This window comes from Elephas maximus, chromosome 7 (assembly GCF_024166365.1).
Source record: "Elephas maximus indicus isolate mEleMax1 chromosome 7, mEleMax1 primary haplotype, whole genome shotgun sequence".
In the NCBI taxonomy this organism is placed as follows: Eukaryota; Metazoa; Chordata; class Mammalia; order Proboscidea; family Elephantidae; genus Elephas; species Elephas maximus.
In genome coordinates, this window is record NC_064825.1 from 57,338,799 (window position 1) to 57,410,887 (window position 72,089).

The 72,089-nt window shown below is 38.3% G+C and overlaps 5 protein-coding genes and 3 pseudogenes across 5 annotated transcripts; 4 read left to right on the plus strand and 4 right to left on the minus strand.

Moving 5' to 3' along the window:
- Positions 1–2,021: 2,021 nt before the first annotated feature.
- Positions 2,022–2,960, minus strand: LOC126079213 (olfactory receptor 51B2-like). Its single transcript, XM_049890144.1, has one exon. The coding sequence runs from the start codon at positions 2,958–2,960 to the stop codon at positions 2,022–2,024; it is 939 nt and encodes a 312-aa protein (XP_049746101.1).
- A 10,410-nt stretch (positions 2,961–13,370) lies between these two features.
- Positions 13,371–14,209, minus strand: LOC126080007 (olfactory receptor 51B5-like; annotated as a pseudogene).
- A 2,840-nt stretch (positions 14,210–17,049) lies between these two features.
- On the minus strand, positions 17,050–17,985 carry LOC126080008 (olfactory receptor 51B5-like). Its single transcript, XM_049891337.1, has one exon. It carries the CDS (start codon positions 17,983–17,985, stop codon positions 17,050–17,052), a length of 936 nt encoding a protein of 311 aa, XP_049747294.1.
- Positions 17,986–35,622: 17,637 nt separating this feature from the next.
- LOC126079212 (olfactory receptor 51B6-like) lies at positions 35,623–36,561 on the plus strand. Its single transcript, XM_049890142.1, is given in 1 exon segment — positions 35,623–36,561. A coding segment is annotated over 1 exon segment (939 nt).
- A 4,819-nt stretch (positions 36,562–41,380) lies between these two features.
- LOC126080009 (olfactory receptor 51B6-like) lies at positions 41,381–42,309 on the plus strand (annotated as a pseudogene).
- A 4,851-nt stretch (positions 42,310–47,160) lies between these two features.
- LOC126079188 (olfactory receptor 51M1-like) lies at positions 47,161–48,153 on the plus strand. Its single transcript, XM_049890117.1, has one exon. The coding sequence runs from the start codon at positions 47,161–47,163 to the stop codon at positions 48,151–48,153; it is 993 nt and encodes a 330-aa protein (XP_049746074.1).
- A 12,490-nt stretch (positions 48,154–60,643) lies between these two features.
- Positions 60,644–61,597, plus strand: LOC126079198 (olfactory receptor 51L1-like). Its single transcript, XM_049890125.1, has one exon. It carries the CDS (start codon positions 60,644–60,646, stop codon positions 61,595–61,597), a length of 954 nt encoding a protein of 317 aa, XP_049746082.1.
- Positions 61,598–66,862: 5,265 nt separating this feature from the next.
- Positions 66,863–67,787, minus strand: LOC126079227 (olfactory receptor 51B4-like; annotated as a pseudogene).
- Positions 67,788–72,089: the final 4,302 nt, after the last annotated feature.

Sequence of the window (72,089 nt, forward strand, 5' to 3'; positions counted from 1 at the left end):
GACCTATGTACACCAGATGAGACACTACCTGGTCTGTGCCATCTTAATGATCATTATACTTGACCCCATTATTGCAGCCACTGTGTCAATCCACCTCCTTGAGGGTCTTCCTCTTTTTTGCTGACCCCCAACTTTACCAAGCATGACATCCTTCTGAAGGGACCGATCCCTTCTGATAACACGTCCAAAGAACATGAAAAAAAAGTCTCACTATCCTAGCTTCTCAGGAATGTTCTGGCTGTACTTCTTCCAAGACAGATTCGTATAGGATATGTATAAATAAATTAAGCAAGAAAATATATAAATACACTTGCAACTGGGAGGGGGGTCTTTATCATATGGCCCAGAATCCTAATGTTGTTGTTAGATACCACTGAGCTGGTTCCGACTAAAAGTGACCCTATATACAACAGAATGAAACACTACCCAGTCATGCACCATCCTCACAATAGTTGTTATGCTTGAGTCCATCGTTGCAGCCACCATGTCAATCCATCTCTTTGAGGGACTTCCTCTTTTTCACTGATCTTCTGCTTTATCAAGGATGATGTCCTTCTCCAGAGACTGATCTCTCCCGATAACATGTCCAAAGTATGTGAGACATAGTCTCACCATCTCTGCTTCTGAGAAGCATTCTGGTTGTACTTCTTCCAACACAGATTTGTTCGTTCTTTTGGCAGTCCATGGTATATTCAATATTCTTCCCCAAAATCACAATTCAAGGGCTTCGATTCTTCTTCAGTCTTCCTTATTCATTGTTCAGTTTTTGCATGCATATGAGGTAATTGAAAACACCTTGGTTTGGGTCATGCACACCTTAGTCCTCAAAGTGACATCTTTGCCTTTGAATACTTTAATGAGGTTTTTTTTTGCAGCGGATATGCCCTATGTAATGCATCTTTCAAGTTCTTGACTGTTGCTTCCAAGTGTGTTGATTGTTGATCCAAAGAGACTGAAATCTTTGACAACTTCAATCTTTTCTCCATTTATCATGATTTTTTTTTATTGGTTCAGTTGTGAAGATTTTTGTTTTCATTGTTGAGGTGTAATCTATACTGAAGGCTGTGGTCTTTGATATTTATCAGTAAGTGCTTCAAGTCCTCTTCACTTTCAGCAAGCAAGGATGTGTCACCTGCATAACACAGGTTGTTAAAGAGTCTTCCTTCATATAGTCCAGCTTCTCTGATTATTTGCTTAGCATACACATTGAATAAGTATAGTGAAAGGGTACAATCCTCCCACACATCTTTCTGTCTTTAAACTATGCAGTATCCCCTTATTCTTTTCAAATGACTGCTTCTTAATCTATGTACAGGTTCCTCATGAGGAAAATGAAGTGTTCTGGGATCCCCACTCTTTGCAATATTATCCACAATTTTTTTATGATCCACACAGTTGAATGCCTTTGCATAGTCAATAATGACATTTTTTTTACTGACTATTGAGAATCCCGGTAGGTAAATATAAGTGAAGGTATTTATATATAAATTTAAAATTCTGTGTATAGAAAGACAAATTTTTTTAAAATCTTTGAAATTATTCATAATATAAGTGACACATAAGTGTTCATATTTAATGAGCTCCTACAAATTAATTAGAAAATATGAACACTATTATAGAAAAATGAACAATAAATGTAAAAAAATAAGTTCAAAGTAATACATTCAAATGGCTACAAGAAATTGAATTTTTTTTGTATTTTTTAACAGTACAAATATACAAAAAACAAAATATCAGACTACTTTTTATCTTTCAGACATATTGGCAATGTTTCTGCCCTCTAACATTTGGAGAGCAAAACACAGAATGAAGGGAATTAAATCAACCCATAAACTGAACTAACGGTAAATCTGTGAATTCAAGGATACTCTTCTAAAAGCTTTATAAATGGCATTGTCTCATTTAGAGATGTGGAAGCTGCCACAGCAGGGGTTTTGAGACACAGTGAAATTTTTTGGCCCTTTATTCAGAGAAATCTCATATACCCACCATCTTTCATGGACAAGTATCCACATTGAAGTTTAATTTCCAAACCAGTGTTTAAACAAAAGATGTAGAATGCCGTATTGAATTTGCTTTGTCTTGATGCTATAGATGAGAGGATTCATTAAGGGAGGGAAGAGAAAGTAAACATAGCTCATAATAATGTGGACCACCTGTGGCACATTCTTCCCAAACCGGTGAATAAATGACAGACCAATCACAGTAACATAGAAGATGAGAACACAAACAATGTGGGAGATACAGGTATTTAAGGCCTTGGCTCTCTCTTCACCTGAGGCAATGCCCATGACAGTCTTAAGAATTAGGATATAAGAAAAGAGAATTATAAGAGAGTCTAGGAAGATTGTTAAAGAGACCAGAATCACGGGGTAGAGTCTATTGAAGGTTATATCAGCACAAGCCAGTTTCATGATTTCTTGGTGAAGACAGAAAGCATGGGAGAGAATATAAGAGTGGCAATATGGAAATGAAAAAAGACGTATGATTACAGGCATAGTGGATATAAAGCCCCTCATAAATACCCCCACCACTAATTTTACCAGGCGAATATTGGTGAGAATGGAAGTGTATCTCAAGGGATTGCGGATGGCAATAAAACGGTCATAGGCCATGGCAAGCAGGATACCTGATTCTACAATGGAAAGGGAGTGAATAAAGTAGGCCTGCAGAAAGCAGGCCCCCTGATTGATCTCTCTGTGATTCAACCATAAAAAGCCGATGACAGTAGGCATTGTGGTCAGTGTCACCATAAGGTCTGTGCCTGCCAACATGGCCAGGAAATAGTACATGGGCTCATGGAGTCTGTGGTTATCCTTAATGAGGTAAAGGAGGGTGCCATTGCCAAGAAGCACAGAGAAGTAGACTGCAAAGAAGGGGATGGAGATCCAGTGATGAGCTGCCTCCAGGCCTGGGAAGCCAGTCAGCAAAAAGGGGGCAGCACTAATATTGGGCCACATAGTGGGCCAAAAGGTGGAGAATAGCTTTCTGGAAACCATGAACCCAGGAGCCCAGTTTTTTCAGCGCAAAGATATCATGGCTGCCTCAATCATGTTCTTCATATCTGGAGATAATTCATATGATAAGTGTGATTCTGCAACTATTCACCTGCAGAAAAAGAGTAGAGATTTGTAGGCTGTGTTAGAGATTAGAAATAGCAGGTTGTTTCTTTTGGTTTCTTTTTCTTAATTAGAGGAAAATATTAGGTTAGTAGCAAAATATTCTCAAATTAAAAAAAAAAAGTTTTAATTAGCTTTGCTTAAAATATCAGGCCTCACTATTGTGTATATGCTAAAAAAATTTCTGTAGAACAGTGATAACAGCAACAAAGATAAATAAATGAATTTTAAGACTTCTTCAGCTGCTTACTTGTGATCGTTGACTTTTTTTTGACACATTTAATTTTCACTCTATATTTCTTTGTTCCTTTTTGAAATTGAATGTCAGCATCTTATGTATGTTAACAAATATCATCATCACTTCCAATTGTTCTTCCCCTTGAACTCTTACCACTTTTCTAGAACCGCTACCAGAAGTGTGGTTCACAAACCAGCAATGTCTATTAAGCAAGTGAATTTGTTAGACATGCAGCCTCAGGCCCCACCTCAGACCTACTTAATCAAAATTTTCATTTTAACATAACCCCCAGGTGATTATGTGCACAGTAATGTTTGAGAAAGTGTTCTATGCATTTCATATCCATTCCATATTTGAAGCTAGTTATGTTTTGATTTCTGCACTTGGTTGATTTCTCCCTTCTTCCAAATTTACTCATGTTGTTGTTAGGCACTATCGAATCAGTCCTGACTCAAAACAACCCTATGTACAGGACAACGAAACACTGCCCAGTCCTGGGCCACCCTCATAGTTGTTGTTATACTTGAGCCCATTTTTGCAGCCACTGGGTCAGCCCCTCTCATTGAAGGTCTTCCTCTTTTTCCTTGACCCTCTACTTTCCAAGCATGGTGTCCTTCTCCAGGAACTAATCCCCTCCTGATAACATGTCCAAAGTATGTGAGATGTGGTCTCGCCATCCCTGCTTCTAAGGAGCATTCTGGCTATGCTTCTTTCAAGACATATTTGTTCATTCTTTAGGCAGTCCATGGTATATTCAATATTCTTCACCAACACCATAACTCAAAGGCATTAATTTTTCTTCTGTCTTTCTTACTCATTGTCCAACTTTAGCATGCATGTGAGGCGATTGAAAATACCATGGTTTGGGTCAGGTGCACCTTAGTCCTCAAAGTGACATCTTTGCTTTTTAACACTTGAATCTATTGAATTTTATTTAGTCAATTTTATTTATTTATTTTTAATCATTGAATTTTATATATTTATTTATTCCTCCTTCACCATCTGCTGATTCTCTTTCTGTATCTTGTTCCTTCCAAAATAATTTGGCATAATTAAATGCTCAGGCTCTTCCTCTATGTCTCCACTAATCTCTCTCTCTTTAAACACTTAACTCCTGATGAGTTATTACAGATACATGAATGGTCACATTCCAATGTCCCCACAGCCTAAAAATGTCAGTTCTCTCCACTATTTTCATTTCCTTGGCTGCCCCAACTCAAAATAAAAAAAAAACCTATTACCTACTGTTGCAGTCATATTTCACTAAATTCAGAAACATTAAGGTAAGCATTCTGAACATTGCAATGCTTTCATTCTACCTAAGATGGCCGTAGGTCTCAATGAGAATAAATCACATGTAATCTAGCTTTTGTGTGAGGAAATACTTTGAGATACATATATATGAGACTGGTGTTCATTGAGATAAAAATCACCAATCCTGCGAGTCCCCTGAAAAGATTTAAATTACGATTATTTCCCGAGTGTTGTTCTACTTCCAAAAACTCATTTAGGCTCAAAAACATGAGAAAGAAAGCTACAAGAGGAAGAGAAAGACAGTTCAGAGAGGTAGAAAATTAGTGGTATGTATCCTGAGGGTTACTAGGAGTTGGAATCCACTCAAAGACAACTAACAACAATGACATCCTGAGGGTAAAACTAGCAGAAAGATATAAGGTCCTAAATTCATTTAAGAAAATAATTCCTAAACAATTAACTAGATTTACAGACTAAACAGACTTTGTAAAACACAGAAACTTTTATCAGCTACTCTCTAAAATTAATTCGATCTTCTCAGAAATAGGTAATACAACTTCAAGACAAAACGGGTGTGTGCATTCAGTATTTTCATTAACAGAAGGAATTTTAGAAACAGGAAGGCTACATTCCCTTATGCAGAAAAATAGTAAGAGGATGTTACAGAAGCTCTAAAAATGTGAAAAGCTGGCCATGTCCTTTACCCTTTCATAATAAAGGAAAAGCACAAGGAGAAACTTGTCCAGGACTAAGAGAGGACTCCGATATTTATCCAGAGTAGGTGTGTGGACTTCTAGAAGCACAGGATAGAGGTACCAGCTGTTTTCCTCAGGGCTAGGATTACAGTGCATACACCCTTACCTAGCCTACATTACATAGTAAAAATTCCATAAAAAGAGCATGATTATATATGGCTTTATTCACAACTATTAATAAAATTACTTCAGAAATACAAGAACTAGCTTGTCTATACGGGTATAGGAAAGGTGTGGCTCCGAAATTGATAGTAGCTTCCAATTTAGAACATGTACCTTCTTTAGTGACTTCCTCAAGGCCTGGCTTATCAATATGAGAGGGTGCCTTATACATGAGACACCTATAAAACCACCATTCCTCAATATCATTTGGGACTAGTGGAAATATTCACAGTTATCCATATATATATATATATCTCCAAGAATCCCAGGTTAGGAATGCAAATGAAACACAGTACCTTGAATACATCTATTGAAAAGAAGGAGAGTCTCGACTCTAGATTTTGTCAGCCTTAGCTGAGATATGTCACTGCAGGCTACTACAAAATTGTTCTACCTTCTTTCCTTGTCTGGATCAGAAATGAGAAGGGAGAGGTACCATTCCATATTTCTGCTCCTGCACTCACCCAAACCAAAGTCTTGTTGCTGGAATGAGGAACTGTTCTTGTCTCATTTGAGCGCTCAAGTTCAAATGCTTCCTTCTGAAAGCCTGTTCAAGAGGACCCACTAGAGAGCTTAGGATGTTGTAATCAACTTCCAGAGTTTACAACTTTTTAGCCACTCAAGGACTCCTTGAGCTCCACTCCCTCTCTCCTCTCTCAGAGCAGAGCTGGCAACTCAACCACTGTCCTCAGTCTTTTTCAGGTATTTCCCCAGGAATGGGACAAGAAAAGTGGAAACAAATATCACTTGATATGGAATGCAAAGACTTGGTTATGTGACCACCAGAATTCTTGGATCAAGGATTAGAAAATATGTCAATGTATTTTCTATTGTCTGCCTCAAAGGCTAATGGTATACCAGCTGCTTTCATGGGTCTTAAGTACCTTGTTTTTTTCTAGAGCTTATGGATTCCAACTGCATATTTGTCTGTCCTGTTTCTATGAGTAAATCAGTTGTGATCCAGAGGAACTTTAAACGGTCTGTTAACAATCATGTGAATGAAACCATTCCATTTCTTGTCTTAAAATCACTCTGTTTATGTTCAAATCATTACCCATTATATTCCGTATTTAGGGTGAGTGAGGTGGGTCTTTTTATTCACAGAACGTAAAGCTCTAGTAGGGATCAGAAAGGAAATGTTTACTATAAATTTCCACAGCACTGTCATCACTACATGAATGGTAGCCTGCTAAGGAGAGCACATAGAAGATATCTCTGAGATCAGGGAAACTTTCAGAGGAAGTGACATTTAAGAGCAGAATTGACCAATGAAAAGAGCAAGGTGGTTGTAGGTGGGGTTAGTAGTAGTTCCACACAGAGGGAAAACTTGAACAGGGGTATGAGAAAAGACGGTGAATTCAAACATTGAATAAATATTTTTATCATAGCTACAACAACAAAACATGAGGAAAATTTTGACACAAAATGAATGTGTGGTAGCAGGTTCTAATTATGTAATGCCTTACAAATCATGGAAGGAATTTTGCCGTTATTCTGAGAACAATGAGTGTGAAGTAATGGGCATCATGATTAGAAAATCATCGTTAAAAGTTTGTTGTTGTTAGGTGCCATGAACTGGGTTCTGACCCATAGCCGTCCTGTGTACAAGGGTAAGTACAAAAGTATCACCACAAAATCACAGAAACTTTTATTAATCAAAAATATCAAAATGTGAAGCTATTGTTTCTCAACAAATCCTCCATCTAGGTCTATACAGTAAGGCATTGTTTCCATCTCTCTAACCCTTCCCAGAAGAATTACATGCTCTTTGATTTACATCATGTCAAAATGGCAGTTTTGGCATCCTTGAGGGACACAAATAGCATTCCTTTTAAATGTTTGAGTTCAGGGAACAAAAAGAAGTCTAAGGGGCAAGGTCAGGGCTGTAGGGTGGGTACGGTAACGTTTCTGAATGATATTCTCATAGGACAGCCCTTGCTACCCTCAAAGCATAAACAGGTGCACTGTCATGGTGGAAAAAAAAAAAATTCTTCAGCACAACTCTTTTGGCTTTTTCTCACCAATGCAGTTTTCCATTTTCTTAAATTTCGTCATAATAATATCCCGTGGTCGTTTAGTGTCCTTCAAGAAAACTTATCAAAATTACGCTTTAGAAATATCAAAATCTTCTGAGCAGTCTTCCCTCTCTTAGCTCATCTTTGAGGTCTTTCTGACCTTCCTGAAAATACCTGATCCATCTGAAAACTATTGTTTTATGTGAAGCAGCATTCTCATAAGCTTGTTCCAAAGCTTCAATGATTTGGAAAGATGTTCACTTGAGTTTTGTTAAAAATTTGATATTAGCTCAGACCTCAAAATCATTTTTTTTCAGTGGCACAAAAAGTATCTTTTTTTTTCTTTCTTTTTTTGGAAGGCACCCTAAGAGACTAAGACAAGTGTATTCCTGAAAGAACTTGTCTGCAGCCATAAAATGATCACAGAGACATGTTTAAACATATTTTGTTTGGAATAAGCCTGTGTATGTATGAACTAGGACCCTAGTAGCAATACTTTTTGACTTAGCCTCTACCAACAGAAAGAAACACTGCCAGGTCCTGTGCCATCCTCACAATCATTGCTATGTTTTAGCTGTTGTGTCAGTCCATCTCTTTGAGGGCCTTAAATGTTTACTATGGCTAACATATCAGGAAACAAGAAAGAGTGAGTGAGAAGAGTAATAAGAGGCAATGGCAGTAATCCAAGTGAGAAATAGTGTTGGTGTAGATGTGGCTAGCTGTTGTCAGCAATGTTGAATGGAAATGGATGGGGAAAAAAAGATTCTATGATTTACAAAAAAGAAAACTTAGTGATTGACTGAACATGGTAGATTAATGAGCCAGAAAAATGAAAGATGACATCAGCATTTCTGATTTTAGCTGAGTGGGCAGAGTTTTATTAACACGGAATATGGCAAGAAAGTGGCTTTATTCTTGAGTCAAAAGGTGATTGTTGATTGACTTTACACTAAGCATTGTTTTGCATGCTTATTTTGGATTTATGTGCTGAAATTGGATAAGCTTATAGATATGCTGAATTTGGATAAGAGAAAGGAAAATCAATCAAGTTTCGGACATTCTATCTGTAAACGCCCATGTAGAGACATCTCCTAACAGTTATATACATGAACCTTGAGTTTAGAGAACAAGTATGAGCAGAAGAAATTTAAGAATGATCAACAATTAGCTTAGATTCAATAAGACTGGATTAGATTAGAAAATGTATTGCAAATTATAAGAACTAGTTGCTAAGATCATGGGTCCTGGAGCCAGACTGCCTGAGTGAATCCCAGCCCTGCTTCTTACAGATTTTGCGTCTTTACACACTTAGCACTTTAGCTTCCTCATCTGTAAACTGGGGATAATGAGTTCTTGAGACGATCGTCATGAAAATTAAATACTTCTAAGAACTATAAAACCTGTTGCCTTCGAGTTAATTCTGACCCATTGTCACCCTTTAGGACAGATTAGAACTGTCCCACAGGGTTTGCAAGGAACAGCTGGTGGATTCGAACTGCCAACGTTTTGGTTACCATCCAAGCTCCTAACCACTGGGCAACCAGGGCAACAGGTAAAAATTATAGTTGTTAATTTCTGTAACTGTTAAGCACAAGGGTGCAAGGTCTAGGAAATATTAAGAGCCCAATAAAATATACTTTGTTTTGTTTTCTATTTTTTTCTTTTCCTCAGAGGATATAGAAGCTTGAAATGTCTAGAATGGATTGAAAACAGGCAAAGTGTTATAAGATATTGAGATGAGATTCTCTAAGAACTAAACAATACAATCCAGCTAAGATCTGAAGATATGAGAGGAGCGAATCAGAAATATAAGGGTCAGTAGATTTTATTGGGAGCAATTGAGGGAGATAATTGGAAGGAATATAACCTTTGAAGGAATATTTTCAAAGATTATATAAAAAATTTCATAGTATTAGTCTTATTTTTTGTATATTTAATCAAATGAAAAATTCATAATATATTTGATTATTTCCCATTTGCTGAATACCTCCTAAATATTTAAGTGCTGAAATTTCAAGATATTCAGGTGTCTGTCTTCGTCAATGATAATGATGTTAATATAATAAGAATAACATAAAAGTGTTCACAACTGTAGAACACATTTATAAATATCAAATTACCTTGTCTACCTTTAGCAAAGGAGCCCTGGAGGTACTGTGGGTAAGTGCTCTGCTGCTAACTGAAAGATTGGCAGTTGGAGCCTACTAACCACTCCAAAGAAGAAAGATGTGGCAATCTGCTTCCGTAAAGATTGTGCGTATTTGTTCTTGTTAGGTGCTGTCCAGTCAGTTCCAACTCCTAGCAACCCTATGTACAACAGAATGAAACACAGCCCAGTCCTACACCATCCTCACAATTGTTATTATGCTTGAGTCCACTGTTGCACCCATTGTGTCAAGCAACAATTTGAGAGTCTTCCTCTTTTTTACTGATCCTCTACTGTACCAAGCATGATGTCTTTCTCTAAGGATTGGTCCTTCCTGGTTAACATGTCCAAAGTATGTGAGACAAAGAATTGGCCATCCTCGCTTCTGATGAACATTCTTGCTGTACTTCTTCCAAGACAGATTTTTTCATTCTTCTTGCAGTTCATGGTGTATTCAATATTCTTTGTCCACATTGTAATTCAAATGCATCCATTCTTCTTCAGTCTTCCTTATTCACTGCCCAGTTTTCACATGCATATAAGGGGATTAAAAACACCTTGGCTTGGGTCAGGTGCACCTTAGCCCTTAAAGTGACATCTTTGTTTATTAAGAGTTTAAAGAGGTCTTTTGCAGCAGATTTGCTCAATGCTATACATTACTTGATTTCTTATTGTTGCTTCCTTGGGTGTTGATTGTGGATCCAAGTAAAACAAAATCCTTGACAACTTCAATCTTTTCTCCATTTACCATGATGTTGCAGTTGTTAGGACTTTTTTTTTTTTTTTAATTTTTATTGTGCTTCAAGTGAAAGTTTACAAATCAAGTCAGTCTTTCACACAAAAACTTATATACACCTTGCTACTTGTTGTTAGGATTTTTGTTTTCTTTATGTTGGTTAGAGCCTTGTAAACAATATGGGGCAGTTCTACTCTGTGTTATAGGGTTGCTATAAGTCAGAATCAACTCGACAGTAATGGGTTTACTTTATGGCAATATATACTCTTTCAAACCTTCACAAGAAAAACTCTTACAAGGTGCATTTGGTTACTTTTAATTGAGGGATGAGATTACTGAGGCTCAGTGATTGATTTGTTCAAGGTCACAAAAATTATAAATGAATGAAACAGGAGCAGAACTTCTTTTTTCTTCAAAGTTACGATCTTTTCACCATACTGTGCCTTTTTTTTTTTTTTTTTACAAGTTTTATGTATTCCCTGAAGAAAATTAAGGAGTAAAATTACTGTATCCAAATACATGAAAATTATTATAGCTTTCAGTTTTAACTTTTTAAAATGTAGTAGAAGTCTTTTTTGTGTCATTGCGTTTATGTTACCTAGGAAGGCCAATGAATTAAATGAAAGGGTCTTCAACAAGGGGATTGACACAGGGGCCACAACAATGGGCTCAAGCATGACAACAATTGTGAAGGTAGCACAGGACCAGGCAGTGTTTCCTTCTGTTGTACATGGGATTGCTATGAGTTGCAGCCAACTAGACAACACCTAACAATAACAACAAGAAGGTCAGGGTAAAAGTTGTCATTTTTGTTGTTAGTTGCCATGGAGTCAGCTTTGACTCATGGTGATCTTACGTTGAACAGTATAAAACATTGTCCAGTCCTGTGCCATCTTCATGATCATTGGTATGTTCAAGTCTTTGTTGTGGCTGTTGTATCAATCCATCTCATGAAGGGTTTCCCTCCTTTTCACTGATCTTCTACTTTACCAAACATGATTTCCTTTTCTGACAATTGTAAAGTAGAGGGTCAGTGAAAAGGAGGGAAACCTTCATGAGATGGATTGATACTACAGCCACAAAAAAGAAACAATTATGTTAAACTTACTTATTTCATTTTCTTTTCTGATTGTTTTTAATATGCTTTTTTTATTATCTTGCTTTTAGTTTCTTGTTACATAAAAAAACAAATCCATTGCCACTGAGTCGATTCTGACTCATAGCGACCCAACAGGACCTAGTGGAACTGTCCCCATAGGGTTTTCAAAGCTGTAATCTTTAAGGATACAGACTGCCTCATCTTTCTTCTGAGGAGCAGCTGGTGGATTCAAACCACCCACCTTGTGGTTAGCAGCCAAGCACTTACCATTTGCACCACCAGGGCTTCTTTCTGTCACATAATCTGTGCTTTATTTCTAAGTGAGTGGATTATACATGTTGGTTGTTTTGCTCATCTTCTTCTTAAAAAAAAGGGGGGGACCTAATTAAATTAAATTCTGCGTAATTTAATAATGAGAGCAAACAACAATGGAAGATTTAAATCAGCGGTTTTCAACTTTTTTTTTTTTTAATAACCATTTTCAAAATGGAGGGGTAAATTTCCTTGAATAATAATCTACTAGTTGTAGAAAACCATTCTAGGAATCCTGATAACACATAGGGAGCATGCAACTCCTCCTCAAAAATAAATAAATAAAAGTCCTGAGCTAATTGTTGATTGAAGACACCGATATTTTATTTGCCAGTATACTTTCCATAATTTTGCTTTAAGTGCATCCTTATCCCTAACCTTGCTTACTTCCTGATGAACTAATACATCATAGTTTATCTTCCAGTGTTGCTGATGTACAGATTCTGATCATGTCGACCCCTGCAACAAATAAAATGCATGGGATGCCACACCTGAAATTTTCTTAAATATCTTATTTCTTTCAAGATATTACAATCACAGTATTTCCTGAAGACAGTTTATCCCACTACCCTCAATCCAGACTAAGTCCAAAATGTTTCCTCTGCCTATGTATCATGAGAATCCCTTGGTGACTAGTAACTCTTTTTCATTAAGCATGTGTAGAGGCTATGAGGAAAACCTGGTGGTGTAGTGGTTAAGTGCTACGACTGCTAACCAAAGGGTCGGCAGTTCAAATCTGCCAGGTGCTCCTTGGAAACTTTATGGGGCAGTTCTACTCTGTCCTATAGGGTCGCTATGAGTCAGAATCGACTTGACGGCACTGGGTTTGGTTTGGGTTTTTTCAGAGGTTATGAATTGAAGAACACAGAACACAAACGTGTATAAGAAATGTACCTTTATTTTATTATAAATGACTTGGAGCCCTCATCCCTGAGATGGCAGACACAAATCTCATCAACTCAAAGTCTTCTAACAATTTGTGATGATCTAGCTACATTGGCCTTTGCTGGAATGTTAGTTCTTATTTAGTCTTCGCTTTGGAAGCAAGGACTTTCCTGGTCTAAATATCTCATTCTCATCTACTTCTGATCCACCCTAGTGTCATGCAGTACCATTGGGATTATCTAAGACTCTTCATCACTTTTGAGACACTTTCAGTCACAAAGAAAATTATGGAACTGGTTTCCTCACAGTGCTGGGAAATTCCATCAAACTCTCTCATCCTCTTCTGTTTCTATTGACTCTACAACCATTTCAAATATTGTTATCCTCAGATAGCCATAGAGACAAATGACCCTTTCAGAGTAGAAAATGATAGAATAAAGCACGTAATCTACCAGACACAAAGCAACAGAAGTAATAAACTCTTGGGGTAGAGAGTGGGGATAATCTGAGAATCAGAGCAAGGGCTCTGTGTCTCTTAAATTACATGAATGTTATTCCTTGCCATTCTAAATAGCATTGGCCTTGAATATTTCATTCTCCTAAGAAACATATTCCATAATGCAGAAATTCCCAAAGTCATCACTCTAGCTCAAATTCTATGAAGAGAGAGGAAATGGTTGATACCATTTTGGATCTGCTTGGTCTTAATACTATAAATTATTGGATTCATAAACGGGAGGAAAAGGACGTAGACATAGCTCATGATAATATAAACTGTATGTGACACGTATTTCCCAAATCAATGTATGAGAGTCAGCTCAGTCACAGTGACATAGAAAACCAACACAGCTAATATGGGAGACACAGGTATTCAGGGCCTTAGCCTGCTCCTTATCTGAGGTAATTCTTAGGACAGTTTTAAAGATTAGGATGTAAGAGATAAGGATAAACACGGAGTCCAAGAAGTCAGTTAATATTAGGACTACAGAATAGAGTCTATCAAAGGTGATGCCAACACAGGCGAGTTTGATTACATCCTGGTGCAGGTAGAAGGCATGGGAAAGTATATGAGATCTGCAGAGTGGAATCCAGGGAGGGCACAATGAGTATAAATTCCTTCCTCAGAACCACCAAGCCTATTTTTACCACCTTAACATTAGTGAGAACGAAAGTGTATCTCAGGGAATTGTGGACAGCAATAAAATCATCACAGGCCATGATGAGCAAGACACTGGACTTAACAACAACAAAAAAAAGTGAGTGGATAAAGTAGGTCTACAAGAAACAAGCCCCATGGCTGATTTCTCTGTCATCCAGTCATGGGCACATGAAGAATGTGGTCTTCTCTGATAAGGTAGAGAATGGTACTATTGCTGAGAAGTATGGAGACATAGATGACAAAGAAGGGGATGGAAATTTGAGGATGGAAAATTTCCAACCTGGGAAGCCAGTCAGTAGAAAAGGGGTAGAGCTGATGTTTGAACACATGGTAGATCCCTGAGAAGAAAAAAAGAAAGCTGTCTCTAAATATTGTATAGTTTCACTTGTATGAAATACTTAGAATAGGCAAATGTGTAGAAATCAAAAGTCAATAGTAGTTACTGGGAGCAGAAGGGAAGGGGGAAATGTTGTTTGGGTAGCAGGGAGTATCAGTTTATGGTGATGGAAGATTTGACAGTGGATATTGGTAATTGTTGCACAAAATGATTGAAGTAATTGGTATCACTGAATTATACACAGGAAAATGATGAATTGGCACATTTTGTATTATCTATATTTTTACAATAAAAAATCAATTGAAAAAAGCTGCCTCTATTCTAGCATTATCTAGTAGAAATAAAATTTAAGCTGCGTAAGTAATTTTAAAATTTCTAGTACCACGTTAAAGAGAATAAACAGGAACAAGGTAAAATTAATTTAATAATATATTTTATTTAGTCACTATATCCAAAATTTTATCAATATAAAATTTTTGATGAGATATTTTACATTCTATTTTTTATTAACTCTTCAAAATCTGGTTATAGTTTACAGTTATAGCACATCTCAACTCCAACTAACAGAGACCATAATAATGGACGGCACAGATCTAGACAATGAAAATTATTTTTGCCACACAATTAAAAAAAAAAAAGGAAATCACAGAGATTCTATATAGAATTGTACCCAGCTTATATCCCCCTTTACAGATAAATTTCTTATTCCACTACTATAATTCTACTATTTTCTAGCTCCCCATTTTCTTGGTTAGAATCCTCTGCTAAAGCTTCTCCAAAAGTCTGACTGAATCCCACATAAAACTCATTACACTTTGTTCATGTACTACTTTGGTCATGATTTCTGTCATATTTTCTCCAGCATTGGCTCTCTAATGTTTGTTTTTCTCCCCTTTCTACTGGGAACATATTCTATAGTGAAGGAAAGGAGTCAGTACTTTCATTTTGGATAGATCATTCATAACATTCATTCACTCAATCAACAAATGGTATTGATCACCTACTTAAAAGAAAAACTAGGTTGAGGATTAAGGATACAGACCTCATAATCACATGAAAAACAAAAAGAAGCTTCCCTTGTGTTATATCATTTCTACTTGAACCAAAGTTCACATTGTAACATTTTGCATGGGTAAATGAATTACCAATTCTAGTTTCTCAAGAAGCCCCTAAGTGGTGCTAGAACTCTTTTTTTTTTTTTTTCCCCTCTCTGCTGTGAACAGATGAGTTGATTCTGATCTTGCTGAACTGTTCTATTACTAAGCTTTAAGAAGTTTACAGTCTTGTGCTGCAAATAAGCATGTGAATTTTTCTCCAGAGAATAGAAGACAGAACTCTTGTAGTGGCTTGGTTCAGTTGTTAAAGTCTATCTAAGAAAAATCATATTTGCCTTTTTCTATGTGAACTGACATTTCTTCCTTAATAAAACCTCATGGCTTTGTGCTAAATGCAGTGAATGTTCTAGTAAACAGCATCCTTGAGCTCTTACGGTTAACAGATTAATGGAATAGGTGTATATTAAACATTTGATTGTCTTAATGGCCTTATATGAAAAATAAAAGTGACAATAACTATAGAATGCCTACATATCACAGTAAATGCAAAATAAATATTTTTGTTGATCTTGTTAGGTGCCATCAAGTCAGTTCCAACTCACGGAGACCCTATGCACAACAATACGAAATGTTTCCCTGTCCTGCACCATCCTCACAATCATTGCTATTTGAGCACATTGTTGCAGCCACTGTGTCAATCCATCTCTCCTAGAGGGTCTTCTTCTTTTTCTCTGACCTTCCACTTTACCAAGCATGATGTCCTTCTCCAGGGACTGGTGCCTTCTGATAGCATGTTCAAAGTATGTGAGTCACACTCTCGCCATCCTTTCTTCTCAGGAGGATTCTGGCTGTACTTTTTCCAAGAAAGATTTGTTCATTCTTCTGGCCAAAAACCAGACCCAAACCAGTCATCATCAAGTCAATTCTGACTCATAGAGACCTTATAGGACACAGAAGAACTGCCCCAAGGAACAGCTGGTGGATTTGACCTGCTGACCATTTAGTTAGCAGCCATAGTTCATAATCACTGTGCCACCAAAACCCCGATTCTCCTGGCAGTCCATGGTCTATTCAATATTCTTTGCCAACACCATAATTCAAAGATGTCAATCCTTCTTCCGTCTTCTTTACCCAATGCCCAGCTTTCCCATGCATACAAGACAACTGAAAACACCTTGGTTTGAGTCAAGTGTACCTTAGTCTCCAAGGTGACATCTTTGCTTTTTAACACTTTAAAAGTCTCTTGCAGCAGATTCGCCCAATGCAATATGCCATTTAATTTCTTGACTGTTGCTTCCATGGGTGTTGATTGTGGACCCAAATAGAAAGGAATCTTTGACGTCAATCTTTTCTCCATTTATGACGATGTTGCTTATTGGTCCAGTTGTGAGGACTTTTGTTTTCTTTATGTTGAGCAGTAATCCATACTGATGACTCTGTTCCTAGAACCCACCTTTTTAGCCTTGAAGACATGTGTTAAGCTACATTATGGAAATAACTATAGATACTTAAGATATTTTTATCACACTGAGTAGTGGGTAGAGAAAGATATTCAGTAAATAAGAATACAAAAATTTACACAAACTAGGTAAAAAATCTGGACATAAAGGAATACCTTAGGGCAATTTGTAGCTTTCCCACAACAGCTATTTTACGAAAGCTGCTAAGCATAGATATGAGACTCCTTTGCTCCTTTAACAAAAATCAGAGCTTTCATAGAATGGGAGAGCTCTGATTTTTGGCAAAGGAGCCTGTGAGAGACCAGAATGACCAGAAATCAAGCTCCAACTCTATGGGTAGTAAAAAAGCGGAAAATGCCACGCTGTATCTGCTTGGTCTTAACACTGTAGATTATAGGGTTCATTAATGGAGGGAAGAGAAAATACACATAGCTCATAATGAGATGGACAACATGTGGAACTGACTTCCCAAACCGATGAATCAGAGACAATCCAATCACTGTGACATAGAAAACCAGGACACAGCAGATATGAGAGACACCGGTATTAAGGGCCTTGGATCTCTCTTTGGAGGCAATGCTCAGGACACTCTTGAGTATCAACACATAGGAGATGAGGATAGTCAGAGAATCCAGCATAAATATGAGGACCACGAGTACTACTGGATACAGACGATTGAAGGTAATGTCTGCACAGGCCAGTTTGATGATATCCTGGTGAAGGCAGAATGCATGGGAAAGGATGTGGGAGTGGCAATAGGGGAAAAAATAGAGGGGCATGATAGGGGGAATGACAGATACAAATCCCCTTATCAGAACTCTCAGGCAAATCTTCACCACTCTAGTATTGGTGAGGATGGAGGTATATCTAAGGGGATTGCGGATGGCAACAAAACGGTCATAGGCCATGGCAAGCAGAACACCGGACTCTACAAAGGAAAGTGAGTGTATAAAGTAGGCTTGGGAAAAGCAGGCTCCATTTCCTATCTCCCTGTGATCCAACCAGAGGACTCCCAGCACCGTGGGCATCGTGGTCAAGGTCAGCCCTAAGTCTGTGGCTGCCAGCATGGCCAGGAAGTAGTACATGGGCTCATGAAGATTGTGATCTTCCTTGATGAGAAGGAGGAGGGTACCATTGCCAAAAAAGACAGAGATGTAGACAAAAAATAAGGGTGTGGAAATCCAGTGGTGAGATGTCTCCAAGCCTGGAAAACTGGTTAGCAGGAAGGAATCGGAGCTGCTGTTAGGCCACATGCTGGGCTTACCCCGAAGTAAAGGTGTTTCTCTCTCATTTATGACCACAGAAATGCAGCTCTGCTTTCAAGGTATCACTCCAGTTATGTCGTTTCAGAATTCTTTCTTAAAGGTAATAATTACATCCATATAAACCATTGTGTCTCAAATATAGTCTTAGGACAACTTGTATGTTTTGTGTTCTTAAATCCACATTCTCAAGCCCAGCTCCTCTTAAACAAATCCTTGGTGCTTCTGAGCTTCTGCATTTTAACAAGCTCTTACACTGCTACTTAGAAACCATTTCCTTCTTTTTTTTATGCAGACTACATGAAAGAATTCACACTCTGTAAGAGATTGTAAGGAACCCAACCTTAATCTTAGTCCAGTCTACTACTCATAGCTATAATTTCCTTCACAGTAGTGATTTCTATCCCATATTGTCCTGCATATGGACTATTTCCCTGAATCCTCAACCAAGTTCCATGAGTCTAATGGAGAAAATATGACAAAAGCAACTGTGTCACTGCCACTTTTGCTGAGGAGCAAACAGACATGCCAAACCAAAAACCAAACCCATTGCCATCAAGTCCATTCAGACTCATAGCGACCCTATGGGACAGGGTAGAACCGCCCCACAGGGCTTCCAAGAAGTGCTTGGTGGATTCAGACTGCCTCCCTTTTGGTTAGTAGCTGAGCTCTTAACTACTGTGCCACCAGGGTTTCCAAACAGACACGAGGAAGAGACAATTTACCTCCCCATTCTAGGTATCGTTGTTGTTGTTAGGTGACTTCGAGTTTGTTCTGAGTCATAGCAACCTTATTGGACACAGTAGAACTGCCCCATAGGGTTTCCAAGGAGCAGCTGGTGGATTTGAACTTCTGACATTTTGGTTAGCAGCCAAACACTTAACCACTATGCTACCAGGGTTCCATTCTATGTATTAGTGATTGGGGAAAAAAATGTTTACATCAAGTATTTATTAGCTGCTTCTTGAACACTGCAGAGTTACTACCTGTGATAACAGCCCAGAGTAATTGTAAATTAGGTAATTTTAGATCCTGGTGCTGGAATAAATGCTTAGGCCAGCTAAGAATATGGCTAATAATAGTGCTTAGCCTTCACACAGAAAATTTTGTGTTCTTGATTTTCCATTTAGCTTCTTTCTCTTTCCCCATTCTCTTTCTGTAGACCTACTGAAATAACTCCCCAGAGTCTGATCTTCTCTCTCTCTCTTCACGTTCACCCTTTGTATTTAAACAACCATCTTCCCTGGTCTCCTTTCACCTACCCCAAGTCATAGTCTTCTCTCCAATACTCAGTAAAAGCTCTATTGCTGCCTAAACAGAGAGTTGTCTGTAGAAGAGAGAAGATGTGTCCTTTAAGCAGATGTTGGACTTAGTAGTTTTAACATCTCTTCTGCCACCAGACTACAGGATCTTTATGTGTAGAAACAATACCTTATTTGTTTTTATCAAACCTAACAAAGTAACTAACATGTGGTATGCATTCATCTGTTAGTTCACCCAATATTTATTAAGCACCCACGTGTGTTAGTCATAGCACTTTAAGTACTGCAATTAGTTTCCAAGACAAAGTCTCCAATCTTTAAAAAAAACAAAAAACTACAAATTAAGTTAGAAAATAAATATGACAGTTTTAGATAAATTGAATGCAATTTTAAATAGAATAGTATAATAATAATTCATTGAGATGGATTGAATATACTTTAATATAGTACTTTGGGTGGTCTGGGACCTCACCTCTGAGGAGATGGTGTTTGAGCTGCGACCTGACTATCAAGGAGGAGCTGACCATGTGAAGATCTAGAGGAAAAACTGTTTCATTCAGAAGTGAAAACCAGTATGGCTGCGGCATAACGAGCAAACAGGAGAGGGACAATAAGTAATGTCAAAAACCTAGGAAGTGGTCAGGTTTCATAAGGTTTTATAGGTCACAAGAAGAATTTTTGTTTTTATTTAAAATGTCATAAGAAGACATTGAAGAGTTTTAAAAATCAATGTAGAGGAGGGAGTGGTGATATAGACTGATTTCAAAATTATTTATTTGGAATGCTATGTGAAGGATGGGTTATACTGAAGCAAGAGAAAAGAAAGCCATGGAAATAACCCAGGTAAGAAGTGATGATGACATTGCTTAGGAGAGAAGCAGTGGGAATGAAGGAAAGTTAACAGACAATGATACATTTTTGAGATAGTACCAAGAAGAGTTCCTAGTGAATTGGAAATGAAAGGGAGGGGAAATAATTTGAGGTTAATCACAGATTTTGACTTGAGCAAATGGAAGGATTGCTAAATCATTTACCCAGATGGAGAAGTCTGAGGATGTGGAAATCCAGTCATGAGTAAACATGGCTGCATTGGAACAAATGCATGTCCTGGTTATTTCCTGTACTGTACGAAAACAGTTTCTTCAAGCTTTTTTAAAATCAAATTTAAAAGATTTTTGCATCCAAATGTTTCCCTTTTAAGTTATTTTCCAGTGTAAGCCACAGCCCTCAATATGCCCCCCCAAAGAACTGTCTTCCTACTTTATACCTGTACAGGTGAGATCTAACTGCAATGAATCTCAGCCGTGAAGAATTGTCAGACAACTGGACATAAGGAGATGCTTCAACTCTCTTACCTTTATCCTAAGGGATGGAAAATTAACAGAATCATTTCCAAGTCTCCATACTCTTTCCCCATGACTCGACTGCAGAGGGTTTTTATACTCTTTCCCCAGGAGTGAGATACATAAAAATGTAGCGTCTACTGAAAATATAATGAGCAGCGTTTATTCCTTACTCACTGGGTACAAAGATAGTGAAAAATAGATCTTCCTTTTTTTTCTGTGCTCTAAATACAACTTCATTCCTCTGTCCTCACTTTTATTTCTCTAGCCCTTCAACAGTTACATTTTTTTTAAACCAATCTTTTGTCATATTCAATATTGCAAAGAATTCCTTCTTGTACTTGTAAAGGAGTATGTAGCACAAGTAATGAAGATGTACAGAAAAGATGCTACCCAAAGTGAAAGGGATTAGTTCTATTTTGCCATAACTTTCAACTCAAAGTTTTTCTTTCTCTATTATCAGGAAAGTCACGTATATCTACCCTGTTCTGAAGCTTTATCAGAGAGCTATAAAATCACCATACTTCACACTATGAGAAATGCACATGTCCTCAGCTAGAAGCTGCTCTTGGTTTCTAAGAAGGATTGTGAGGGAAGAGACAAAAGCTGAGCAAAGAGCATAGAGAGAAAAAGAGATTACAAAGGCTGAGGATTGTATCAAGAGGAAGAACCCATTGCTAGACTATAGAAAGTCAAGGAATCTTCTCCTATTTACATCAATAACCCTTCTCTGCCACATTTAAAAGTCTGGTAGAACAAGAGATGCCTCTGTGTTTATTCCCTAGGTTCCCTTTCTCAGTAGACAGTTCACAAAGGAGCTTCCTAATACTTTCTTTCTGCATCTTTTGGGTGTTTCCCTATGCTTACCTGTACCATAGCTTAGTTGTTGGGTTGAGAACTAGAGCACTTAGGTCCTGCCTGAAGATTCAGATCAGATGGCTCCTTCTCAAAGTTAGGTAAGATACCCAGTCAGTGAGTTTATTAGTGCAAAAAACACCTCCCCAGAGTTCTCTCTTTTTCAGCCAATTGGGATCTTGATAAATATTTTATCTCTCCTAATCTCTCCCATGAAGGAGTTGAGACACTACATTATCTCCCTAGGGTTTTAAAGCATCTTCTCCAAATAAGGTATGGGGTTACTAGAGCCTCAGGTGGCAGGTTTGTGCATGGAGAATCAGAGAGCTAGTTCTTATGGCCCCAGCAGACCCTGTTATTACTTGTGGGAAGTCATTTATTCTCCACATCTACCTCAAAGGCCAAACATTTCCCAGTTGTTTTCAGCAGAAACGTATGGATCTTCTTGGTATAAGTCTTTTGAATTCTAATTATATTTTCTGCCTGGTTTATCTAAGAGCCAGCTTAAGAGTGGAAAATTTGAGTCAATTTGAGTCAAAAGACAGGCAGTCTTCCTTAGGACACACAGATATCCACAATCTGCAATCTGTACTTACTATTTTTGCTTATTGAATTCATCTTGCTTGTATTATTCTTGTTTCCCAGTATGCAGAGAACATAGTTATTAGACAGGGCTTCAGCCAAGCATACTCCCTAGCTTTAGATCTAGGGATATAATATCTGTTTTTCCCTGCAATCCAGACGGGATCCATGCTGCTGGTTACAGCTTTTATGGAAAATAAGCATATATAACAAGAACAAATTTCCCACCCTTGAAGAAATGCTTCAGTTGTTACCACACTTTGTTATGATTAAGGTAATGTTTAGTGTCAATCAGAGACCTATACAATTCCTGCTGAAATCATTAACTGGTTCCTTGCAAAGTAAATTAGACAGGTTACTTAACCTCTTTAATATTAAAGATGCAATTAGATGTAACTTAATTAAGCATGTATAAAATCTGATGCTGAAGATTACAAAACGCAATGAAATATATCAAAGTAGACCTAAATAAATGGAGAGACATACTATGATCATGGACTGAAAAACTCAACATAGTAAAGATGCCAATTTTCCCCAAATTGATCTATAGGTTTAATGCAAGCCCTATCAAGGTCTCAGTAAAGGTTTTTTTTTTTTTTAAAGACATAAACAAGCTTATTCTAATAATTAGGTGGGAAGACAACAACCTAGAAAACCTAAAATAATTTTGAAAAAGTATAAAGTGGGAAGGATCATTCTACTTGATTTTAAGGCTTACTATCCTGGTGGTATAGAGGTTAAGAGCCACGTCTGCTAACCAAAAGGTTGACAGTTCGAATCCACCTGGCACTCTTGGGAAACTCTATGGGGCAGCTCTACTCTGTTCTATAGGGTCACTATGAGGGGGAATCGACTCGAGGGCAACGGGTTTGTTTTTTTTTTTTTTGGTTTTTATATAACTGTGGTAATTAAAGCTGTGTGGTATCGGTGAACAGATAGATCAATGAAACAGAATAGAGAATGCTGAAATAGACTCACACAAATATGCCCAACTTATTTTTGGCAAAGATGCAAAAGTAATTCAATGAAGGAAGGATAGGTCTTTCAAAAAATAGTGGTGAAATAACTGACCGTTTGTTGTGGGGAGATCTCAGCTGAAACATCCTAGTTATACAATGACTCAAAATAAATATTGATCACAAACTTAAATTTAAAACATAAAAATCTAAAACATTCAGAAAATAAATAAAGTAAAATCGTTGATGCCTAAGCCTAAGTGAAGAGCTCTGAGACTTGACACGAAAAGACCTTATTATGTCAATGAAAAGAAAAGTTACAGACTGGGAGAAAATGTTTGTGAATTACTTATTGTTTTAGGCTTGCTTCTCTAGAGAAGCAAAATCAGTAAAGTGTATAAGTATATATCCCAGACCCATAATATATATATATATATATATATATATACACAGAGAGAGAGAGAGAGATTTGTATTAAGGAAACAGTTCATGCTATTGTAGAGGCTGGAACATCCCAAGTCCATGGATCAGGATAGAGGCTTCTCCTGAGTCACTTAGCCGCAGGGACTGAGGAACCCCAGACGGGCAGGTCAGAGAGCAGGACTTGTGCTTACAGGCTGTGAAAATCAATGAATCCCAAGATCGACAGGTAAGCTACCAGCTCAAGTCCCAGAAACGGGAGGTCAGATGAACAGGAGGCAGATGCAGGATCCAGAGAGGGCAAAGCCAGAATGTCCACTTGTATTAGGACACAGTCTACAGGCCCAAGGAACCCAAGGAAACTCCTTTTCAACTGATTGGCTACTCACAACAGATCCCATCATGGGGGTGATCACATATAAACACTGAGAACCAGCTAATTTGATACACAATCTTAACCATCACACTTACCCATCACAAGACAAGTATCTAAAATATTTAAATAACTCTAAAGCACAGCATTAAAAAATTTCAATTAGAAAATGAGCAAAATATGTAAAAAGACATTTCATTTAAGAGAATACAGAAATGCCAAATAAGCACATGAGAAGATGTCAACATCATTAATCATTAGGTAAATGCAAATTAAAAACACAAATTAGGTATCACTACACATCTTTCAGGATCCCTGAGTGGTGCAACCAGTTAATATACTTGGCTGCTAACAAAAAGGTTGGAGGTTCGAGTCCACCCACAGGCACCTCAGAAGAAAGGCCTGGAGGTCTATTTTGTAAAACTCAGCCGTTGTTAAACCTCATGGATCACAAGTCTACACTGGCACATACGGGGTTGCCTTGAGTCTGAATTGATTTGACAGCAACTGGTTACACACCTATCAGTATGGCTAAAATAAAAACAAATAAAGAAAAAACAGTGAAAGCATCAAAATTTGGGCTGAGAATCTGGGTCATGCATACAATGCTCACGGGAATGGAAAGTGGAAAATAGGTGACAGTTTCTTATAATATTAGACATAACGCTTACCATATGACCCAGCAATAGTGATGTTGGGCATTTACTATAGAGAAATAAAAAACTTACATTTATATAAAAATCTACACATGAATTTTCATAATAGCTTTTTTATAATAGCTAAAAACTGAAAACAACCCAAGTGTCCTTAAATAGGTGAATGGTTAAACAAGCCACATAGTACAGTTATGTCACGGACTACTACACAATAACCGAAGGGACAAACACATGATATAAACAACAATTGGATAGGTCTCCATAGAATTATGCTGAATGACAAAAAGCCAATGATTCCATTTGTATAACTTTCTTGAAATAACAGAATTATAGATATGGAGAACTAATTAGTAGTTGCTAGGGATTATGAATAGGGAAGGAGGAAAGGAAGAAGATAGGATATGGCTGGCTAGAAAGGCATAGAATGAGGGGGTCTTGGAGACATAGATCTACAGTTCTATAACTTGATTCTGGTGGGTCTTATATTAATTCACACATATGAAAAAATTGCATAGAAATAAACACACACACAAATGAGTGCATTACATGTAACACTGGTGAAATCTAAATCTCTTTCCATTACACTGATATGAATTTGCAGACTTTTATATTGTACTATGTTGTTGTTGTTGGGTGACACAAGTCAATTCCAACTCATAGCTACCACATGGAACAGAGTAGAACTGCCTTATAGGGTTTTCTTGGCTGTAATCTATGGGAGCAGAACTCCATGTTTTTATCCCAAGGAACCTTGGTGGGTTCAAACTGGCAACATTGCATTAGCAGCCAAGCACTTAAATGTTGCACCACATATAGTTATGAAAACGTTACTACTGTAGAAAACTGGGTGAAGGTTGCATAGAACCTCGCAAGAGTCGTACGTTGCTTAATATCCATGATACATTCTGTGAAATAAGATGTTAAGTGATTCAGACATTGTGCAAACACCATATTATATACAGGCAATCCCTGAGTTATGAAAGTCTGACTTGTGTACAATCTGTAGTTATAAACCAGCACCCCCAAAGCCTACTATATTAAAAATTTGAGGGACATACAATGGTTCAAAATAACAAGCTGGTGCTACTTTGTGATGTGCATTAAAATATTATTATTATTACTATATTATTATGTTAAAGATGTTTTAGTGTATCTGGAAATGTTTCTTTAATGTTTTTTTATGCATACAAAGATACACTATATGCTATATACTAAGAAAAATATTTGAGCAGCATTAGATATGGACCATACTTAACTGTTCCAACTTAAGTACAAATTCTACTTAAAGACAGACTTAGGAACAGAACTTGTTCATACCAGGCTGTCAGTGTATCCTCATGGGACCATGAATGTATATCTGGTTGGATGTTGCCTGAACAAACAATATGTGGCCCATCAACTTATGAATCTATACTTATTTCAAAGTAAAAAATTAAGAAAAAATACCCTCAGAAAAATATTTAAAAAAATATATATTTTTTTTGCTTCTGTTTTTATAAAAAACACAAATAAACATATAAGCAAGCAAAGCTACTTTCCTATGAAACTTAAGGAATCAGGTATGTTGTTAGGAGCTGGTGAGACACTAGGCATATTGCTTTTATATCTGTATAATGTGTTCCAATTGTCTCTTGGTCTGTGAGCCACAGTAACAGTAATTAGATCAGGGGATACGAACCTGAAGGTCTTGAAAAATGGCCTCCAAATATGGGCTATCAACAAAGGGACTGTTGTAGGTATGGAAATGTGCAGGCTGGATTCCCCTTCAAGGAAAGACTTGCTCCCAGCTCTGAAAGTGTAGTCAACTGAATCGTCCATCTCTCAGTTAATTCAGGGTTTTCCTCAGCTGCAGAGAGCTACTGTGTCCCAGGTCATGACCTTCCTGATGCAGGCCACATTTGGTGACTAAACAAGAGGAATTTTAAAGCCCCACATTTCAGCCCAACAAGCAGTAATACTGACAGGTAATGCTTGCTCCAGCGCTTCCCGCTAGGTTGACCGAAGCCTTGCCAGTTGTGCCTCAGTTTGATTTCATCCTCTGCCCAATTCTACTTCCTCCTTCTTTCTTTCAAAGGCTTTGATCTCTAGCTCTGTCTCAGTGTCTGTTTCTAGAGAGCCCAACCTCTTTCAAGAACATGGTCAGAAATCAGATGGCTTGGCCATCTGTGAAAATATTAACTTCATTGCGTTACAAGAACATGAACTTTCTGGATAGGGAGCTACTACAGGTGATAAAATATGATACCCCACAGTTGATACTCTAATTATTTCTGCTGTGAAGATAATATTGTGATGATGTAAGAGGGTGCATCCAACCATGGTTATAATCTTCAGGGTCACCCTGGAGTCAGAGAAGAATGTAAGCTGATCAAAGTCACAGAATTAATCTGGACACAAAATGATTCTTGATTTCTAACTCACGTCATGGATAAAATTCAATTTGTAGGAGCTTTTAAACCTAATGTGAGATGTAAAATGGAGAAATTATAAGAAAACAGGAGAATTTATATTCATTGATTTTGGGCAGTCAGAGATTGCTTAACTACTACAGTACAAAATTCAAGCTGGTTTCAGAAGAGGACATGGAACCAGAGATATCATTGCTGATGTCAGATGTCTCCTGGCTGAAAGTAGAGAACACCAGAAAGATGTTTACCTATGTTTTAATAATTATGCAAAGGCATTTGACTGTGTAGATCATAACAAACTATGGATAGCACACAGAAGAATGGGAATTCCAGCATAATTGTGCTCAAGAGGAACCTGTACCTAGATCAAGAATGAAAACAGCAGTCAAGAAATCAAAAGACACATTGCATTGGGCAAATCTGCTGCAAAAGATCTCTTTAAAACTGTTCAAAAACAAAGATGTCACCTTGAAGACTAAGGTGCACCTGACCCAAGCCATAGTGTTTTCAGTCGCCTCACATGCATGTGAAAGCTGGATAATGAATTAGGAAGACCAAAGAGGAATTGATACCTTTGAATTATAGTGATGGTGAAGAATATTGAATATACCATGGACCGCCAAAAGAATGAACAATTTTGTCTTTGAAGAAGTACAACCAGAATGCTCCTTAGAAGCAAGGATGGCGAGACTATGGCTCACATACTTTGGATATGTTATCAGAAGGAATCAGTCCTTGGAAAAGGACATCATGCTTGGTAAAGTAGAGGGTCAGCAAAGAAGAGGAAGACCCTCAACAAGGTGGAATGACACAGTGGTTGCACCAATGGGCTCAAGCATAACAGTGATTGTGAGGATGTTGCAGGACTGGACAGAGTTTTGTTCTGTTGTACATAGGGTTGCTATGAGTTGGAACTGACTCAACTGCACATAACAACAATACTACAAGCAACATAAATAAATCTGCATTCAAGCTAATAACTTTTGTTGTGAAAATATATCACTAAGACAATAAAAAGAATCTATAAAGTAGAAGAGATATTACTATGTATATATCTAGCAAAAAATTAATGTTAATAATTTATAAATAATGCATGAAAATCAATAAGAAAGACAGCTTTTTTTTTAATGAGCAGATGACTGGAATAGTCAGTTCACGAAAGAAGCAAGTGACCAATAAATATATGAAAATGGGCATATTATTTGTCATCATAGAAATTCAAATTACAGTGAGATAACACTATACACTCACAGGATTGGATTTTAAAAAAACCTGAAAATACTAAATGTTGTTATGGAAGTGAACAAACTGAGTCTCTCTTGAACTGCTAGCGGAGTATAAAATGGTATAATTACTTCAGAAACTGTTGGACAATATCTACTATAGATGAACATATGTTTGCCCAGGAATTATATTCCTAGGATTGGGCTCAACAGAATTCATACCTAGATGCATAAAAATAAACAAATGTGTACCAGGATGATCACTGTGCCACTGTTTGTAATACCTCCAAAATATTAACGTTCACTGTTAAGAAAAGTAAATAAGGTGTGTATTCATACAACGGGATACTGAATAGGAATTAAAACAAGTGGTTACCAAATGTAAAACTGTCTGAGTTATTTAGTGCTGGTATAACAGAAATACCACAAGTGGAGAGTTTTAACAAAGAGAAATTTATTTCTTCACAGTAAAGTAGGCTAAAGTCCAAATTCAGGGCATCAGCTACAGGGAAAGGCTTTCTCTGTCTGTTGGCCTTCTCGTCAATCTTCTCCAGGTAATTACACTATGATTTCTGTCCTCCATACCTCACCCAAGTTGATTAAAAATGTCCCCATTCTTTCCCTGTCTTCTCATATTGAGGAGGGGATGGAGGATGTAGAGAGGACTAAGGTGAAAGCATGGACTAGAAAGGGAGTGTTAGCCTTGTAATCATCAGATGGTCCAAAGACTTTCTAGAGAAAGTCACTATCTGACAATGAGATAGACAGGCAAGTCAAAATTAAGCTAAGATAGAACCTGGGCTGTGCATAACCCTAGATCAGGGCCAGTGATTTACATAGCTGTGTATCTGCAGAGGGAAGGAGCCCTGGTGGCACAGTGGTTAAGTACTCAGCTGCTAACCAAAAGGTTGGTGGTTTGAACCCACCATGGAAGAAAGATGTGGCAGATTGCTTCTGTAAAGATTACAGCCTTGGAAACCCTATGGGGCAGTTCTTTACTGTGGGGTCATGCTATGAGTCAGAATCTACTTGACAACAATGTTTTGTTTGTTTGTTTTGTTTTGGGGTATCAGTTACTGATCAGATACATTGCCCCAAAGAATCCTCATCAATGCACAACGCAGCAGGTGTTTGTCTCCCGTTTCCAGTTATGAAAAGTATAACTCATAAAATGTAAATACATTTCCAAACAGTAGCTAGCATGTAAAAATAGCTAGTATATAACTTGAAATACATTTATTTATCCTATAAAATACTCTGTATTGAGCCTGAATATGTTAAATACTGGTAAATGATGCTGCAACATTTTCTAGGAAATTTATAGTGGTGGATAATACATGACCGAGGTAGCTTGTTTCCTTAGTGTATAACTCTGATTGTTGGATAAATGTCTTTCTCATGTTCTGCTAAAAATTTACCTCCTTGTAACTTGCCATAGTAGATATTAGATATTAGTTCATTTACCCAGAGACACTCTGAAATGTGGAGTATTATTCTTCCTTGAAACACTGCTTTAAAAAAAAAACTTATCTACCCACCTCATTTTTTCTTTCCTTCTTTCTTTTTTTTTTTTTTAGTTAGTCTCAGTTCTTTAAGTCCTTCTCATTTTTATCTTTGGCTACAAGGACTTTGTCATTCACACTCTGTTTCCCTCTCTCCATTTCTCCTGTGTTTAGAGGTTCCTCTCTCTATTCAAATTTAACAATAGGCGAAAGAATGCATTTCTGCTGTTCAAAGACAGATTTAGCTGAAAACATCTAACCAGGATGAATACTACTTTCTTTAAAATGTCTTTGTTGCATTAATCTGCTCCCTCATGGCAACGTTAAGAGGAAGTGACTTGGAAGATGAAATTTCTGGTGCTCTTTCCCCTGCAAAGTTACTTCCTCTTAATTAACTTGACTGCCATAGGCAATGCGAGCTGATCATCCTTTCTAGGATACCAGAAGCTTCTGATAAATGTGCCGCATTTTCTTATACATCATTTCAACATACAGAATTTATCTCTTTGCATGTCTTTCTCCTAACCAGGTGATACATCTCTCGAAATTAGAAATTATATTTTATTTACCTCATTTTTTCAGTGTCTATTATAGGACCTAGTACAGAGTAAGTACTTAATGAATTTTGATGAACATTAAATATTAAATAGTCCTTCAGATATTTATTAGATATCTGTTATAATGCACTTATCATGGAGATACAGAGAAGCATATAGAGAATACATTCCTACAAATTCTAAGTAATTGATATGCCTAGGCACACAGAAACACTCATGAACATACAGACATACTTCTGCACACACATGTTATTCATAAACTTCCTTCCCTTTTCTAACAGAAAGGGAGTCAACTACCCCAATACATCTATTGAGTTTGATGCTGTGAGTTACCCCTCCTCTCCCCCGCCAAGTCTTCAGCAGATATTCAGGGTCCCACTTACAGTGTAGGATGAACCAAAAGTTCTGTCTCAGCTTTGGTCTGACCAGCACTGAAGAAAATGCTCCTGTAACTTGTACCAGATACTTTGTTTCTATAGATAAATCTGTTTAAACTTAGCATTGTGTTGTTTGGGAGAAATTACTTAACCTATTTAAGTAACCTACCTAGTCTTCAGTCTCCTAACCTGTATATTATGAATTATAACGAGAATGGACTAGAAGCATTCCTGTGATTATCAATTAGAAACAAAGTGTGACGTTCTCTAGGCACTGGTTAGCAATAGTAAATGATGAACATAAAATTGATCATGCTCTATTTTATTACACCCTGAACTCATATGAGGACCAGGGTTCTACAACATCTAATCCTTTCAAACCACCTTAGAGAAATTCCTCTGTTTTCTACTTGCTGGAGTTATGGTGTTGAATTTTAATCTTAAATGTTGTGACTCTGTTTATCCTTATCACAATTTGTTTTGCTAGTTTTGTTCCCTGGTCTCCATCTGTCAATAATACTTTTGTATCCAGCTGTTCTACAGCGATAACATTTGATAATGATGCCAAGAGGCTTTGGTGGGCTATCAGAGAAGTCAGGACTAGTGAATGCACCAAGGGGAATCAGTATGAAGCCAGAGACAGGGAGTGGTTGAGAAAGGTGTCTCAAGAGGGAACATTCACAAGATGAACACGAATAAAGGAGGAGAATCACAAATGTAAAATAGAGAAGCCAAGGCACAAGTGGTTTCTATCAGGTGTATAAGGAAGAGACCTAGAAAGATAGGAGGACATGGCATTGCACATTTTGTGCTTGGGACAGTACTGGCTGAGGGAACTGTCCAGAGGGTAGCCCTGGGAAAAAAGGATGGTCAAATTGGAACACTGCAGACATGATTCCTGCTTTCAGGTCAGAACTGACTCAAGACATTCTATACAGGAGAGTTGGAGGATTGGCAAACAGTTTAGTAGGGGGTTAGGTTGGAGGGTTAAAAGACTTGTCTGGAGGCTGGGTTTGTTTGAAAGGGTACTGTTTTTAAATAAATTACACAGCAAATGTCCTTAGATATAACTGGATCAGTGGGTGGATCTTCATTTATTAAATGAAAAGGTTTTCAAAGCATAAAATATATGATAAAAGGAGTACATATGTATGAGTTTTATTTACATTTAAGATCTATAGATGTACATTTATTTCATAAAATCAGTAATTTCCAATGATCAATATGAATAAGTAATAACATGTCCATTATTTTGTTCATTAATTTTTGGCAATTGACACAGGTTTAATAACATGTAAAATCATCTTATGGCATCATTTGCCACTACATGAGTAAATTCATCTTGGTTATATCACTTCTTCATATTTATATTTAAATACCTCTCTTTCTTTTACCAAATGCATGAGCTGTGTAACTAATTTTATTTTCAGCATATCACCTGAAATTTGCACCACACACTTATTTTATGTATGAGTGAATATATGTATTATTTACTTATTTGTTGTACTTCATCTTCCTGTAGCTATTAAGGGTATAACACTGAAACACCGTTCTAACAACTTCTTAGAAAATAAGGCAATACATTGTGCTTTCCATATTTCCAGCAACATGTTACTTGCCTTAAAGTTTTTATCACTACCATTTTTTCGTTTTCTACACTCTTTCTCAGTTCCATGTAGTGCCAAGAGGGATGAAAGTTCCCCTATGTCTAGTTTATGTCCTGGGACAACATGTGTTTCAGACCAAATGATAAGGTAGCTAGAAGCCTGTGTCTGTAAATGAAATACACTTGATACGCCTACTTATAAAAAATAAATAAATGGTACAAATCAGACAATCACATTGACAGTGAATGAACTCACAGGTCCAACTTCCCAAGAACTTTCACCAACCAGTTGCGTGATGACTGAGTCCTGCAGGAGTGGGGCAGTTCTACTCTGTCCAGTAAGGTTACTGTGAGTCGGATTCAATTTGAAGGCAACGGATTTGGTTTGGTTGGTATCTCCAGCACCTGGAAAGTGCACAACATGTGATTCAAGGGCATTCAATAACCCCTGAATTAAAAACAGAATAATTTTTCATTCTACAGGCAGTCATAGGGTTACAAATGAGATTCTTTCCTAATTATATCTTTAAGTCTTTAAATTGAATTTGTAGATTAAGTTGGAACAGGTGCATATTGTTCTTATTTAGCCTTAGGTTTGTGCAAGAAGAAGCCCTGGTTGGACAGTGGTAAGAGTTCAGGCTGCTAACCAAAAGGCTGGCAGTTCGAATCTACTAGCTGTTCCTTGGAAATCCTATTGGAAAGTTCTACTCTGTCCTATATGTCACTATGGGTCAGAACCAACTCCACAGCAATGGGTTTGGTTTGATTTTTTTTTCTTGTGCAAGAAAAGGCTGGAAACCTTTTCAATGATTTAAAATCTGCATGTACAGCAAGTGAAGATGATTGTGAAGAAGAATTTGTTGTGAGAAGGGGTTGGTTCAATTGTTTCAAAGTGGGAACTAATTTACATAACAGGAAAGTAACGTACACGTTGTCCATAAGTAAGTTGGGCATTTATAACCTGGGGACTGCCTTTATATCTCTCTTAAGCACTTTTGGGGTCTTTCTAGATGCTGGAGATGCACAGCTATTTAAAGTTAATCAATTACTGTGAAAGATGCATGGAACAATTCAGTTGTTTTGATGATTTGAGAATCTGCTCAGAGAGGCTGGGATGTAAAATGGTCAGAAACTCAATTTGTAAGTATAGGCCAATCGATTAGTCAAAATGTGCTAGGCATTTTGTGTCAAAAATTAAGTATTGAGAATAGATGCATGAAAAGTTATGTTTGTTGTTGTTAAGTGCCGTTGAGTAAGTTCTGACTCTTAGCAACTCTATGTACAACAGAATGAAACACTGCTCGGTCCTGAGCCATTCTCACAATCATTGCTGTGTTTGAGCCCATTGTTGCAGCCACTGTGTCAATTCTTCTCATTGAGGGTCTTCCTCTTTTTGCTGACACTCTACTTTACTAAGCTTGAAGTCCTTCTCCAGGGATTCATCCCTCCTGATAAACATGGCCAAATTATGTGAGACGTAATCTTGTCATCCTTGCTTCTAGGAGCATTCTGGTTGTATTTCTTCCAAGACAGATCTGTTAGTTCTTTTGGCAGACCATGGTGTATTTCATATTCTTTGCCAACACCACAATTCAAACATATCAATGGTTCTTCAGTCTTCCTTATTCATTGTCCAGCTTTCACATGCATATGAGGTGATTGAAAACACCATGGCTTGGGTCAGGTTCACTTTAGTCTTCTAGGTGACATCTTTGCTTTACATCACTTTAAAGAGGTCTTTTGAAGCTTATCTGCCCAATGCAATGCGTCTTTTGATTTCTTGACTGCTGCTTCCATGGCTGTTGATTGTGGATCCAAGTAAAATAAAACCCTTGACAAACTCAAACTTTTCTCTATCATGATGTTGCTTATTGGTCCAGTTGTGAGGATTTTCACTTTCTTTATATATTTTTTTTTTTATGTTGGAGTGTAATCCATACTGAAGGCTGTGGTCTTTGAGCTTCATCAGTAAGTGAGAAAAGATATATAGAACGCTATGTAGGTAGACTAAATAGTCGAGCTGATTAGAGGTTTGAACTATCCAGAAAAAAAGGGGAGAGTGAGGAACAAAAGGTTAGAGAAGATAAAAAAAAAAAAAAACAAGTGGATGAAGGAGTGAGTGTCTGAGACAGAGGAGGAAGTATCAGGAAAAGAAGAAGAGAATCCAAGAGAAGGTGAGGGAATATGTGAAATGTAAAGGTCTGAATGATCTCTCTATGTCTGCATGGACTCCTGAGTTTATGTGGCAGAATTTGAGACTTTGGAAATTCGCTTCTCTTTAATGAAAGCCAAAGTCCATCCTAAGATGGTGTCCCTGGTAGTGGATGCACGGCTACAGGGCATGGGACAACAATCTTAGATTTTTAACCACCTCCCCCCCCCCAGAATTCATAAATAATCTCACATACCACAGACAGCTCTGAGTAAACCTAGTATGCTCAGTTTTTCAGTGAAAACAGAAAAAAGAGGCAGCAAACCCATCTCTGCTTCTCAACACTACAAAAGTCAACCGTATCTTAAGTCTTCCTAGTCCACAGTAGATAAAAAGGACTCTGCCATTTGTTTAATGCATCACTTCAGACATGTAACTAGTTTCCATCTTCATATCTTCAAATAGGTAATACGCCAAAAGTCATTTGTCTGGTTCTGCCAACAAACAACACTCTCAAATACTTATTATACAATCCTTTTATATAGCATATTTTATTATCTATATTATGTGATGTTAGAAAATTCTTTGAAGCATTGCACACCAGTAACTGGAGTATCAGTATATTAGGTGACATGAATTTAGAGCTTTATTTATTTTGGAGAATTACTTAGGTAACTCTTATGTCATTTTTATAAATCTGTTGCCATCGAGTCGATTCTGACTCATATCGTACTAGCCAAAATCTCTACAGCCTCCTCAGTTAAATTTCCCCTTTAGCCATATTACATATCAATCATTTCCTCAAGTGAATGAAATCTATTTTATTTGGCTTTACTTACATATTTACTTTTTCTTAGGACATTCATGTCTGCTCTTCTAACACTGCTTAGAACCAATTTTCTTTCTCTTGACCTTCTAAGTCTCACATATTCTGGGAAAACTCAATACCACCAGTCAAGATAAAAAGTGCCATAAAAAAAAATTCTGTAGATTCCAGTGTAATTGTAGCAAAAGTCAAATATAGTGATTTCTTCTTTTACTTTTCCTTTCTATCTGGGTTATAAGATCTACAAGGATGTCAATCAGGTCTATTCTGCATACACCGACTGCTGTATTCCCAACATATTGCCCAATAGCTTTACGTATAGTCAACTGTGAATAATAGTTGCTCATGCAGTACATTTTTCCATCCCTAGGACTGTCCAAGGAATAATTGAATTATCATCCTTCTGTCACTGGAAGTTGGGACAGATGGACACCTTATGAACAGGTAGCACACTCAAGAAGGACTTCTAAAGAACTAGAGGATTCTATTGCTTTACCTGGAGTTAATAATTCCCTGTTTATAAGGCCCACATGTGGCTCAACGCTACTGCTTTCCCCTTTCTTCTGACTGGCTTCCCAGGCATGGAGAAGGCACATCATTGGATTTCCATCCCATTGTTGGTAGTCTACATCTTCATACTTCTTGGCAATGGTACACTTCTCTTTCTTATCAGGGATAACCATAACCTTCAGGAGCCTATGTACTATTTCTTAGCTATGCTGGCAGCTACAGACATTGGGGTGACTCTGAACACCATGCCCACAGTGCTGGGTGTCCTATGGTTAAATCACAGAGAGATTGGCCGTGGTGCCTGCTTCACTCAGGCCTACTTTATCCACACTCTTTCTATTGTGGAGTCAGGTGTATTGCTTGCCATGGCCTATGACCGTTTCACTGCCATCCACAGCCCCTTGTGATACACCTCTATCCTTACCAACAAACAGGTAATGAAGATTGGGTTGGGAGTATTGACAAGGGCTGGTCTGTCAATTATGCCAATAATTATTAGACTGCACTGGTTTCCCTATTGTGGATCCCGTGTACTCTCCCATGCTTTCTGTTTGCACCAAGATATTATCAAGCTAGTCTGTGCTGACATCACCTTCAATCGTCTATACCCAGTTGTGGTTGTGTTTGCAGTGGTCTTGTTGGACTTTCTCATCATCATTTCCTCCTACATTTTGATTCTCAAGACTGTCATGGGCATTACTTCTGCAGAAGAGAGGGCCAAGGCCCTCAACACTTGTGTCTCCCACATCTGTTGCATCCTGGTCTTCTATGTCACTGTAGTTGGTCTGACCTTTATTCATAGATTTGGAAAGCATGCTCCTCATGTTGTCCACATCACAATGAGCTACATATACTTCCTTTTCCCACCCTTTATGAACCCTGTTATCTATAGCATTAAAACTAAGCAGATTCAGAGTGGTATACTTCGTTTATTAGCTCCATCTCTTTCTAGAACATGATTTCAAAACACTAATCTCTGAGGAATAATTCAGGGAACATGAACAGGCTGACAGCTTTGTTGGTGGGAGCAACTAGGAAAAGGCATTCCAATGAAAACCAACCATGCTGCCATTTAGAACATCATTTTGCCCTGCCTATTTGTTGCTAGGGGTTTGGTTTTTTTGGTTTGTTTATTTGTTGCTGAGTCACCTATAACATTATACATATATAACTATATATATGTAAATGTGTGTACACATATTTATATACATAGTGTATATGTATAAAACATTAAGCACATATCTCAACTGCCTGACATTTATTTTTTTCTCTGGATAATTCACCTCATCTGGTGAACCTATCACACCCTCTGGTCTATAACATGGGTCAACAGAATTTGACTCAAGACCTATTGTTTTTTTCATATTGTCTGCATGTACAGGCTCTGATATATCTAGCAGTAGGATGCTCCTGAACTTAGGCATGGATCCAGCTTCCTCACTTATATGGAGCTAGTTGCTGTTTTAAAAAATTCAATCAGTGAAGTAATAGTGTTTACACTGTCCTCAATTCAAGATGGTAACTCTGGAAAAATATATGTTCAAGAAGTTGAAATTTTTGATGCACATGAATCAACTAATAATAATAATGGAGAGACAGTTCCTGATCCAGATCACCATTGTCTTGGTGAGTTATTCCCAGATACAGTTGAACAGAAATAAGTATTTCTGTAAATACAGTAAAGAGGTATTTGAAGCTCAGTTTGGAAGTGTGTCATAGATAAGTCTAGGTGACTATTACTGATATGTGTAAAATTCCAGTGTTGAGAAAAACATGGCCATATGTGTAGAGAGAGGATGGAGCCAATGCTCATGACTGTAAGAGGTAATGATCTTTTCTGTCTCCATGTATCTATCAAGGTTTGGTCACAGCCTAGGCATGGAGGGTGCTATGGTCAGCTGAAGACCTGGTGTCCGTGACTCAAATGAAAATTTTCAGTCGAATAAAGAAATATATTCCTATGAGCTGAAGAGGATGCCTGAAATGCTGAAACCACAAAAGAGGTCACCCAATATAACTCACTGCTGTTAATATAAATGGCTCCTGTCCCCTGGACTCTATCAGACTGACAATCAAAGTGGTCTCTGACAATAGCATATATTCCCAGTCACAGAAAGGGGGAATTTTGGACATCTTCTGGAATTTAGAGAAACTGGAGAAAGAGACTGAAAAATGAAATCAGAGCACTTTCCATGCTAGTAAATGATCTGTGTCTGATCACCCCAAGGGACTCTTTTCTGTCCCCCCCCACCAACTTTTTTGTGTCTATCAGTAATTGTTTCTCTCCTTTTCTAGCTTCTAGCATGTCTGATCCACGAGGATGAGAATCATATGTCTTAATTGCTACTGGATTACAAAGTTGATCCTTACTAAAATAAAATTGTTCATCAAAATGAATGAGATTTAAATTGACGGTGTGTCTCTGTGTGTCTTTTTGTTCTTCTGTTTATGTCTCTGAATATGCATATCTCCTGAGAGTCTCTCATTGTGCATTGTAATGCCTTCTAAGATTTGGACATCTAAGTTGTCCTGTCATCTAATATCGTCAGAAAATAAAAGCTCACTATTCTTGAAGACAGAGCCTACTTCTCCCTTGTGTTTTTTGAGAATGACTTCAGGGGGATCTAAGCCACATCAAAGGAATTCTTTCTTGATTTTCCCTTTAGGCCCAGTGATATTGGTCCCTGAAGTAACAGACTAATAAGAAAGGAATTAGGATAATAGTGTACAATGCCTACAAATGTGTACATTTGAATAATATGCCCCAAAGTGTTTCCTTTCTCTTCCTGCCCTGCCTTATCTTACAGAGATGGGATGGACAGATCAGAGAAAGATCTCCAGAGAGGAAAAAAAAGTTTCTTTTTCACTGAGTTGAATCTTACGAAACAACAGAGCTCTAAGACCATGATGGCCCCAGCGGAGCATCTCAACAATAGGGACCATGTGGGATAGGTTGGGAGAAATTTTCCTAATAGATGCAGTGTAATGCCCTGGTCTCTGCCCCAGGTCTATATATGCATCATTGTAGGAACGAAGTCCTGGAAGTTCTCCCAAAAAGTTGGAACAAAAAGGCCACCTTCTAACACTCCACTCTAATCTATTTTCTTCCCTATCTTGATGCTATGTTTAAAATTAATCACCTTTCTGGAGTAGTTCATGACTATGGAATGGATTTTCTGTTTCTTTTGTTGTTTTATTCAGCTGTTTGAATCTACTTCCACTCTGTCCTCATATGTTCCACCAGGCATTTATTCCTCAGAAGCCTAAGTCAGATTGAAAAGGGAGACTCTGTAATGACCAGGGATATATACTAACAGAAAGAAAAATTGCCAGATAGACTGGGCTCAGATAAATGTAGAAGCAAACTTTGAGGAATTTGACATTAGAAACTACGTTAAAGTTGTTGCATATTTCCAGAAGCGACCCCAGTATACGCAGGTAATAAGTGTAAATACTGCTAAACTGAAGGCAGGGGAGAACTTTGTTCATCTCTCCATATTGAGGTCTAGGTCCTCTATATTTTGAGGGTTTTAAACCCTGGTGATCAGATATTGAGGGATGGTGGATGTGGTGTTGGGGCAGGGTGTGTAGGGGAAGATGGTCACCATTTTCACCAACAAGGAATGATACCCAAGTGAAAATACTGCTGGATGCTTTGGGCAGAAGGCAATTCAGAGTCAATATTCACCAGTAAAAGAGTCAGAAATTTTGGGCAACTCTTGGCCTGTTGATCAGTTCATGGCTTTGGAAAAGTGCAATTATTATATACTGGGTCCTATAATGAGAACGTGGTGATTAAATGCTGTCTACTGGATATCATGTATCAGGGTAGATAGCATTGTTAGTTATAAATCACTTGGTCAGGAGAACAGAAGATAAGAATAAAGAGTAGAGGCAGGCAGGGGTTGGGGAATGAAGGTTGAAAACGATGAGGGAAAGGATCAACCCAAAGAAAGGAAAATATTGTAAAGTTGTTTGTTAAGTAAGTATCTAGGCGATGTCTCCCATGAGAAGATGCTTAAGAGATGAAGGAGACCAAAAGTATCTTCTTGAAACTTCCAAGTTTTGGGAACAAAATGGTTATTTGGGGGAGTCGTTTTTTTTATCACTATAAGATTTCAAAGGATCCTCAAAGATGGATGTCTATGAGTTAGTGGTTATGATTTTCAAGGTCATGAGGCAACAGTCTTAGAATTATGGGTCTTCCTTCCAAGTTACACCATTGAGTACATGGCTGTAATCACCAATTAATTGTTTCTCCAACAATCCCCCTTCACACACACACGCACACCCATCATCATCATCATCATCACCTAGCTCCACAAAGTATGCCCATTACTTTGACTGAACAAGCACATATAAACAGTGTGATTGTAAACAGAGAAAGAAGATATAAGGCTGGTTTTTCTCACAGATTCTATGAGAAGACCATAATTTCTGGAATCTCCTGTGTCTAACTAATGTGGTGGAGGAAAAGAATGAATTTTCTTGAGTTTTGATTTTGTGAGACTCTTTTAGAAATAGGAAAAATAGGAATTTTATGGGCAATATATTTAAAAAATAATGATCATACGAATATGCACAAACCAGTGTTGTGTGATAGGAAGTAATTATGATTCCTAGCTTTGCTGTCCTTTTCTGGCCCCACAATCTGCCCCAGCATGGCAGAGCCAATCGTACTGACTGGAGTTGTGCAAATATATAACCCAAACCTAACTCTGCCAAAGCAAAGTGTTTTTATATCTTATTTCTCCTTTTCTGAACCGTACCAAGGCAGAGTTTGCCCCATTCCCACTCCCTTAAAAGTTTCCTATTGGTCGGATCCATACTTACCAAAGTGTTGCTCTCTTTTCATTTCTCCCTGTCCCACCCGGGCACTAGTCACCTTTCACCAGATTCTAGCTGCTCATTTCGGACACTGGCATCCCCAGTCTCCTTAAAACCTGTTATCTTTAACCTCTTCTCCAAGCGTCTTGAACAAATTGGAATGATTCAATGCATGTGAGTGTGAGTGACCCTGATATACCCATGCCAAACAGAGTAAAACAACAAATAAGAACCTCACTTACAAAGCCCACCCTCAAATATTAAATTTAGTTCTCACAGGACAAGGTGACTTTATCTTGTCTTATTTACTTTCAGAATAGTATTGTTGGCTGAGAAAGTTTAACTGACTTGCTCAAGATTATATGGTTAGAAATTGGAGGAGCTGAAACTTTAACTAAAGAATTGTCTAAAAGTGAAAGACTAGAAGTATTGGGGGCTTTATATATACATATATGTTATCAGTTCATACCAGAATATTTTTGTCAAAGACTGTGATAATACACAGGTGCCTCTTGACATTTCTCTATATTCTATCCCCTCCCAATACTGATAAAAATATTTCCAAAACATAATTGTTTATGTGTTTTTTTTACCCCTACCCATCATAGTTCATGTTAGCCCTTTTGCATAATTATTGAAACCAATAAACCCTCTGTATCCTAACAAAAATAGACTCTATTTTTCACACTTACTACTGTATGCTCATTTCTAGAATATGGCATGACATGTACATTAGATGTTTCATTTTTTAATTCCTGTTTATAATATTTCTTTTTCTGCTCTAGTGTTCTCCTAAAAAACAACTATTTATTATTTTCTTTAGTATCACTGAAACTCAAAGAACATTCACACTAAATAAAGAACTAAAGGCCACTAAAGGGAAATTTATGAAGACCTGCAGACGTATAATTAGAATTTCTTTAAGAGAAACCTTAACCTTTTGCAATAGTCATGGAACACAACATCAATGACACAGATTTTCTGCTGACTGGCTTCCTGGGCCTGGAAAAGGCACATCACTGGATCTCTATCCCATTATCAATAGTCTACATCTCCATACTTCTTGGCAACAGCTTCCTAATATTTGTCATCAAGGATGACCATAACCTATCAAGAGCCCATGTACTATTTCTTAGCCATGCTGGCAACCTTAGACTTTGGGATGACCCTGATTATAATGCCTATAGTGCCGTACACGGTGTGAATGAATCACAGGAAAATTAACAACCATGCCTGCTTTCTCTAAGCCTCCACAGTCTCTCTATCACAGAGTTTGGAGTCTTACTTGCCATGATCTATGATTGGTTCATTACTATCCAAAAACCTCCAAAATAGATGTCCATTCTCACCAACACCCAAGTAATAAAGACTGGGATTGGATTTTTTATAAGGGGTTTTATTCTCACCTTGCCTCTAATACTGCCTGTTGATCTTCCTGTTTCAGATCCCATGTCCTTTCTCATGCATTCTGCCTCCACCAGGATATTATCAAATTGACCTGTGCTGACTTCACCTTCAATGATTTCTATAATTGTGGGTGTGGTTGTGGTTGCAATGGTCCTGTTTGGCTTTCTCAACATCTTTTTCTCCTACATTTTGATTCTCAGGACTGTCCTGGGCATTGCTTTTAGAGAAGAGAGCACCAAGGCCCTCAGCACTTTTGTCTCCCACATCTGCTGCATCCTCATCTTTGTCACTGTGGATGGTATGACATTTATTTATAGATTTAAAATGAATGTTCCCCATCTAGTACATATCACAATGAGCTACATATACTTCCTTTCTCACTCTTCATGAACCTCATAAACTACAGTATCAAAACCAAGCAGATTCATAGTAGTATGCTACAATTTTTATCTCTGGCCCAATCAAGTACCTGACTTTTACTGTCTTCTATCTAAAAAGGATATAATGATAAATGTAATGATAGCTTCACTGGAGTAAGTTTTTAAGAAACTCATTAAGTTAAACGAATCAAATCTCAGAAAAAATTGCCTTTCATGAACAACTATTTCTTCCACAGCTCTCTTTTTTTATGACGATGGAATATCATAAGACACATAAAATACTAAGGACAGTGTAAGGCTCTTAGCGTGGATTCAATTGATATTTCCTTTGCACTCAAATTCTCTCATTCCACTAATAACTTAACCTGTTGCTGTCGAGTTGATTCCAACTCATAGAGACCCTATAAGTCAGGGTACAATTGCCCCATAGGGTTTCCAGTGAGTGGCTAGTAGATTCAAACTGCTGACCCTTTGGTTGGCATTTGTAGCTCTTAACCACCCCTTTGTTCCCGGGCAAATATTTTGAGTATAATAAAGTCAACCTCACAGGATACCTTTTTCAACTTTACTAGGTTTTCATTTGTGAATTTCTCTCTTAATGTGGTTATATGAAAAGTTGGTTTTAGTGAATGGTTTTCAAACATTGTGGCCTCTGTGTTTTTCTAAGAGGCTACTGGATAACCAAGAAAGAGAGGAAGAAGAGATTTAAAAAAGTATGGAACAAAAGACGACAAAGATGTTGCTCAAACTAGTGCTGCTTCTTCCCATCCTTGCCACAGCAAAGGCTCAGTGTTGGGTAAATAAAAGAATCTTGATAAAACCAAGTGTGTCTGTAGTAGTCTTGTGATAATTTTGAATTCAAGTGATGGTCTATTTTGACTGTTCAAAAACTTTTGTATCTGGTGAGGAGTTCTGTGACATTTAGCCCATGGGGCCAGGTATTTTGCTTAAAATAAAATATTTAAAAATCAAAATTTCATGGAAGTACATAGTGAACTTGAAGAGATGGTGGTCATTCAGCCACAGACTCAGTGTCTTGAGAGTAGAGTTATTAAAATGCCATAAGTTCTTGCCAGATCTAGAAACCAGGGGATCGGAGCATACTGTGATGCCAAAGACAAAATAACATTAGGCTGGTTTCAGTCTTGCAGCATGTTCTCAGATATGGGAGAAGGGATAAAACCAACTATGTGGTAGGAAATACTATGAAGAGGTTCACTTGGATAGATACTTAAGGACAGTCCAATCTATTTTAATCCACCAGTCATTCACTAATCTCCCCTTTATGCACAAGAGTGGATATAGTAGCACTACATGGAATGTCTTTCCATAAAGCATTTTCATACAAAAAGCATGAACGAGATATACATATCATCTGGTTGCCCTGACAAGACCCTGGGTGTGACACTGTCTACCTGCATCTCACCATTCCAGGTGTGTTGAGGACACAGAGCAACTTAACACTGCAATAAAACAACCTGACTGAATACATTCAAATTATGTAGTAACTTTTTCTATCTCTTGAAAGAACCTTTTGAGGACAGAGGTTAAGATCCAGGCATCGCCTCCACTTCAACCCATACTCTCTAGAACATCATAGACGCTCACTATATGCTTACTTGATAGTAGGGTGGAGTATCTGCCCCTGACTATTCTTAGAAGACCTGTGCCTATCTCTCTGGAATTCTGAGGAGTCTAATTGTGACCAGAGAGAAATGAATGTGAGATATAAAGGGGAGTGTCCGCTTTGTCACCAGTTCTGGGCACAATACAAGTTGAAGCACTGCTAGGGGCTAGTCAGAGGGTAACACAGAACCAATCAATCACCCTGTAGAACAGCCAGGCCATTAGCAGACTTTTGGGTCAGCTGATGATGCAAGAGTTCCTCCGAGGCATGCATTGCCTGTCCATCTTTATGCTAAGGATTAGGTGACTCAGAGATGAGCCCAAAAGGGCAAGATTAAAAATGGTGTGTAAAGAGTATGGAGTTAGCCCTAAGTGACAAGTTAAGGGGCAGGGAAATGTTGGCAGAAGGAGAAGAGACAAAGGAGAGAAGGTGAGAGAGAGAGAAGTGAGGATTAGAAAAAGAACTCCAGGGAAGTTATATCTGTGGGTACCCAGTCCTGTAGAGACAATTCTGATTCATAGTGAGTAGGATGTTAAAGAACGGAGGAAGATGAGTGTGTTCCCCTGAGACATAAGAACTTGTGGGATAGAATTTGAAATTCAGGAAAATAGTTCCTCACCAGTGACTGGCTCCCACTCACCCCAAGCAGGAGCCCAGTGCATGCAGGGTGGTGAGTGTTATCTGGTCATGAGGACGACAGGCCCAGACTTTTAGTCACTCCCAGGGCTTGGCACATTATCTCTTGGGCACATGCCTTCTGGTCTCCAACCATTCCCCTCCCAAGCTTTCCGCACAACGACACCTTCCTACACTGAATGGGCTAGGAGAAAGGCCTCTTCACTGGGGACAGAAGCCAGTCTCTCAGTCTCAGCGTGGCTTAGAAGGAAGAGAAATTCTGACACATACACATATGCCACCTTGCAAAGTCACTTAATCATAGCTTGCAAGATAGTCTACTGTAAGAGCTCCCATTGGATTCTCACAACTACCCTGTGATGAGGCACTGCAGGGCACAGAAGATGGGAACAGAGACCTTGGATTCCTGCCTCCAAGCCCCCTGTGCTGTCAACAGGTTCTTTCTTTGCATCTTCCTCTGGGGTGGCCTCCACTGAGTCAATTATTACTCTGTAAACATCTCCTGCCATCTTGTGGCCTGTGCAGCATCTACATCCTGCTCCTGGAAAAAGACATAAAGAAAATAGCAAAGTGAATTAAAAAGTAATGATGACAGCAGTGATTATTAATGCAGTTTTTTATTATTTCTATCACTGACAGTCTCGGCCTTTTAGTGTGAGTCTTAAAGTTCAGAATTTGGATTTTGAATGCTGTGAAACATTAAATACATGAAGAAGGCATCCTTTACGTTGACTGACCAAGATTGGAACTGCTACAGTAAAGTGAGACAAATTTTACACGTATTCCAAACCAAACCCTTTGCTGTAGGGTCAATTCTAACTCACAGCAACCCTATAGGATAGGGTAGATCTACCCCATAGGGTGTCCAAGGCTGTAATATTTACGGAAGCAGACTGTCACATCTTTTTCTTGTGAGTTCGAACCACCAACCTTTTGGTCGGCAGCTGAGCACTTTAACCCTTGTGCCACCAGGGATCTCAAGAGTAATCTAAAGTAATTGGATGGTCAGACCAAAGTCAGTTACAGAGAAAATTAAATTCATATCTCAAAAGGGGCACATTTTTTTGAGATGCCATTATGCTATATTGTTCATTGGGATTTAGTGACAGAAAGCATCAATTCTGCTTCTATCATTTATTTCATAATCATTTAATAAAAAGTCCCTGTATGCTAATAATTAATAGGTACCAAGAATCATTTAATAAGATGTCTCTAAATGCTAGTAATCAATACATACTGAGGATACATTGGTGCATACGTCCCCTGCCTCTATGAAGCTTGCATTTTAACAGGGGAGGCAGATAATTAAAATATATATTTGGGTGATATATATACATGTGCGCACACACACAGCAGTAAAAAATTACAACTTTATATAGCTGCCATGCAAGAAACAAACAGGTTAGTGCAATAGAGAAGACTTACATATGCTGTCATTACAAGGACCCTGAGTGACACAAGCAGCTTGTGATTGGTTGCTAACCTAAAGCCCAGCAGCTCAAACCCACCCAATGGCTCTGTGGAAGAAAGGCCTAGTGAACCGCCTTTACAGCCAAAAAACTCCGTGGAGCAGTTCTGCTCTGTAACACACGAGGTCACCATGAGTCAGAACTGACTCAAGGGCAATGAGTTTAATCATAAAAATATTTTATTACAGTGGTTAGCGTATCCTAAGGAGTTGTTGCTAATTGTCGTCAAGTCAATTCTGACTCATGGAAACCCCCAGTGTGCAGAGCAGAACTGCTCCATAGGGTTTTCGAGGCTGTGACTTAGGATGCAGATCACCAGGCCTGTCTTCTGGACACCTCAGGGTGGGTTGGTAGTTAATAGTTTTTGGTTAGTAGCTGAGCACTTAACCGTTGGTGCCACTCAGGGACTCTTCTAAGGAGAAGGGCTCAATAAATGTTCTTAAAGTAACACATTTAAAGCAAGCACATGATTTATTTTTTTCAACGTTAATTGGTTTAGCTTTGACTGAGGAACTAATGGATAAAATTTCCCTTTGCCTAACAAGCACACAGTTTTATTTAGATTGCACAAAAAACCTTTTTATTTGAGTGGATCAGGAACTAGTTGTTGGCCAGATAAGTGACTAATTAATTAAATCAAAAAATCATACATATATATATACATATATATATCAGGATTTTTCCTTTTAAATGCTAACATTTAACAAAACAATGTGATTTCAATTTCTTCCCAGGAAGTATATGACAAGCTAAATTTTTGGCATGCGTCTGAAGTAACTATGAAACTTCTAGGTGCAGGTGCTCAGCATGCTGTTAGATATATGAGCCTTGGGATCAGAAGAGAAGAAAAGGGAAGTGCTGGAGTTATACATTTGATATTTATCAACCTATGGATGGTAAATAAAGTCATGGGAATGGGTGACATTGCCTCAGGAGAGATAATAGGGCATGACCGGAAAATAGCCAAGAATGGAAACAACTATATTTAAGGGATGAGCAAAGAAGAGAATCCAGCAAAGGAGACTGAGAAGAAATAGAAATAGAGAGGATAGAAATTTTCAATGTTATGTCGGTGGCAGGATTGCTAACAGTGGAGCACTTGATATTAAAGATAACGATGACTTGATGTTGTTTATGATGCTGTGAACATTAGTGAAATTGAAGAATAAACATCCAGAAATATTCATTTATTTTCAGCTCAGTCCCAGCAAAATGTCAGACCAATATCCTTTCAGTTCTCAGTTCACGTTCCAGACCAACGTCACTTGGTTCAGCCCCATGTTCTATCTCACTGGCTTTCCTGGATTGGAAGTCATGGAACACTGGATTTTCATTCCATTTGTTTTTATGTACCTGGTGGCCATCTCAGGCAATTGTTTCATCCTGATAATCATTAAGACCAACCCTCATCTACACACACCCATGTACTATTTGCTGTCATTGCTGGCCCTCTCTGACCTGGGACTGTCAGTGTCCACCTTCCCCACAACTATGGGGATCTTTTGGTTCAACTACCATGGGATCTACTTTGAAGCTTGTCAAATCCAGATGTTCTGTATCCACTCTTTTTCCTTTCCGGAATCTTCAGTGCTCCTCATTATGTCCTTTGACCACTTTGTGGCCATCTGCCGCACCCTAAGATACTCAGTCATGATCACTGACCAGCGAGTGGTCAGAGTAGGTCTGGTCATCGTCCTCCAGGGCCCCCTGGCCCATGTCCCCCTTTTCCTCCTCTTGAAGACTTTTCCTTACTGTGGTCCTCAAGTCCTCTCCCACTCATATTGCCTTCACCAGGAAGTAATACATCTGACCTGCACAGACACTACCTTTAACAACCTATATGGACTGACAGTGGTGGTGTTCACTGTAATGCTGGACCTGATGCTCACTGTGCTGTCTTATGGGCTCATCCTGAAAACAGTGGCAGGACTGGCCTCCCAAGAGGAGCGGCTTCGAGCTTTCCAAACATGTACCTCACACCTCTGTGCTGTGCTGGTATTCTTTGTGCCCATGGGGGGGCTGTCCCTGGTGCACCACTTTGGAAAGCATGCTCCATTTGCTGTCCACCTCCTCATGGCCAATGTCTACCTCTTTGTGCCTCCCATGCTTAACCCAATCATATACAGTATCAAGACCAAAGAGATCTGCTGTGCCATAATCGAGTACCTAGACCTTAGAAAGGACAATGCTGAGTTCTGGGGCTAAAAATTCTGCTACCTGCCCAGAAGATTGCTAAAACCCAATCAGTCCAAGGTTTTACAGCATTGAGTGCCTATTATAATGCCCTGTGCTATCCCAAGATTTTTTTTTCCACTGTCCTAAATAAATTATGGTGCCTTGGTGGCACAGTGGTTAAGAGGTTGGCTGCTAACCAAAAAGTTGGGAGTTCAAATCCACCAGTCACTCCTTGGAAGTTCTATGGGACAGTTCTACTCTGTTCTAGAGGGTTATTGTAGGGTCACTACGAATCAGAATTGATCAATGGGTTTGGTTTGGTTTTTGGTAAATTAAGTACAGATGAGGTTCTTTTTTGAGTTATGGCTTAGGAGTGCTAACCCTCTCTTGTTGAAATCGTAATGGCTCCTCCATTTCTGAGACCTAGTAGCATCAAAAGCTGCCTAGAGAAAGACTCCGTTGATATCATCATCAGAGTATAAAACTAAAACTAAGACTAAACTATTCAAAAACTAAAAAGCAGCAATAAATTAAGAGCATATAGAACAGAACCTAGCAAAGAGTAGATAAACGTCAATTGCTTTAATTCACTTCAGAAAATATACCTCTGCCCATGTCTGTTGGAAGTTCTACCTCGCCAAGGTCCTTCTCTTACCTTCCTATCCTGGAAAATCCACTATCTTAGGACTTCTGCGTCGCATCAGAAACATCAGAACCCCTGCATAGAACTCTGCAACTCTTTCTGAGGTTGTGCTGGTCCTTGTCCTTCTAGAAGGAGTTGTCACTCTCCCACTACTACTTCTGTCTAAGTTTACTTTGCCTATGGGCTCCTGAGTTCCCCAACCTCAGGTATAACTTTAAGGTGAAGTCAGTACTTGTGATATTTTGACAAGAACAGTGAGAAAGTTTGAAACCACCAAAAAGCATGTTTAAGTCGAAATCTTGTCGATCAAGAGGGTTGAAACCTAGGGATGCTGGATCAGCTTGTTCTTATACCTGCTTGGATGCAATTCATGTTGAGGTCTCAATTTTGAGTCTGTTTCCTCAAGGACATTTTCCCTGAAAGACCCACCTCTCTAATACCAGATCAGGTGCTCCATCTGCTCCAATCTGCATTTCTCATTGTAACATTTGTCACATAGTAATGTAAGGTTTGGGGGTTCTTTGTTTCTTCGTTTTCTGCCTTCCAGAGTAGACTGCAACAATAAGGTCCTTGGGGAAAATTATACAAGTGTTGTTCACCATTGCATCCCCATAAATTCAGTGGTTGGCACATTGGAGATATTGAGTAAACAAATATTAAATGAATGCATGGATACAGGAATGAACAAAGTGGGGCCAAAAGATAAGAAGGAGAACTTTTCTTTCCCAGGGTGGCTCCTCTTCTTCAAATCCAGGAAGCCAGGACGAGTCTTTTCTGATGGCATCTACCAAAGGGATGCTCCTCATCATTTTCCTAGTCTGTTTCACTCAGGTCCTCTGGGCCCTCCTCTCCCCTCCATTTCAGGTTAAAATCACCATGACCAGGAAGTACTTCTTGATAGTTATCCTTCACAGCCCGACAGCCTGGGAAACCATGTATATAAACCACCACTCCTGCCTGATTCAGAGTACAGCAGAAAACTTGCGAATTTTGTTTAATTAATTCAACTCTCTTATTTTCTACCTTGGACTCTTAGGGATTCAGAGGTTCCTGAGCCATAAATACCTACCTCCCTGCCTCCACAGAAGAGAGGTTTCCATGCCTCTGTGGTCCAGCCTTTGCCAATGTCTTCAATTCTTTTTTTAGTCAATACATTATCTCAGAGAATTCCTCAGGGTGGCTCACAAAAGGTTGAGGTCTAACTGTTTCCTGATCCAACTTAGTTCTTTATTTCTGTGTGCCTGGACAAAATAAGAGAAGAGATGCTCGTGGCTGGTGGTGTTGGTGGTCAAGAATAAAGATTGCTCTATATACCAAGAATACATACATACAGTGGCTTAAGAGGGCGCGTGAACCAGCCACACCACACATGCCTGGTGCTCTCAGGGCTCTGTGTCAACTCATGTCCTTGTTCAGACAACAAAGGAAACCCACAGGCTACAAAAAAAAATCCCCTTTGGAATTAGAAACATCAGCACAACTGTAACCTAACAGGCTTCCCTAAAATCATATTCTGTTTCCTGTTCTCTTAGTTTCTGGTCTTCTGGAATCTAGGAATACTTTGGCCTCCACACCTCTTAGAGCTTGACACAAACACTTTCTACACATGTATTGTTGTTGTTGTTTTTAGGCGCCATTGAGTTTCTTCCAACTCAGAGTGACCCTATGCACAACAGAATAAAACATTGCCTGGTCCTGTGCCATCCTCACAATTGTTGCTATGCTTAAACCCATTGTTGAAGCCAATGTGTCAATCCCTCTTGTTGAGGGTCTTCCACTTTTTCACTGATCCTCTACTTTATCAAGCATGATTTCCTTCTCCAGGGACTGATCCCTCCAGACAACATGTCCAAATAATGTAAGATGCAGTCTCTCCATCCTTGCTTCCAAGAAGCATTTTGATTGTACTCTTCCAAGACAGATTTGTTGGTTCCTTGGGCAGTCAATGGTATATTCAATATTCTTTGCCAAAACCACAATTCAAAGGCACTGATTCTTCATCTGTCTTCCTTATTCACTGTCCAGCTTTCACACACATATGAAGTGATTGAAAACAGCATAGCTTCGGTCAGGCTCACCTTAGCTTTCAAGGTGACATCTTTGCTTTTTAACAATTTAAAGAGGTCTCTTGCAGCTGATTTGCCCAATGCAATGCGTCTTTTGATTTCTTGACTGTTGCTTCCACGGTTTTTGATTGTGGATCTAAGTAAAATAAAACCCTTGACAACCTGAATCTTTTCTCCATTTATCATGTTGTTGCTTACTGCTCCAGTTATGAGGATTTTTGTTTTCTTTAAATTGAGGTGTAATCCATACTGAGGGCTGTGGTCTTTGATTTTCTTCAATAAGTGCTTCAAGTCCTCTTCACTTTCAGCAAGCAAGGTTATGTCATATGCATATTGTAGGTTGTTAATAAGTCTTCCTTCAATCCTGATGCCCAATTCTTCTTCATATCGTCCAGCTTCTCAGATTATTTGTTCAGCATACAGATAGAATAGGTATGGTGAAAGGATACAACCTTGATGAACATCATTCCTTGCTTTAAACCACACAGCATCCCTTTGTTCTGTTCAAACAACTGCCTCTTGATCCATGTACAGATTCCTCATGAGCACATTTAAGTGTTCCAGATTTCCCATTCTCCACAATGTTATCCACAATTTGTTATGATCCACACAGTTGAATGCCTTACCACAGTCAATAAAACACAGGTAAACATCTTACTGGTATTCTCTGCTTTCGGCCAGGACCCATTTGACATCAGCAATGATATCCCTTGTTTCACATCCTCTTCTAATCCAGCTTGAATTTCTGGCTGTTCCCTGTTGATATACTGCTGCAGCCACTTCTGAATAATCTTCAGCAAAATTTTGCTTGCATGTGATATTGTTTGATAATTTCCACATATGGTTGGATTATCTTTTTTGGGAATAGGCATAAATATTGATCTCTTCTACTTGGTTGGCCAGGTTACTGTCTTCCAAATTTTTTGGCATAGACAAGTGAGCATTTACAGTGCTGCATCCATTTGTTGAAACATCTCAACTGGTATTCCATTAATTTCCAGAGCCTTGGTTTTTGCCAGTGCCTTCAGTGCAGCTTGGACTTCTCCCTTCAGTAACATTAGTTCCTGATCATTTGTTACCTACTGAAATGGTTGAACATCGATCATTTCTTTTGGGTATAGTGACTGTGTGTATTCTATTTTCTTTTGATGCTACCTTCATCATTTCATATCTGTCCCATAGAATCCTTCAGTGTTGCAACTGGATGCTTGAATTTTTTTCTTCAGTTCTTTCAGCTGGAGAAATGCTAGTTTCCTATCCCGGTCTTTGTACATGTTATCATAATACTTTACTTTTTCTTCTCAAACTGCCCTTTGAAATCTTCTGTTCAGCTTTTTTACTTCATTTTTTCCTTTTGCTTTAGCTACACAACATTCAAGAGCAAGTTTCAAAGTCTTTTCTGACATCCATTTAGGTCTTTTCTTTCTCTCTTGTCTTTTTCATGTCTTTTTGCTTTCTTCATGTATTATATCCTTGATGTCATTCCACAACTTACCTGGTCTTCTATCATTAGTGTTCAATGTGTCAAATTTATTCTTGAGATGGTCTTTAAATTCAGATAGGATATACTCATGGTCATACTTTGGCTTTTGTGGACTTTTTCTATTTTTCTTCAGTTTCAACTTGAAGTTCAATACCCAATGCCATCGAGTCGATTCCAACTCATAGAGATCCTATAGGACAGAAGTTACATATGAGTAATTCATAGTCTGATTCGCAGTCATCCCCTCACCTTGTTCTGACCGATGATATTGAGCTTTTCCATCATCTGTTTCCACAGATGTAGTTGATTTGATTACAGTGTGTTTCATCTGGCAAGGTCCATGTATATAGTCTCCATTTATGTTGGTGAAAAAAGCTATTTGCAAGGACGAAGTCATTGGACTTGCAAAATTCAATCATGCCATCTCAGGCATCGTTTCTATCACTAAGGCCATATTTTCCAACTACTGATCCTTCTTTGTTTCTGACTTTCACATTCTCATCAGTGCATCCTGAGTGCATGCTCGATCAATTTCAGACTGCAGGAGTTAGTAAAAATCTTCAATTTCTTCGTCTTTGGCCTTAGTGGCTGGTGGGTAAATTTGAATAATAGTCTTATTAACTGGTCTTCCTTGTAAGTGTATGGACATTATCCTAAGATTGACAGTTCTGTACTTCAGGTTAGATCTTGAAAAAATTTTTTTGACAGTGAATGCAAAACCTTACCTCTTCAAGTTGTCATTCCTGGCATAGTAGGCCATATGACTGCTAGATTCAAAATGACCAATACCAGTCCATTTTAGCTCACTAATGCCTAGGCTATCAATCTTTATGCATTCCATTTCATTTTTGACAATTCCCAATTTTCCTAGATTCATACTTCATACATTCCAGGTTCCTATTATTAATGGATGTTTACATCTGTTTCTTTTCATTTTGAGTCATGAAACATCAGCAAATGGAGATCCTGAAGGCTTGACTCCATCCATGTCATTAAGGCTGACTCTACTTTGAGGAGGCAGCTCTCCCCCAGTCATATATTGAGTGCCTTCCACCCTGAGGGGTTCATCTTCTGGCAGTGTATCAGACAATGTTCCACTACTATTCATAATTATGAATTTACACATGTAGAATCTGTAAAATCATTTTTACTACTAAGAAAAGGAAATAACATGAACAATGAGGGAAAACTATAAGGTACCTAAGAATAAATTGTAAAAGACATGCAAAACTTATATATACAATGATGTTATTGTAACAAAACATGAAAACATTTAAGTGGAGAAAAATATATTCTTAATGAATAGAAAGATTCAGTTTACTAATATATATAGGTATATAATATATATATGTATATATGTCAACTTTTCCAAAATTAATCTATAAATAAATTCAATTCTAAGCAAAATTGCAACTAGTTATGCTATACAACTTGATAGGTAATATTAAAATTCATGTGATCAAGCAAAGGGTCAAGGAAAACCAAGACAATTTGAAAGTAAACCAATGTATGGGGACACCTTCTAACAAATTCAAAAAGAGTTTTGTAAAACTATAATAATTTGAACAGTATAGTATTTGTGCTGAGTTAAATGAATAAATAAGCAGAACAGGCTAAAAGTTCAGAAATAGATCCACAGATATAATGTTACCTGAAATAGATAACATTAAAAATAGTTGGGAAAAGTTGGATTTCTCAATGAATAGTGTTAGCCAAAGTTTGTTACCCATAAGGAAAATATAATCTTACCTCTACCTTACAGTAAAAAAAACAGTCTACACAAAAAATAAGTTCAATTACAGTAAAGACATAAATGTTAAAAAGGAGATTTGTAAACTTTTAAAAGAAAATATAGAATATATATATGTATGTATTTTATATGTATATACATATGCATACATACACAGAGACAGAGAGAGAGGGAAGACACTAAAAACAAATAGAGAAAACAATACAAACCATAAACTGGGGAATGATGTCTGTAATGTATATAAGCAACTGAGAATCATCGTCCAGAATATATAAAGAACTTATACAAATCAGTAAGAAGACAGGTTATGCAATAAGAGGGGTCCTGGTAGTACGGTAGTTCAGAGCTCAGCTACTCACCAAAATATTGGCCATTCGAGTTCACCAGCCACTCTTTGGAAACCCTACCTGGCAATTCTACTCTATCCTATAGAGTTTCTATGAGTCAGAATGGACTTGATGGCAAAGGGTTTGGGTTCTTTTGGTTCATCCAGTAAGAAATTGAACAAAAATATGAACAGGCAATATTCAGAAGAAGAAAACTGAAGTACCGATCAACACCTGAAAACGTGTCCATCCCCACTAGAAGTTAGGAAAACACAAAATACTTAACAAAGAGATACAATATTTCATAAATAAAATTAGCAAAAATGAAAAAGTCTGAAAATACCAAATGTTGGTGAGGCTGTAGAGCAAGGCATTGTAATCTAGTAATCAAAGTAGATTAGTCCAATCCATGGAGGTATTTGGGGACATTTATCAGAAGTGGAGGGTGCACCCATTCTTTGATGTAGCAATTGACTTTTTTTTTTTAAGAAACATTTACACTTCTTGTACAAGGAGACATGTAAACTCATGTTCATTACTTCACTGTTTAAAAGAGAAAAAATTGAAAACAATCTAGCTGTCAGTCAATAGCACAATAGATAAGTAAATTGTAATACAGTGATATAATTTTATAAACCATTAAAATTACTAAACTATAGCAGCATGGCACAACATGTATAAATCTCAAATAAATATACAATATTGACAAAAAATAAGTTTCAAATGTGTATTTATGTATGGTAGCTTTTAGAGAATGCTTTAAACATGGTCTCTGTGTTTACTAATACGGTGTTAAAAAATAAGTTGGAAACGATAAACGGCAAACTCTAGAAAGTGGTTATATTTAGGGAGAGGGAAACAAGTGGACATGAGAAGGGTTTGAGTTTTTTTGTTTTATTGTGTTTCAACCCCTGCATATCTCATGAAGCCTTTTTTACCCTCTCTAGGATAGTTTTTTTTTTTTTTTTTTTTTTTTTAGGATAGTCTTTTTCATACCAGTCTTCTGCAGAAGCTAATGACTTTCTCAAAGGTGGAGATTGTGTTTTATTAATCTTTGGATCCAAAGATCTGGCCCAAGCTTGTAGGCTCTACACATAGGTTGAATGAATGAAAGTAAATAACTATCCAGCAGGAAAGAGACTCAAAGGGAGGTTTGTCTGGGGAAAGGAGAGAAACATAGAAAGAAGAATTGAGGATCATTCAAGAAATGTTCTTATAACACCTGGAGCTGGTGGAAGAAGAGAATGAAGGACCATCTGGTCAGATGAAAGATATTATAGTGATACTTATGTGTCACTAAGTTTCCATGGAAGATGACAGGGACTTCCAAAGTCTAAGTTATGGTAGGATGCTGTTTCTCTAAGATGTTAATCAGGTCTACGTTTATCTAAGGAAATTCATCTTAGGGCCTGAGACCCAAGGGAGAAAGAGACAGGTATTATAACTGCCAGTGCAGCAAACACAGAGCAGTTTCCTGAGTCAATCTGAAGAGGCTGTGACCAGAGTGGGAAGTGCTGCAGGGGCTGGTAAAGGAGCTGCGGACAAAGACAAGGCAGTTACTAAAGATCCTTTGGTTGTAAAACGAGATTTGAGGGATTCAAACCAGTGAGTTCTCTGATATCTGTTATCTAGCGGGTCTATAACTAGGGCTGTGGGCTAGCACAGCTTTCTGGAGGATGGTCAGTGTATAGTTATGGCACCTGTTCTATGATATTTACCCATGATTTTCTTTTGTTGCACAAAGAGACCTGGATTTTTTACTGGACTGAGTTTTCAGCTGAAGTGATAGAGGATATGATAGCCAAGGAATCACAATCTCAACTCCCTGAATTCGGGGCTTCCAACACTTCTTTTCACACTCTCATTAAGTCCAATAGCTTCCCTGGAAAGAAGGCAGGGCCCATAGGAAAACCTTCCCTCATAGAAGGAAGTTAAAGTGCACGGAGAGTTGGTAATTTCACCAAAGCCATGTGACTGACTTATCTAAAAACCTACTCAAGAATGCAGAGCTCCCAGTTCTGAGTTTTTTTACTCTATTGTTTGCCAGATGACTTACTCTCTTAGTGTTCACCGCAGACAGGAAGGGAAGGACTGTAGCTGGGATATGGTGTAGAAATATTATGAATAACTTTTAATAAGAAGGTAGTATTGGAAACTACAAATAATAATCTAACATCTATTGAATCTGTGGTTCTAACTGTACCACATTTATAAATGCATATAAATGGCTGTATAACTATAAGGCAGTTACTATAATTTTCTCAATATTAAGGTAGAAAAACTGAAATTTAGCAAATAATTCAAATAATCATGGAATTAATACTTTGGAGTCATTAGTAAATACTAGATTTGAATCCAAGCAGTGTGATTTCAGACCCACTGTTCTTTATCACCACACTGTTTTGTCTAAAAGTAGACAGTTCCTGAAGAACCTGAGTCTGGAGGTCCAAAGAACTAGGTAGATTTTTCAGTGTCCAGTGAACTTAAGATAAAAAGGCTGAACAAAGGGCTATGAGAGCTTCCCTTCCCTCCTTCTCTAGGTTATCAACCTCTCAAGCCCCTCAGTGCCTCTTCCTCTTTCTGTTTCTCAACTTTCCTCATTTCAGTCCTGCTGCATATGATCACTAAACCTCCCTCATCCACCCTACCCCCATTCCTCACCCTCTCTGCCAGTCAGCCCTCCCTTTCCTGCTGCCACACAGGAGACTTTCTTTTCTCTTCAAACCTCTTCTCACCTTCAGATCTCCCACTCCATCTCTACCTCTCTCCTTCTCCCTGTGCCTATCTCCACCTCTCAACACATCCTCATCCACCCTTGGTCCCTAAGCTTCACCTCAAATTATTCCTTGCCTTTCTCTTCACTCTTCCTCATTCTCTTCTCTCTCTGCCCAATTTTCTCTCCATGTCTTTCTGCCATCAATCTTTCTTCTCTCAATTTTTCAATCCTCTCTCTGGCACTTAGCCTCTTCTTTTGCCCTCTCATCCTTTCCCCTTTAACTGACATCTCCCCCTTCCTCTGCTCTTTAGTTTCTTCCTCTAAGTTACACAACCCCATTTCTTTCTGACACTTGGTTTGCATTTTTCTGTCCTTTAACACATTTATCACCAGCTTTCACCTCCCCCATTCTTCCTTTTTTCCTTTCTCACCATTCTCTAGTCTCCCTTTCTTCTTGAACCGTGCCTCCTTCCATTTGCCTCTCAATATATTCTTAGTAAGGTCACTATTTTACAGTCTCTCATGTTTTCACTCTGATACTCATTCTTCCTTCCTTCAATCTTAAGCTTCATTCCTCAGTCTTTCCCTCAGCCTTACTTTCTGTCCCTCAGTATACTCTGTCACATATTCCTCAGTATTCCCTTCATCACTTTCTCTCGATTACTCCCTCAGTCTCTCTGAAGATCCCCAAACTTTCAAAGGCACATGGCGCTGTCTGCCAAGATCTGAAGCAGTATCATAGTAAAGAGGAAATAAATTTTATTTTAGGAGATAGATTTTATAATAAGAAGGAGAAAGAGTACGAACAATAAGGGAAAATTAGAAGAAAATCAGTGTTCTGTTCAGGAACCCAAAGAAGAAGTCCAGGCTGCACTGAAGGCATTGGCAAAAAACAAGGCTCCAAGGAGAATTGACAGGACACCAACTGAGATGTTTCAACAAACAGACACAGCGCTAGAAGTGCTCATTCATCCATGCCAAGAAATTTGGAAGGTAGCTACCTGGCCAATCCACTGGAAGAGTTGCATATTTCTGCCTATTCCAAAGAAAGGTGATCCAGTCAAATGTGTAAATTATCAAACAATATCACTAATACCACACACAAGTAAAGTTTTGCCTAAGATCATTCAAATAGGCTGTAGCAGTATGTCAACAGAGAACTGCCAGAAATTCAAGCCAGATTCAGATGATGTGGAATGAGGGATGTCATTGCTGATGTCAGACAGATCTTAGCTGAAAGCAGAGAATGCCAGAAAGATGTATACCTGTGTTTTATTGACTACACTAAGTCATTTGACAACTGTGTGGATCATAACAAATTATGGATAACATTGTGAAGAACGTTAATTACCGAACACTTAATTGTGTTCATGAGGAACCTGTACATAGATCAAGAGGTAGTTGTTCGAACAGAACAAGGGGGTACTGTGTGGTTTAAAGTCAGGAAGGATGTGCATCAGGGTTATATCCTTTCACCATATTTATTCAATCTGTATCCTGAACAAATAATTCAAGAAGCTGGACTATATGAAGAAGAATGGGGCACCAGAATTAGAGGAAGACTCATAACAACCTGTATTGTATAGAAGATACAATCTTACTTACCGAAAGTTAAGAGGATGTGAAGCACTTACTGATGAAGATCAAAGGCCACAGCCTTCAGTTTGGATTATACCTCAACATAAAGTAAGCAAAAATCCTCAAAACTGGGCCAATAAGCAACATCATGATAAACCGAGAAAAGACAGAAGTTTTAGAGGATTTCATTTTACTTGGATCCACAATCAACACCCACAGAAGTAGCAGTCAAGATATCGAATGATGCAAAAGGGTCCTTTAAAGTGTTAAAAAGCAAAGAAGTTACCTTGAAGACTAAGGTGAGTGTGACCCAAGCCTTGTACTTTCAATCGCCTCATATCCTTGTGAAAGCAGGACTAAGAATAAGAAGACAGAAGAAGAGCTGACATCTTTGAATTAAGGTGTTGGTGAAGAATATTGAATATACTATGGACTGCCAAAAGAACAAACAAATCTGTCTTGGAAGAAGTCCAGCCAGAATGCTCCTTAGAAGCAAAGATGGTGAGACTACATCTCACATAATTTAGACTTGTTATCAGGACAGGCCAGTCCCTGGAGAAGGACATCATCCTTGGTAAAGTAGGGGGTCAGCAAAAAAGAAGAGCCTCAGTGAGATGGATTGACACAGTGGCTGCAACAATGGACTCAAGCATTAGCAATTATTGTGAGGATGGCACAAGACCGGGCAATGTTTTGTTCTGCTGTGCATGGGGTATCTATGGGTCGGGATCAACTCATTGGCACCTAACAACAACAACAGCTCAGGAGCAGTAACAAGTATATTTTTTGTTTACTATTTGTCAGGATTTATGCTAAATTCTCTAGACATGTGCCAATTAAAACTCATATTCATTCTTTGGATTAGGAGATATCATTACCCTTGTTTTACTGGTGAAGATATAGAAGCAAGTATTATGTCAGACACTAAGATCCAGGGCAGCAGGGATTGTCTGATAAGTTTCTCCCCTGGTAACTCTGTTTTCAGTATTTAATGAACTAATTTGAGAAAGGAGCAGGTTTTCCTATTGTTGCTGCTATTTGGAGGTACACTTATTGAAATGTTTGTTTTGCAATACCTGTATAGGAAACATGGCTCTAATAAGTTTACCTGATTTATAAGTTGTGTCAGGTCTCTAGGTGGATTTCTGAGGAGGCATATATTTTAAAAGGCCAGGCAAAGCACAGGCATACAAGGGAACAGGTGTGTCTGTATACTCTGAAATTAGATAAGGAAAGAAAAAATCTCAGGAATTCGAATAAAGGTAAAAAGCTTTGAAGATGTAAATTACATGTGCTGAATTTGTAGATTTAATGGCAGGAAGAAAGGGTTTTCCAAAAGTTCCAGGAAGATGTCTGAGGGGTGAGTTACAGGATATGAGAGTCATGGAGTTATCTGAGAGAGCTGAGTTTGGAGAGGAACAGGATACCTCTTCTTCTCATCATGCAGACATGTGGAAAGGATCACATAGCCACTTGAAGATTAAACAGAAAGTAGATTGGATGAGGTATCTCCCTACAGGCAACCTCAATTTGCTTAGAAAAATTAGAGATAAGGTCTTCCTTAAGAATTGAAAAGTTTGAAGAGGCAAGATCATACAAAAAAGACAATTTGGGAGTAGAGGGATTTCTGAGAATCTGAGCACCCTGTTAAGTTTGAGCTATATAGATTTTTCTGAGGTAAGTCCAAAAACAACCCTATCTTTTACCAGCTGGTCGAGAGAAGGAGTAAGGAAGTCCCCTGATAAGATTTATCTAGGTTAGGTAAAATTTGGATGGGAATAAGAGAAAGAAAGGAGAAAGCAGTGGTTTACTGGGAGGTCATCAAATCTAAAGAGCACAGAAAGAGCAGACCAGCCAGCAGAAGATGGGTGTTCAATGATAGTGGGAGGACTTATGCTTACTAGCCTATTAACTTTCAAACACTGCCACCTTTCCCAGAGTGAATAGGCCTCTTGAGAATGAGAATATCCACCCTACCAAATGCCAACTTGAGCTTCTCTACATTCCTGTTGACGGGCTTCCCAGGCCTGGAGTGGGCTCACCACTGGATCTCACTGCCCATTTTTGTAGGTTACCTTGTGGCCCTCCTGGGTAATGCCACTATCGTGCATCTGATAGGAACTGACCCTTCCCTCCACCAGCCCATGTACTATTTCCTGGCCATCCTAGCTGTGACAGACTTGGGCCTGTGTGTGTCCACGTTGCCCTCGGTGTTAGGTGTGCTGTGGTTTGATGCTCGGACAGTAGGCCTGGTACCCTGTGTTCTGCAGCAGCACTTCCTCCACTCCTTCTCTTTCATGGAGTCAGCTGTGCTCTTTGCTATGGCTCTGGACCGCCTCGTGGCCATCCGTTTCCCACTGCATTACGCATCTGTGCTCACAGGCCCTCGTGTGGCATTGGCCGGGGTAGTGCTGGGCATGTGGAGTGCTGCCGTTACCGCTGCACCCTCATTGCACCTATTAAATTTCAAGTACTGTCACCCAGGGGCACTCTCCCATGCCTACTGCCTTCACCAGGACATGATCCACCTGGCCAGCTCTGACACCCATTTCAGTAGGCTCTATGGGCTGTGCATCATCATACCGACCACGGGCTCTGATGTCCTCTTCATCCTGCTCTTCTACACTATCATCCTGTGCACTGTACTGGCCATCGCCTCCACGGGGGAGTGGCTCAAAGCCCTCAACACCTGCCTCTCCCACATCCTGGCGGTGCTCTGCTTCTACGTACCTGTGCTAGGCCTTTCCATTGTACACAGATTTGGGTACCACACCTCGCCGCTGGTACACATCCTCATGGGCACTGTCTCTGTGCTTTTCCCACCTTTGATGAACCCTGTCATCTATAGCATCAAGACTCAACAGATCCTCCGGGCCATCCTCAGGATGGTTTCACTGAGAAAGATACAGTGAGACATTGGGGATGGGCCATTGCAATTGAAAATGAGGAACGAGTTAAAGCTTCATGTTAGAGCCCTCTTACCACAAAACAATTTCTGCTCACTTATTATAATTTGAACATTTGCTCGTACATCATAAACTGAGTCTAAAGTTAAAATTAAATAAAGTTGATGTTTATTACTATTTATGTAAATAATTATAAACATGTAGTCACTGTTTTCTTGCATGAAAAATAATGATTCATTCTTGTCTTTTACATAAGTGTTCATACATTTGAAGCAATTTTAAAATATGTTTTCCTCTATTAATCTGTTAGGATTCTAATTCTATAATCTATGTTATTCACAACAATATTGAAAGGTGAATTATCACTTCATATTATTAGATTAATTAATGAGTTTATCACCATTCTTCATATTGTAATAGTTCTTACATTTCATCCAGGATGACCTCATGCTAGATCCAAGGGGAGCTTTCCAAATTAGCTTTTTTATTCCATTTATTCATATTTTAGTCTGAGATAGAAATGAGTCCTAAGATCCTGTATGTTTTTCAAGTTTTCTTAACTCTGTAATAATAAAAATATATTTAAGTTTTGTCGTCCACTTTACTCCCTCTTATCTTCACTGCTTTATTTACCTTTAAAAAATAATAGTTGCAAATAGAAAATATCTATGAAACATAGATATTGTGAAATGAAGGAAAAAGTATAGTATGATAGAAAGTGGACAATGTGGTGGCAAAGATATTTTATTGGGATAAGTTTAAGAGAGTTTACATGCTAATAATGGAATTAATCATAGAGGAGAGGAGAAAGGTGGAGGAAAGAAAAGGGGGGAATTGTGAGTTAAGATCTACAGAAGAATCCACATAAAATAGATGGTAATAAGTGACACCATTTCTTCTAGAAGAGGCAAAGGCAGATTCAGATAAATGTGTGAGTGGCAGAGAAGGAAGTTGAAGTTCTCATTTGGGGCCTTCATTTTCTTAGTGAATTAGACAATGAAGTATTTTGATTGCAGTTTATAGGGCAGTGATAAATTAGGTTTTTGAGACTCCAAAACTTTCCAAGTTAGACCATCTTTTCAGGTTCATTTATGTTTAAAAAAAAAAAAAAACTGAATTTTTAATTCAGTAAGAAAGAAAGAGAGAGAGGAAGGAAGGAAGGAAGGAAGGAAGGAAGGAAGGAAGGAAGGAAGGAAGGAAGGAAGGAAGGAAGGAAGGAAGGAAGGAAGGAAGGAAGGAAGGAAGGAAGGAAGGAAGGAAGGAAGGAAGGAAGGAAGGAAGGAAGGAAGGAAGGAAGGAAGGAAGGAAGGAAGGAAGGAAGGAAGGAAGGAAGGAAAAATCCTTTTATTTCTCACACTTTGCATAAATTATTTTCTTTTCCTGGACCATATGTTGTTGTCTGATTAGTTTCTATCCACATGTTTCAGTCACGGTTCAGCGAGGAAAACAATACTGAGTATTGTAAACAAAGAAGGTTTAGTAGAACAAATTACTTACAAAATTTTGGAAAAGGTCAAAAAGGAGAGGTGACAAGGGGGATGTTGGATGAGTAAAAAGAAAACAAGAAAATAATGACTAATTTCATACCTAGATATTAAAAAGCTGCTCTGACCCTGGAATAACTCCACCAGCCTGACAAACTGCTTCACAGCCAGACATGCTGCAATCACGAGAAACCCATCACAAAGAGCCTCAAGCTGATGCTGCCCTGGGTGCTGAGGTTCTTAGGTGTCCTGATTCCTCTATTGCAACTTTGAGTGACTTAGGGATAGACAACAAAGCAGTGGTTCCCAGGGCTTAGAAGTGGGGGTATGACTATAAAAGGTAGTACGAAGGAGGTTTGGGGGCGATGGAACTGTTTTGTATCCTAAGTCACTTTTATTGTATGTTAATTTAAACAGAGAAAGAGAGTGAGAGAACCAGGTTCAAAATCCTTGTATTAAACATGGGTAACCTGAGGCCTAAAGAAGCTTACATGACTAGAGAATGGTAGAATTAAGATGAACAATAATTTCTGAAGATACTCTACCCCACCCCCCAAACGTGCAGACACATTCGTGTCTACAAATCATACATGAAGGGGTGAAAATAGAACCTAGGCAAAGAAGTTTTTTAGAGTTTTAGTAAACAATGTGGAAATATGTAGATAAAAAGATGTTTTCATATTTCAGGCAAAAAAAAAGTTAAACGACAACATCTTCATTACATTTTTTTAAATCATTATATGTATTGAATCATCACCTCACATTCACAAGTCAGCATCGTTAAAAAAAAGGTCAAATATCATATCCATCAACAACATTTTGAAAACCATGTGCTGCTTCAATTTTTTGGTCTCTTCTCTGGAACTGCAGAGTGAGCACAAAGTTGAGACAAATAAATTCATGTAAATCTCTTGATACAACACCTGAAACAGGGTGTTTGCTATGACTGAGAAGTCAAAGCCTGTTGTGAATTAAATAAATCAACCCTGGCAAGACCATTGCAGAGACAAAATAGATATTTGTAAGGATTTCATGAATAGTTTTGGGGTTTATAGAATGGCAGGTGGTCATCCCTGGAAAGACTGTAAGCTATTGAGGAAACACAATTACTGCTACAGAATATACTTGTTCTGACTTGATAATTCTTCAGGGGGATAGCATAGACAGGATTCCTGCTTTCAGGTCAGTACTGACTTAAGACATTCTGTATAGGAAAGCCTGAGGGTTGGCAGTTTAGTGCGGGTTAGGATTGGAGGACCTAAAGACTTTTCTGAAAGCTGCATTTGTTTGAAAGGGCAATGTTTTAGTTGCAGACAAATATCCTAGATATAACTAGACCAGTGAGTAAGATACTCATTTGTTAATTGAAAAGGTTTTTCAAAGCAAGAAATAATAAAAACAATACATATGTTATGAGTTCTATTTGCATTTAAGATCTATAAATGCACATTTATTTAATAAAATCAGTAATTTTCACCAATCTATATGAATCAGTAATAACATTCATCCTTTTATTTTTTTTTCATTAATTTTTGACAATTGACACAGGCTATTTAAAGCTCAATAATATGTAAAATCATATTATGGCATCCTTTGCTACCACGTGAGTAAATGTGAGTTCTCAACTTGCTTCCATCACTTCTTCATATTTATATGTAGACACCTCTCTTTCCTTTACAGAATGTGTGAGTGTTCTATCATAACTAATTTTATTTTCAGCACACTGCCTTTATGTTTGCATCACACATTTATTTTATCCATGTACGTATGTACACATGTATTTTTTTTTTTGTACATTGTCTTCCTGTAGCTATTAAGGGTATGACATTGAAACACCCTTTTAATGACTTCTTAGAAAATAAGGCTTTCCTTATTTTCATTACACTTTCCATATTTCCAAAAGCATGTTACTTGCCTTAAAACCTTGGTACCACCTTTTATTCATTTATTTTTTACACACTTACTCAGTTCCATGTAGTGCCAATATGTCTAGTTTATATTCTGGAACAATATGTGTCTCGGAACAAATGATATGGTAACTAGAAACACATGTGTGTACATGAAATGTACTTAATATGCCTACTTTGTAAAAATAAATAAATGGCACAAATCAAAAGATAATCAAATTGACAATGAATGAACCCCTATATACAACTTTCCAAGAATTACCACTAACCACTTATATAATGGCGATTCTACAGAAGTGGACACTTGTTAATTTTTAGCTGTCCTGCATCTAAATATCCTTCCTAATTTGGTGGAATCACTCAGTATTTAGCATTTAGCTTGGATAAGAAACAGCTTTCTCTTTCACCACAGAAGCTAATAAACAGGATTAAATTTTTGCTTTTCCTAACTCCCAAATCCAGGGTACACTCTTATCCACACAATCAGCCTGGAATAATACAGACTCCAAAACTTGGGTTCTATAACTTGGTTCAAGAGAAATCACAAAGTTAAGTTGACATATATAATTGATTCAGAAGCAATATAAAAAGTAAGGAGAGTAGATGAGCATCAACTGACTGGCCCATGGTAAATGCCTTGTTTTCTGCCTAGTTTGTAAGACTGAGCCTCCAAATAATTCTGAATGTCACCCAATATTCTCTTAGTGAATGTCTTTTATTAACTTAACAGAGCCAGAACTATTTTTCTTACCTGAAACTTCTGTAATGATTTCTAAATGATACAGGAAATCTTATGTCATATTTTTCATCTTGGAGATTCTATAATTCTTCATTGCTAGAAAACGTGCCTCCAGATATACAGCATGTGGGGTTAGAATGGTGAAAGAGTTAGATTGGAAGGAATTGCTACCTGCTTTTTCTACTGAAAATGACAGAAGCTGTTTCTTCATTTTGAAAATGCTGGAATATTTTTCAAGTGCTCACTGACTGGATAACAGTGATGACATCAGTATGGAAGGTTTATTGGATGAGACAGAGAGAATCTAGAATGAGCTGGTTATTTCTGAGGCTTTGTACACGAGCTTCCAATCAGAAAATAGAACATTGGGAGGAGGTCTGTCTTAGTAATCTAGGGCTGCTATAACAGTGTTAAAGTGGAGGGCTTTAACAAAGACAAATTTATTCTTTCACCATCTAGGAGGCTGGGAGTCCGAATTCAGGGTGCCAGCTCCAGGGGACCGGAGAGAAGCAGCAGTAGAGAGATGGCAGCAGCAGACCCAGTAGACCAGTGAGGAATAACACTGGAGCCAACCCACTGAGTGAGAGAGCTGAGCACCTTTGCACAAGAGGCTTCCTGGTGGAGTAGAGTGACTTTAGGCACTTATTGGCGCAGTTAGGCTTGCCAACTCACAGAGCAAGAGAGCTGAAGTTTACTGGCAGAGTAGGGTACCTCCAGGCACTCCCTGGTTTAGCTAAAGAGCTTTGGAACACTTGCACCAGCAGAGCAGACATGGGTGGTGAGGCCTGAAGGGCCAAGATACCAAGGAACAAGGAATCAGGAGCTGAAGAGACAAGGAACACAGGAAGCAAAGCTGCCTGTGTCTCAAAGTGTAAGGCTATGACCTCTGGGATCTCAAATGGTGGAGTCATCATTCAGATAGACTAGGAAAATGGGGACCTCATACCACCAATAAAGCAATGCCTGGAGCAGAGAGCATCCTTTGGAGGAGAATTTTTATACTCAAGTTAATCTAAATTTATGTAAAAAGTAAAGTCTCATCTAACTATGAAAAAATAGACTAGTTATAAGTCCAAGGCACCTTCCCAATAATAGGAAACACCCAGTTGCCCTAAAGATCTCGAGATTCCAAAACAAAAGGTCAAGCCCTACCGTGCACGGAGAATAAACAAATGATGCTTTTCTGAATCTGTTTGGTCTTGATGCTGTATATAACAGGGTTCATGAATGGAGGAAAGAGAAAGCAGAAATAGCTCATGGTAAGGTGGACCACATGTTGTACATGTTTTCCAAACTGGTGGATGAAGGTCAAGCAGATCACAGTGATACAAAAGACTAGGACACAGCTTATATGGGAGACACAGGTGTTGAGGGCCTTGGCTCATTCCTCTCCAGAGGTAATGCCCATAACTGTTTTCAGGATTAGAATATAAGAGATGAGGATAATTAGAGCATCTAGGAAGAAAGTCAAAGCGACCAGAGCAGGCGATTAAATGTAATATCAGCACAAGCAAGTTTCATGACATCTTGGTGGAGACAGAAAGCATGGGGGAGAACATGAGAACGGCAATATGGAAACCAATAGAGTGGCAGAATTGGAGGCACAATGAACACAAAGCCCCTCATCAGTACCCCCAGCCCTACTTTCATCACCTGAGGACTGATAAGAATGGAGTTGTACCTCAGAGGGGAGCAAATGGCAATAAAACGATCATAGGCCATGGTAAGGAAGACACATGACTCTACAATGGCCAGTGAGTGAATGAAGTAGGACTGAGTGAAGCAGGCACTCTGTGCAATCTCCCTGTGGTCCAGCATCAGGACACCTAGGACCGTGGGCATTGTAGTTAGTGTAATCCCCAGGTCTGTGCCTGCCAACATTGCCAGGATGTAGTACATAGTTTCATGAAGACGTGGTCACTCAGAATGAAGAAGAGAAGTGTGCTATTGCCAAAGGTGTTGGAGAGCTGGATAAGAAAGAAGGGAATAGTGATCCAGTGGTGAATTATCTCTAAGCCTAGGAATCCAGTCAGCAAAAAGGGGGCAGCACTATTGTCAAACCACATGGTAGATTTTGTAGATGAAGAAGAGATTTGAAAGGGGTTACGATCTCTAAATATGTAGTCTTCTTTCTTTCTCTCACTATCCTCTTGTAGCACATCACTGGGCCATTTTTTGCCTCAAATCTTAAAATTTCTCTGTGGGTTGGCTCAGTCTTAATTAGTTATAAGCCTGTATTAACAGGGCCTTTGCCTTTTTTTTTTTTTTTTTTTTGCCTAGAATAGCAAATAGCAATAACCATGGTAAAAGTCACAACGACTTACTGTTCAGCATCCAGCTATCATTCTTTCAATCATACATCTTACTTCTGTGTTTCTAGCTTTCACTCCTAGTCTCCACTATCACTCCTTTGGCTCCATTCCATTCTCTTTACTCATTTACTCCTCCTCATAGTATCCCTTCAGTGTAGGCCCTTGCTGTATTTGTCTCCAATGAGGATTAGTATAGATTTTCTCTTTTCAACCAATCGTATAAAAGTCTCACTGACTCATCACTAAGGAAAATGATTACTCTATAGATATAAGCCTATTGTTATGGAATATTTGAGAAATATTGTTATCAATACTGCTATCTCAAGTGGGTTGTAAAGAGGAGACATATGTAAATAACAAGAGAAATTTGAACAAGTGGACGAAACTGGTGCACTCATCTTAGAAAGGTATGATTACTCAATACACCTGGTACTCAAGATATTTTCCATGTTGCAAAAGACCTGAGACTTGAAACACTAGAGACAGATTTTATAACAGGGTAAAAGATACTAGTTGGAAGCTCTTGAAGGAAATTTTGAAGGGAGAAGGCAGACTCCTAGAACAAGGCCTTCACAGACACCTAATATTTACACAAAGCTATAGATTTTAAAAAGACATGTTTGTCTCAAATGCAGAAGTACTCTCAGAAAATGGAGATTGTATATACAAAAGTTACAGAGCCAGATCTAGGGAGAAGATAAGGGCTCCCAGAGGGTAGACTTTGATGACTACATTGCTAGTTCAAACAATAATATGGTGCAAACTTTATGAATTTAAAAAGTCCATGCTCAGAAAAATTAAAAATGGACTTTTGGAGATGACTTTGACATATGGCCTATTTATAATTACACTGTTATAAAATCAAGTTAGGTTTAATTCCATATAAACAAGAAATTTAGTAGGAGGTAGGTCACAATAAAAAAAAAAAACAAGAATAGATCACAATAGCAATTAAAAATAACCACAATGGAAACATTAGTTTCTCCCAAATTCAATGAAATGTATATGTGTCCAGATTCTTTTTAATTATTATTTATTATTGTAAGTATCACTAGTAATACCTCTGAAGAGGAATTTAGGAAGAATGAGGTGATGGCAATTTTTGTTTCACTTCTATTTTATAAAGACTACTAAAAATAATAATACAAAATTTTTTTTTTAAATGATGACACATGGTAAAAGAAAAAAATAATTGCCTTCAAGTAGATTCTGACTTGCGACAACCCCATACTTTACAAAGTAGAAGTGCTTCTTTGGGTTTTCTTGGCTGTAATCTTTACTGAACCAGATCACCAGGCCTTTCTTCTGCAGCATCACTGAGTGGGTTCAAACCCTCAACGTTTAGGTTAGTAGTGAAATGCAAACCATTTGCACCACCCAAATGGTGCATGGTAATATCTTTAATAACAAGCAATGTTGGTGAAGGGAGATGGAAATTAGAAAGAGGAATGGGCTATGGAAATAGACAAAACTACAGGGGCTACTGCCTATGAGAAAAATGCCGGTCTGGGCACTGAAGTAGCAGATGCTCTGTTGATATGTGTATTAATAAAACAGTCAAATGACTTGATTTGCTGAACTATGACCTTTGCGGTGCTCTATTTGGCAACATTCATCTACCCCTACACAGAAACAATGTCATCATAAGTCATAATTCCTAATGGCCCCTTTCCCTCAACATCTAACATTTTGTTACTAAAAATATATATGGAAAAGAGAAATACAGAATGGATAAGTGCCACAATTTGTTGTTTTGAACAGGGTCAAATCACCAACTTGGACTCATTGTCAGTCAGAGTGGGCCAATGGGAGGAAACAGAGGAGTTTCCTCTTACAAGTATGCTTAAACTATATCAGTGTTTTAAAAGTCTGAACCTTGGGTTTTGGATTTGGGTCTTAGTTGGATTTAGGTAGCAAGAGTGTATGGTAATCCCTTTGGAAATAGCTACTAAAATTTATTAATGTTTAAGTTTGAGTTGACCCACATAGAAGAGCTCCCTATTCATTTTCTGCAGACCCTAGATACCCTGTTATTTAGTTGTGGAAAATTTTATGGTTCCAGGAAATGTCTGCATACTCTAAAGAAAAAAAAAAAAACTGCCGTTGAGTCAATTATGACTCAGCAACACTACAGCACAGAGTAGAACTTCACCATATGGTTTCCAAGCTATAAATCTTTATGGAAGCAGAGTCCCACATCTTTCTCGTGTGGAGCAGCTGGTGGATTCAAACCACTGATTTTTTCGTTAGTAGCCACATCCTATAACCACTGCATCAATAGGGCTCCCTCACCTTAAATATATCAGGTCAAATAGCTGCCCAATTTAGGAAAGTATATGGCGTCAGAGACAGTGGCAACATCAGTGAAATTTCTCATCACCATGAGACAAGTCTGAAGGTTCCCTACACCTACAGGATGCAGAGATGACCAACCCTCACCATCTATTCACTCCATTCTGAGAGTTTTCTTATTGTTGATTGTTCAAAATCAGCTTGCCCTGAGTTCTCCATAGTGTCTGAGGATTGCCTAGATATATCAGTCATGCTGACATGCTGACTAGAGACTAGGAGACTTTTCTAGAAACAAGTTTAAAAGGACATAACACTTTTAAAAGAGAGAGGAAAGAGAATAGAGCGCATTAGGATCATATTGAGAAAATGGAAAAATATTATCTTCCGTTCTGGGTAATCTGCAAGTAGGGGCCCTGATGGCACAACAGTTAAGTCCTCGGCTGCTAGCTGAAAGGTTGGCATTTTGAACTCACCCAGAGGCTATGCAGGAGAAAGACCTGGCAATTTGCTTCCATAAGCATTGCAACTGAGAAAATCCTATGGGGCTCTTCTACTCTGTCATGCAGAGTCACTATGAGTGGAAAATCAACTCAACAGCACCTAACAAGAACAACATCTGCAAGCATCCTAGACAATCAGGATCTCCTGACTTCATTCCCTTCATCTTCACCTATTACCCAAAAATCTGAGCTCTTTGAGAAACAAATCAGTAAGGAATATCCAAAAAATGAATCTAACAATAGGTAATTATGGGCTAAAGATAGCGATCTGAAAGATTTCAGATTGTACGTTATTGTTTAAATTTTACCTTGAGTATGAATTAAGATGGTAGAGTGAATATAGAGGGAAAAATAGAGAAACTAGGAAAAAGTTCATTTTTAGGATGGAAAAAAAAAAGAGGATCTAAGAGGAGATTAAAAAGGAAATAGAGATATAGTAGGATAGTAAAAATATCATAGAATGGGAAGATTAAAAAAAATGAAAAATATCCCTAGTTTTTAGAAACTAGTTCTTTGGTGGTTTTGACAATTTCAATAGAATGTTGGCGGTAGATGCCTAATGATTGTGAGATAAAAAGTGAATAAATAATGAGAAAATTAAAAGATGAATGTAGGAGGCAGAGCCAAGATGATGGAGTAGACAGATGCTTCCGGTGAGCCCTCTTTACAACAAAGCCCAAAAAAACAAGTGAAACGAGTACATTTATGACAAGCTAGGAACCCCGAGCATCAAAAGCAAGCTTAAAAAATCAACTGAGGGGCAGGGGGAGGAAGAGATGGTTCAGAAGCAAAGAGGAGTTACTGGACATGAATGGCAGGGAGCCCTCAGGCATCATTCCTGGAGTGGCGGCAGCAGGCTGGTACTAGCGTTTGGCCACAGTTTTCTCAGGGAGAAGCAGCCAGCCACACAGCCTACTCACACCTCTGGAACCAGAGAACATTGCTCTAGGCAAAAGCCAGTATTTGCGTATGTTTTACCCCCTCTACCCCCAAGCTGGCTTCAGTGGCTGAGTTCGCTGGTCCTGAGATAGGCCCTGTTGAGTGCCTAGAACCATCCTCCTGGCCTTGGAGAAGGAAAATTTTGCAACTAGGGGAAAAGATAATTTGCCACCTCCACTAACCGGGAGAGCTCAGGACAGAAGTGGCTCCTTTCCAGGCATAAACAGTGCATGCGCTTTGAGTACATTTCCCCTCTGCATGGACCTGTGTGGGCCTATTTTAGGAGAATAGGTCCTTCTTGGCAGACTCTAATCATTTCATTTCT

Bases quoted from the DNA above. Each gene is read 5' to 3' on its own strand.
- LOC126079213 (XM_049890144.1), bottom strand. From the start codon at position 2,960: ATGTGGCCCAATATTAGTGCTGCCCCCTTTTTGCTGACTGGCTTCCCA.
- LOC126080008 (XM_049891337.1), bottom strand. From the start codon at position 17,985: ATGTGGCCTAACAGCAGCTCCGATTCCTTCCTGCTAACCAGTTTTCCA.
- LOC126079198 (XM_049890125.1), top strand. From the start codon at position 60,644: ATGAGAATATCCACCCTACCAAATGCCAACTTGAGCTTCTCTACATTC.
- LOC126079188 (XM_049890117.1), top strand. From the start codon at position 47,161: ATGTCAGACCAATATCCTTTCAGTTCTCAGTTCACGTTCCAGACCAAC.